The 71,600-nt window shown below is 42.6% G+C and overlaps 3 protein-coding genes across 6 annotated transcripts; 2 read left to right on the forward strand and 1 right to left on the reverse strand.

Annotated features, from left to right (window-relative positions):
* The first annotated feature begins 6,333 nt into the window (after positions 1–6,333).
* LMOD3 (leiomodin 3) lies at positions 6,334–20,899 on the forward strand. The gene is made up of 3 exons (XM_084840426.1): positions 6,334–6,627; positions 15,454–16,821; positions 20,716–20,899. The coding sequence occupies exons 1-3, from the start codon at positions 6,334–6,336 to the stop codon at positions 20,740–20,742; spliced, it is 1,689 nt and encodes a 562-aa protein (XP_084696552.1). The 3' UTR covers positions 20,743–20,899.
* Positions 20,900–23,102: 2,203 nt separating this feature from the next.
* On the reverse strand, positions 23,103–44,203 carry ARL6IP5 (ARF like GTPase 6 interacting protein 5). The gene is made up of 3 exons (XM_084840427.1): positions 43,982–44,203; positions 25,356–25,573; positions 23,103–24,610 (listed from the first exon to the last, which is right to left on the reverse strand). The coding sequence occupies exons 1-3, from the start codon at positions 44,155–44,157 to the stop codon at positions 24,438–24,440; spliced, it is 567 nt and encodes a 188-aa protein (XP_084696553.1). The 5' UTR covers positions 44,158–44,203; the 3' UTR covers positions 23,103–24,437.
* Positions 44,204–47,396: 3,193 nt separating this feature from the next.
* On the forward strand, positions 47,397–70,552 carry UBA3 (ubiquitin like modifier activating enzyme 3). Of its 4 annotated transcripts, none has more exons than XM_084840428.1 (18): positions 47,397–47,444; positions 47,641–47,703; positions 51,392–51,512; positions 52,670–52,750; positions 56,840–56,922; positions 58,097–58,195; positions 58,953–58,996; positions 59,462–59,526; positions 61,686–61,841; positions 61,927–62,029; positions 62,818–62,931; positions 63,319–63,372; positions 64,640–64,676; positions 64,750–64,831; positions 65,412–65,512; positions 66,105–66,168; positions 66,260–66,314; positions 69,409–70,552. In XM_084840428.1, the coding sequence occupies exons 1-18, from the start codon at positions 47,425–47,427 to the stop codon at positions 69,495–69,497; spliced, it is 1,431 nt and encodes a 476-aa protein (XP_084696554.1). In that variant the 5' UTR covers positions 47,397–47,424; the 3' UTR covers positions 69,498–70,552. The 4 variants fall into 4 exon arrangements, with proteins under 4 accessions (XP_084696554.1, XP_084696555.1, XP_084696556.1 ...); XM_084840429.1 differs by having other exon boundaries at positions 58,097–58,177; XM_084840430.1 differs by lacking the exon at positions 47,641–47,703.
* The last annotated feature ends 1,048 nt before the right edge of the window (positions 70,553–71,600 follow it).

The following is a 71,600-nucleotide window of genomic DNA, read 5'->3' on the forward strand; positions in this document are numbered from 1 at the left end:
ATCTGGTGCCTACACTGTGGTCTTTTTGGCCCCAGGCGACAACCTTTTCATTTTCCCAGGCATTTTAGTTGTTCAGTTTTGTTTTTAAATGTGTGGTGGTGGTGGTGGTGGTGGTGGTGGTGTTTTTAGATCTTTCCCTGCTGCTGGCTTTTATTCTGATTTTATTCTGTTTTAAACTTGTATATTCTGTTTTATCATGTTGTATTTGGGGTTTTTAATTTTTGTGAACCATTCAGAGAACTTTAGCTATTGGGCAATATTGAAATATTAATTGATGATTTTGATGATGATGATGATGATGATGATAATATTCCACACTCTTAAGTGGAGAGTTTTCAGGCTGTGTAGAATCAACACATGGAAGCAGAAGTGGGGTCATGCGCACTGTCTCCATCTCCAACTTCTATATCTTGATCAATGTACAAAGCGAGTTACTGTGTGGATGTGAGTAGTGGGGACAGTTGATGTGACCCTGCTTCTCTTGTCCATTTGACTATACATAGTTCCAAATGGCCGAAGAGCCCTAGAGTCTTCACACATCTGTGGTTAGTGGAAGCAATTCCAAATCAGAGAGTACTGCTTACAGACAGACCTGAGCTTTGGTATTTTGTTTTCTAGAAATTAAGCGCCATACCCCCATCTCAAATTATCTAGAAAGATTGTTGTTGTTGTTCAGTCGTTCAGTCGTGTCCGACTCTTCGTGACCCCATGGACCATAGCACGCCAGGCCTTCCTGTCCTGTGCTCTCTCCCGGAGCGTGCTCAAGTTCATATTCATTGCATCGGTGATGCTATCTAGCCATCTCATCCTCTGCCGTCCCCTTCTCCTTTGGCCTTCAGTCTTTCCCAGCATCAGGGTCTTTTCCAGGGAGTTTTCTCTTCGCAATCTAGAAAGATACTTTATCATAATATTGGCATGATAAACATTTCAACCTGGTTTGCACAGAATGGCAGCTCCTGGTTTAAACCACCCAGGAATTGGCACGGCCATATGGCTACCTCCCACCTGCTGGCCAATTCTGCTTTGAATCAGCTTTTGTAAACAACAATGTCCAAACCCAGAACTCTGGGTTGTTGAGGGACAAACAACTCAGAGTTTTAACCTAACAACAAACCTTGAGCTCGAAGTCTGGGTTATCAGCCCTTCGGACGTTGTATTGAACAACCTAGGAATGGGGAGTTCCTGGGTTATTGATGAAAGTTGATTCAAAGTGGAAGTAGTGAGTGCGGGAGACAGTGTGCTTGCATGCTCACAGTTTAAACAACTCATGGGTTTTGTTGTTACATGCAAACTGGGCCATCTTCTGAGTGTACCCACTCAGAAGTCACAAGATTTGAAGTAAACTTAAATGTCTTCATCTTTCATTTTTTCTCCAGACTTCATTTTGCAACACATGGCAGCACATTTAGAGGAGATGTCACCCGTGAAAATGATGAACAGAGATTACCTTGTGGTAGTTTTGTCCCACTGGAAATGAATCCGAGGATCAGGCTATAATGTATAATTCTTATGGAATTAGAATGATTACAAACAAATTAAATTATAATTCGAAAACAAAGATTTAACCGCAAAACTGAATTATTACAATGCACTTTACATGGGGCTGCCCTTTGTTTCAGAAGCTGCAGTTGGTGCAGAATGGTAACGAGAGTGGCTTATTGGTAGCATATTATACCTGTGCTTCTGGAACTGCACTACACTGGCTGTCTATATGCTGCCAGGCCAGGTTTACGGTTTCGGTGCTTGTTTACAAAACCTTAAACAACTCAAGACCAGGATATGTAAGAGATCGCCAGATACCAACCTGCCTGGGTGCTGCATCTTCAGGAGATACCCTCCTGGTGGTACCCAAGATTTCGGAGATTCAGTCCGTAATGGCTGGAACAGAGTCTCTGGTGTTATAGCACCCACCCTCTGGAACTCCCTACCAATTACACAGGTGCCAACCCTTCTGGGGGGGTGTCTCCATGATAATGCGAATGGTGGATTACCCAGATTTTTCAAGGAACTGGCTTTGGTCCATGCAGGGCTCCACGATTGAGTGCACCGCACCATTCTAAGTCACTTCATAGGAACATACTTCCAGTGGGGTGGGGTGTTGGAGTGAACATCATCAAACTGGCAGGGGCCGCTCAAAATTCAAAGTGATCTTGATAGACTGAAGCACCGGGCAGAAAACAACAGAATGAAATGTAATAGGGATAAATGCCAAGTTCTACACCTAGGAAAAAGAAACCAAATGCACAGTGACAAGATGGGGGATACTTGGCGCAACAACACTACAGGCGAGAAGGATCTTGGAATTGTTGTCGATCACAAGCTGAATATGAGCCAACAATGGGATGTGGCTGCAAAAAAGGCAAATGCTATTTTGGGCTGCGTTAATAGAAGCATAGCTTCCAAATCCCGGGAAGTACTAGTTCCTCTCTACTCAGCACTGGTTAGGCCTCATCTGGAGTACTGCATCCAGTTCTGGGCACCACACTTTTAGAAGGATGGAATATGGCAATGGAACCAATGACCTAGGGAGGTGGTGGGCTCTCCCACACTGGAGGCATTCAAGATGAGGCTGGACGGCCATCTGTCAGGGATACTCTGACTTGGATTCCTGCACTAAGCAGGGGGTTGGACTCGATGGTCTTCTAGGCCCCTTCCAACCCTACTATTCTATGATTCTATGATAATTACTTTCTTACAGCAACAAATAGTAAAGAAACACAGCATCGGTATTTAGGGAACAAGCCTAATTGACCACAATGGGAGATACTTCTGAGGATGTACCTGCCTCCCCAACCCATGCTCGATTCCGCAAATTTGTTTTTATTTCTTTCCCTCCCCATTTCATTATCTCGCATTTACCAGCAAGTCCTATAGCCCCTATCTCACAATCGCGCAATTGATAGGGGTGAGATAGGGGGTGTACGTTTGCTGGACAAAAGCGCTATTTCGCCTTAATGCATTACTGAAAAAAAAAAAGTAGAGGCTGCACAGAGAACACCTATACGTTGCAGGGATGGCCACCAGAGTTTAGTGGTAGACAAGGGGAAGTAAATGCCATAAGGTAGCTCAGAACTCTGATGGCTAGCCTTGAAATGGTGGAAACATTGGGGAAACACGGGCGGGAAAACATTGGGGAAACAGCCCGTGACCGGGGTCAGTGAGGTCACGGGCAGGTGAAAGACACACCCCTGGGCAGGGAAATCATGCTGGAGTAAATGCAGAGGGTGGTACACACCACAACAGAAGCGCACACAAGGTGAATTAAGGAAAACAATTGGACTAAAAGTAGTCTCAAAAGAACCAGCTTTTCAGCATGAAACTCCGGGGTGGTAGCAAGATGGTGCCCCAAACAACCTCTGAACGCAGCAACCTCACAGTAAATCGCTCGTGAAGACACCCCTTGGGTTACCAACACCTACTGAAAATCATATGTTTTCAAACAGGCATTCTCAGGAAGGTGATCTTGACCTCTGTATGAATACTTGTTTTTGTACATCGCTTAGGTTTTTTTCTAATATAAGTGATTCATAAATATTGTTAAATAGTTTATCAGAGTGCTTTCATACAAAATGCACATAATAAATATCAACAATACTAGGGAAGGTCATGGGAGTCTACAAACTGTATATGTTATTTATTATTTTTAAAGCATCCTTGATATACACGTGTAATATAAACAAAAGACAAGATCCTGCCCCAAGGCATTTTCAATATAGAGTTGAGGGGGGTGGACAACAAAAGGGAGGGAGATAGAGGAAATAAGGGATAAATGTAGCAAATGCAGATACATGTGCTTAAGCTTTATTTCAGCTGGGGGTGACGGCAAAGGGATTAAAGCAAAGGCTTCATAGAAGAGCTAAGTTACAAAGCCCAAATCTGGGACCACAGGGTATGGAGAGGGAGATTTTAACCCTCTCTCTCTTCCGCCCTGGTCCTGACAAGCCCTGCACGTTATTTGCTTCAGGAGGGAAACTTCTTTTTGCCCTCTGCTCAAGGCCTTCCAAAGCTCTTATTTACATTTTTAAGAAATTTGCGTACATTCATGCAATGGATGAAGGAATAGGGCAGTGGTGGAGTGGCTACTTTAATTTGCAGACAGGCTCCATATTTTTCCATGCACTGTGTTTTCGTCACTATTATGGAACATTTCCATTTTAAAGCAAAAATCAGTTTTGCAACTGTGAGTAAGTATAAATGATTTATGGCAGCCTTCCCCAGCCTGGGGCCAATCTAAACGGAAACGCTTTGTGAAGCAATTTGGACAAAATCCACATTTTCAAAGAATCGAATTAGCTCTTTCCACAGTACACACTGTATTCCTCCGCTTTTGCAGTGTATACGGGAACTGAAGCCACATTAGTTGGGGTGGAGTGGGCAAGTCCTGCCACAAGTAGAAATGAACATCAGCAATTGCATAGGGGCAGGGCAGCCGATGAGCGGAGGCTTGCTCCCCCTCCCTCGTGTGTTCAATGAAGTGCAGTGGAGGACTTGCTTATGAGTAGACATTCATGACAAGCCCCACATACCCCCACCCCCCACACACATTTATGAGGCAGCAGGAAGCAGGCAGCCACCACCACCCGGAGACTGAGTAGAATGAGCGGGAGTGCAAGAGGTGCTGAGAGCAGAGAGCGCAGAGCTGGCGAGGAGGGGGAATGACTAGCACCTTGTCTTTGATGTATATTAACTGCCCAATAAACAGGCTCCCCCGCCAACAAACAGGCTCAATGAAGTGCTTCTGAGTACATGTTCATGAAAATCACCCGCCCTGGCATCCACCCTTCCTTAGCTGCGCAGCTTCAAAACAACAGGCATCCACCGTTTCTCAGCTGTGCTCCTTCATAGTTGCACAGTTTTAAAATGGCACGGCTGGCTCCCCCCGCCCCACTCCCAAGCCCAATGACTATTTAAAGTGAGAGGCAGCAACTGAGCCCATGTTCACAACAGTGCAGTTTCAAAGTAGCAGGGCTGCTCCTGTACGCAGCAAAGTGGAACTGAAGGCAATGAGTTACTTCCAGGTAGACATGTTTATCCTTGTGCTCTCTCCATGCCCCCATACCACGCTACTTTCCCTTCCGCCAATCAGCACCGCTTCCACCAGCCCACGCCAAAGCCAGCTGAGGTCACATGGACTTCTGAACAGCACTGAAGCTGCTGTGACAGGAAAATTCGACACAAAATGAGTTTGGGGGAAAAAAACGGATTTAGGGCAAGAAATGCTGGGCTAGCTACAGAGTCCAGTGTGTGTCATCTGACAATACCGATTTGGGGGTGGAGTAGAACTGGAGTAAAAGCCCCATGTAGATGGGGCCCTGGTAACTATCAGTGACCAATGACACAGCTTTCTCCAGAGACAGGAGTTGTAGTCCAACAGGACTAGAGCGCAGTAGGTTGGGAAAGGCTGATTTATGGGATAAACCCAATGGGTAATTATCAGTCTTCTTCTAAAGGTTGAACTTTGGGTTTTCAGGCCAAGTTAACAATTCCAATTTTAATTTCCTTTGATTAATAATTTTGTCTTAAAAGAACAGCTGTTTTACTGATTGTTGGATGATGTGAAGAGAGCTTCGGCTATTGGGCAGTATAGGAATGAAATAATAAATAAATAAATGTTTCCTTTAGTTTGTTAATACAAAATGTCAGTGGCTCTACAAAGCACTTTCCAAAAGGCATTTCTTAGTACTAGTGACAATATAGTGATATTTGCCAAACTTTGGCTATTAAGTGGTATAGAAATGTAACAAATAAATAAATTTAAACTAGCTCTCATAAATCGATCATTTCCCAAAGGCTGGTAAAACCTACATGCAGAAATGACTGGTGATTAAAGACATCAGCACAAAGTTTGAGTGTTTGAACTGGACGTAAGAGGTGTGGAGTTCATTCATGCACAGGCAATAGGGAGTAGCATTCATTTCCCTAAATTTAAATATTTTGTATAAATCATGAGCCATTAGGACTCATATCCCTAAGGGAATCCTCTTGAAAATTACCATGAAGATGCTGCAGAGCTGTGCAGCAGCTGCACTGAAATGTCAGAAGAGCTTACACAGCTGACACAAGCTGCTCAAAACAGAATATGGCAGCACCTCCATAAATTCTCTTCCTCCAGCCAAGCGCTGCTTAATATAGATTTACCATATGCTTCAGTCCCCGCTCACTCTTACACAAACATCTCCTAAGATCGAGTTGTCCCACAATTTCCAATAAAACCCTCATAGCAACACAGAGGATTTCTTAGGGCTGAAGAAGAAATAGCATAACTTTCACCGGTTCTGGTTGTTTTTAATTTTCCTGTAAGCACTTCTGTTGTTGTTTTAATCAATAAAGAACATGTCTGAGTTCAGCCAAAACTCTGACCAAGAAGAAACCTGCTTTGAGGAGATGGATGAAGATGAAATCTTGGCAAACCTGTCCCCTGAAGAACTGAAGGAACTACAGTGTGAAATGGAAGTGATGGCTCCAGACCCCCAAGTGCCAGTTGGAATGATACAGAGAGATCAGACTGAAAAAACCCCAACAGGAAACTTCGATCACAGATCCCTTGTTGACTACCTGTACTGGCAGAAGGCATCCAGACGTATGCATGAGGATGAAAGGGTTCCAGTCACTCTTTTACCATCGGAGGTAAGAATCAGGAAATGCAAATATTTTGCACACATCTGCTATTTCATGTTTTAACATTGTAAACATTGTACTCTCCTGACATCTAAGGCTGCAATCGTATTTACAATTACTTAGGAATAAGTCCCATTGAAATAATGGGGCTTACTTCCAAGTAGATATTTATAGCTTAAAATAGACTTGTAAGTAGTCAGTTTCTTGCACATAGTAAAAGAGAACACAGTAATATTACAAACTGCCATATTGTGTTTAAGACAACTTTATGGACAAGGTCTACAGTCTCAATCTGGTTATTATACTATTTACTTCAGTGGGGAACACTCCAGAATACATTACACTTTACTTGTTACAGAGTTTATCGTACTTTATCTCATCTAGAGTCAGTTACCTGTTAAGAAAGTAAAAACTATTATTGTGAAACAATTTTTAAAATGAAAAAAAAAATCCAATCCAACACATTGACATGAGAACAAATATATCATACTTAAGAGTAACATCCACATCATTGCTAGATTAATTAAAACATGCAAAAAGCCTTTTGGGGAAGAGCTGTTTTGCAAGCATTTACAGACAGAGACAGGCTCAGATAGATCTTCTTCCATAACTAATAGAAATGTAATAAATAACAACAACAACAACATCAACAACAACAACGAGGCCCACCAAAAAGGCCCTGTTCCATAATCTAGCCAAGTTTACCTTACTACTTGGTAGCACCTGGACCATGCCTCAGTTTGTATAAGGTACTCTCACAGATTGTTGGATTCCAGCTAGATATGGCTTTAATGTAAGTTTTTAATTGTGGTCTTATGACCCTGTCCCAAGGAATCACTGAACCTCATAGGATTAAGCCTGAGAACAAAAATGATGCTCTTGCACCAGTGCTGGGACCCAGTTCAACCAAGAAATAGCCCCATAAGAGCAATGCACGCTGCTGTGTCTTCGCTTTGCCTTCTCCTGTGCAGTACAGGTGTGCAGTATAAGGAAGACAAAGCCCACTATCTGAGGCAAGCATTGGAAATAGTGTGATGAACACACACATGCACAAACCCCAGAGATCAAGGGTACTTGTTTTCCTATTATTATCTAGAAATGCACTGCTTTAGAGAAAGGCAAGACTGTCACTGTAGAGGGGTGATGCAGTCCCTTTTCAGAAGGCTCACATGGACAGACAGGTTGAGGATAAGACACAGAAGCCAGGCGCTGGGAACTGAGTCACAGTGTGGATGGGATAGAAAGAGTAAGACATCACTGGAGGTACTGTAGGCAAGATGAATGTGTACTGGTTTGGGAAAACTCTGGAGGACAGGGAAGTGACTTGATGTACAGAGAGGGGGAATCTTGTGTACAAGGCATAGGAAGAAACAGGACAAAAGGCACAAAGATAGGAGTGAGGCAAGAGGCAAAGGAGGCTTATCTCTCCCTTTACTGCCCTGCCCTGTCCTGCTTAGATATAGCAGATCTAAGTAAATATGTGACAAGAAAGAAAAATAGCAAAAACTGCAGTTAAGATTTCACAGCTCTGCCCTTGGCAGATCTCGTTGAAACTGATAAAATGCTTAAATGTTTTACCCATGGAATTTGACTAAATCTTAATAATTGCTCAAAACTGCTGCTATCTGTAACTACCTGCTCCGATTAGCCTACAAAGGATTTTGCTGTAAACATATCAGTACAGTACTCATATGGTTCTTTGGACTCCTAAGAAAAGCCAGAGAAAGCATTTAAGGCAAAGCCTGGCTTTGCTAAACCCGACTTTAGCAGAAATAGCTATATAGGGTGAGGCCTACCAGAATCTTTCTTGGCTGGCAGGTCAGCTGGTTCAGACCCTGAACCTTAGGTATAACCTGGGATGGATCTAATATGGATTCTGGTATGTTAGAACTACTAGCAAAATATGGAGTGGTATTTTAAACATTAAAAGTTTATCCCAGCTTTAGTGTCCTTGCAGCTCAGTCGTGTGATACGGTGTTTTAAAAAATCCCCACACCTCTGTACTGTTATAGTATTCTGTAAGGCGTGTTTAATGTCCACCTCTATGCAGAGGCAAAAGAGAAGATTGTGATGGGAGTTAAAAAAAAAAAAAGTCATTTCTTGAATCAGGCAATGCATTCTGGGGGGAAAGGGCATACTGTAGAGGAGAGAAGTGTGTATTACAGCCAGAAGATTGGTATGGGGAAAATTAACAGGGACCTGTGGCAAAATGGGAGACTCGGACTAGCTGCAGGATAGTCCTAGTGAAAAAGTGGTAGCGGTGGTCATGGTGACATAGAAGAACGTTCCAAAGGTATTCAGGGATTGTGTTCAGAGATGCTTCCAATGTTTTGTAGCTACAAATGTGTTGTGTACACACAGCCACTAAATATATCACAGTGCTTAGTAGAAATGTGATTGGTAGCTCCTTTGTGAGTTCCAGCAGACTTAAGAATAAATTCTAGAGCAACTTAGCCGCAGAAATATGCTCCTGTATTTGAACAACCCTAATATTTGGGACAGAGACAGATTCAGTTCACACTCAGCTCTCATTTGAGGGGATTCTTGAAATAATGCATAATGGGATTCATGACTCTACCAAGAGATTGGATTTTGCATTATTTTATTCCACAAATTGCAATTCAAGCAAGAATACCAGCACAGGAAGATCAGACGGGGCCAAAGTGCCTTTAAATGGCTGCTTATAGCTCACCACCTTGTTCTGGCCTTAAAAGACGGTTCTCCCTCCTTTATCTTTTCCCTTCCATTTTGTGTCTTGTCATTTTAGTGTAAGCCTGATAGCAGGGACTCTCTCTCTCTCTCTCTCTCATTTATTGATGTGATCTGCTTTGGGAGACAATTGTCCAAAAAGTGAGATAAAAATGCAGCAAATAAACAAACAATTAAATAACTAAATAATATTACTCCTTTCTGGACTATGAGATGCCTAGCTGGTGTTGCCCAAAGACAGTACCTCTGGATTGATCCAGACAGCAAGGCTATGGGTGCTTCCAAATGAGGCTTATATTGTGGAATCGCATTGCCTCATTCACAAAAATGTACCATGGGGTAGGGTGTCCAGATGACATCTTCCATTTGTAGCTCTCCTGTGTTTTCCCACCGTGTCTTCGAACATTTTTCTTACCAGAAAAAAATCAATGAAGGAAGAAAAGATGGCCTAGCTGCACAATGCCATTTCATTGTTAGTCCTTGGACTTCTCCATTTGGAAGCACCCTCTATTTTTATTTCACAGCAGGTAAGGAAGGAAGGTGGGCAAAAGGGCCGATGGTGGAATGGGGCACAAGGTACAGCAACTACACAGTGGATGCTTCCAGATGGACATCTCCTGTTGCTATCCATCAACAGACATTGTGCAGCTATTCCGCTTTTTCCTCCTTAACTTCCTGTGATAAGAAAAAAAGATGGAAGAAGCCATGGGAGAACACGGGAAGGATGCAAACTGGAAACTTCATCATATAGAAACTATGCTCTCCCTGCTCCCCCCACCCCCCACAATAAAATTCCTCGAATGAAGCAAGCTGATTGCACAATAAAAGCCTTGTCTGACATTAGGGCATGGGTTTAGGGTGCTGTAAAAGAGGACAAAGCCCTTTTATGTAAGTTACACCTGCTGAAATTCCCTCTTCTACACAACTGTTTGAAGGTGCAGGAGCTCTCTATTGTCCTATTTTGCATCTGGCCACTCTGTGCCGGATTCTGGCCTGAATTAAATGTGAAACTATCATGAAATGTGACTGCTATCAGAATCTAATACTACGTTCTGCTGGTAATGATTAGTGTTTATATAGCATTCCAGAATGTCTAATGCATTTAAACTACATTATTTCAATAATTCTTATAACTCATTAAAGCAGCCCAGTCGTTATTGTCCTGAACGACGGTGACTTGCCTAAAGCTCACAGGTTTACTTTAATTACTCTCAATAATCAACAGGATTATGAGTTTATGAATCCAAAAGAATGGATCAAATTCTATCATTAAATTATTTTTCAAACAGACAAGTCGGACCTGCTGCAACAAAATGTTGCAGTATATACTCACCCCGAGCAAGATTGCTCCTATGCAGGGTTCCAGCCAGCCATGCCCTCCTCCAGAATACTCCATTCTACCCCCATCCTAGGTTTTCTGTTTTTCTTTTCCAGCTGACACTCAGCATTCCTCCATCAACACTGCTGATCAATAAAGGCTATAACTGTGCTGTATGTATTGTTTCTTGGTTTGCAGGGATTGATCGATAGGGATCCCATGCATGTGCGCGCACACGCACATGCACACACACACCTTAGTATGATCTGGATTCATCTAGCCTCAGAATGGGACTCTGAGCAGGTCGGGCTGGGAGCTTGATGGGCTCAGAGCAGTGCCAACTCTAGGGCCCTTGAGGGCCCTTGGGCAGGACACCCTCAATGGGTCCCCTCTCTCAGTGAGTCTACCTTCTCACCACCATTGCTAGCTGGTATTGCTCCTCTTCCTATTGTCCATCATTGCTGCCACTTGCTTGCTTGACAGGCAGAGCGTCACTGAGCAAGTAGGCAGTGGCAACTACTGCTCTCACCACCACTGGGCCAAAGCAAGAGGCCGGTGAGCAAGGTCGTCGCAATGCTGAAGAGGAAGAGCAAGCCTAGGGGGCTCTTGTCAGTGGGCCCCTCCTATGATGTGGGCCCTTGGCAGGTGCCCAGTTATACCTATCCTTGACGCTGGCCCTGGCTCAGAGGCAGTGGCCCCTCCATTCTTGCTCACTCAGGTTTCCTGGACTGTGAGGGGACAGGCAGTCCTCTCAGGCTGCACAAGTGCTGCTGCCAGGCTGTATCAGGCAGGCAGCTGGGGGTGTGGGAAAGGATGAATAGGGACATGAGTCCTGCTGGGATGCCACTTGGCAAAATAGCAGTGGGGGGGATGGACTGGTCAAGTGGGTTGCTGGGAAGATGTGGGCCAAAAGGGCTGCTTGGCCTGTGCTCAGCTGTGCCTGAGTATGCCCTCATTTCCTAGTGTTGGCTGTACTGTACCTTGGCTCCAAACCTGGGACTCCCCTACGTGTAAAACAAGTTGCTCTTCCTGCTTAGGCTCCTCCTGCAGCTCCTGAGTGTCTGGCATTCATGACTGGATCTTGACTGGACATATGCCCCGCGATGTGAATGACTGCTGCTTGCTACTGTGGCTAGGTGATTAGGAAACTGCTCTATGTTGTCTGCAGCACGGGTTTGAGTCCTCAGAGCTCCCCCACTTTTGCCCTGATGTGACATGTGTTTTTCCAGGCATGTACAAGGTGAGTCAGGGCATGTTGTCCCATTCCCCCGGTGTGGTTTAAACTCCAATCTCCTGCTTCCAGACCTGTGATAAATGTGTGCCACTGGAAGTTGTTGCTGTCAGTGTGTGTGTGTTTGTGTCTGCCGTCGTTGTGTATCCCGGCTGTGCTGCCTTGACAAAAAACTATTTCTTTCCCTAGGTGGGTCTTGGACCCTTGTATCAGGAGAGCTGTGTATGGTCCCTGCAGGCATCCTGCCCAGGGAGCTATGTCGGTGCTGTATTCAGTGACTTTCCCTTCCTCCCTTTTTGTGTTATTCTCCAAAACAGTGATTGTGAATGGCATCGGGGGATTCGAGCCCCTACTGGGAGAGATACATGGTGACTTGCAGTAGCAGGGGTGGCTGTGCCATTGAGGCTGATGGAGCGGGGGTGCTGTGACAACATCTTTTATATTGTGTGTATGTGCTCCTGTTGTTGTGAGTTCCCTCCATTTGTGGGTGACATATTGTGGGTGTCATCGCCAGCACAGTCCCTGATTGGTGGGCACTGGCAGAGTTTCCAGAGAAGCTCTGGGTGTCTCTGCCTTTTTTATGCTATGTGCTTTTCATGTCCCCTTCCAGGCTGAGCACACATTGGATGCAGTGGTTATTCTGCCAGCATTACAGTAGCATATCTCCCTCTATCACCAGGCCCGGGAAATAACTGTAGTATAAGATTTACTCCTATACACACTTACCTGGGAATAAATTCTACTGAACCCAATGCAGTTTACGTCTGTGTGTGCATGTGTGTGTGCTGACTTGTCTGATCAGGCTTCCATCCTCCAAATGCAGGCAAAGCAAAACATTTATCTTTATGTAATTGAATGGGAAGCAGTACTGGTCCAACAAAATCAAAATGAAAAAAAATGAATCTGCTTTAAAATGAACTTTAGGGAAAGTGTTTAAATTCAATTCAGTGGACTGATAATTATAACAATCACTCAAGCTGACCTCCAGCTACTAATATGGAAAAAGAAAAAAATACCACCTTCAAAACTCAGTACAATTAGGTATTGATTTGCACACACAACTTCTCATCTCATCTAATTTTATTTTATCTAATCTAACATAATCTTTGAATTCACAGCAGGCTTAGCAAACTGTTCTAGGGGCTATTTCAAACACTACATGGGATAAGAGGGCTGGCCCCAAACATTTTGCTGCCTGAGGCAAAGGACAAGATGCCCCCCACCCCTGCAATTCCATGTTCAAAAGCTGAGCAAGCTAGTAGCTGAATCTTGTTTTGATACTGGCGACAGGACCATCATGTGGCACATGCAGCTCTATCCGTTCTGTGCCCCTCAGCATCTGCTGCCTGAGGCAGCTGTGTCACTTTGCCTCATGGTAGGGCTGGTCCCTACCATGAAATATGTTTTCATGAAATATGAAAATATGTTTTCTTTTGAAATATCTTTTTGAGTCCCTGAAGCATTACGGCTTTAAAGCAGGGATACGCAAACTTTATGGCCCTGAGGACTACATATGATGCTGGCTTGGTTGTCAAGGGCCAACATGCACGCATGCACACACACACACACATAGACATTCATGCACACACACATACCAGTGATCCTGATATAGATTGCTCTTTCCTTGCTGCTAGCAGCAGTAGGAAAAGAATCTGTATGAGGATCTTTGGTGAAGGGAGTAGAGTGTACAGGTGACAGGGAAATCATGGAGGAGCGGGAATTGGTTGGCTGTGGCAGGGATCAGGGCAGCCTTATGGGGGCCGTAGTAAAGTCCACTGCTTTAGAGTAGACTGTGTGCTTATGCTACAAACATAACATACAAAGCAGCAATAGTCCTAGGTAAGAGGAGAAGGAAGAAGCAAAGCACAGGATCATGCCTGACTCTCATAAGGGAGAATTCATATCTGCTTATTATTGAGATACTACAACTTCATATTATGATTTATGTGTGTGATACAGCCATCCAACACAAAGTATGCCAGATAGAGTTTTCGTATCCCCTGAGATAACCCCGAACGCAATACCATATTCTAGAGGTAGTTTATATGTTCCACTGAGAGATAGATATCAGATGGATATAAATGTATGTGTGAATCATCAACTCAAACTTGTTATCAGTAGAATTGTCATCCAGAAGGTCTGCTCAAAACTCAGAAGCTTTTGCTGAGTGAGAAATAGGATAATGGAAGCTACATGCTAGTTGTTCAATAGTTGTTATGGAACTGGTTCTATTGAGAACAGGCCAAGAGCCTCTACGGTCTGCATTCCTCAGATGGAGATGAGAATTAAAATTTTATCATACAGAATTTCAGGCCCTGGTTTTGATATGTATTTATTTAATTCAAATAGTAATATTATTTGGGGTTCTTTACTCTTATATTTTAAATAAAGGGAAAAAAGCAGCAGCACAGTTTTGTGTTGATGGTGGCTACTGAGAACATCTCCATTGAACCTCATTTTCTATTCTTTATTTACTGTCATTTGTAAACACCCTATCCTGACTGTGCAGGTTGGAAACATACTCTACAGTTCGAAGAGCAAACTGTCCTGAAGGTTCATGATATGCATATTCCTGTATAATCATATTAATTAAAGAAGGGGCAACAGTAGGAAGACAGAGAAGCATGAGCTGAATCCACCCTTTCTCCAGTTTTTATCCCTAGTATTGGATGTGTATATCCCCACAACCTAGCCATACTCAAGCTGGGACCATGTTAGTCAATTTTCCCAATAATGAGAATGTACACCTAAGATACTGAATAGGAACCATTCTTAGGCAGATGTGCTCATATTGCCGCAGCTCCTTTCCCCATTTACTATGCTGTCAGCCTCATCATTCCAGGTGTCCTTAACACTGTTCTGTATTCCAATAAATAACCTCTTTCATATATATCTCAAATAGGTCCAGCGGCATACCATTAGGCAATGACCAAAGGACAGCTCGCATAAATTAAACTTTCACAGGATGTTGGGACTCAAGGGAGGCTGATTTGGCACTGATTCGACCCTATGTGAAATCAGTCAACCAGGCAATATGATAGCGTCTGTCTCTGACTCCTGCTCTACTTGGTTATGCCCCATCAAATTTTTAAATTATCATCGGAAATCCTTGTTATCACATCTAAAGCAGATCTTGATAACAAAAAATATTTTGAAATCCATGTATATAATGACAAATAGTTATCATCAATGTTTTACATATGAAGGGCAACTATAATGGCAGTATAACAGATAACATGCTTTTTTCCCATTGAGTAAAATTTGGGCAAAGTTAACTGAACTCAGTTCTTGTTAACATAGAGCTTTTGGACCATGAAAAGTAAATATGTGTACTGTAGAATAGCATAATTTAACCTATATTTGAAAACCAATTTTAATTGTTGGCATACAATAAGATATTAAATAGGAAACGTCTTGTATAGCAGTAATGGAATGTCGAATGGTATTTCCTTTTAAAGCAGTTCATACATCATGGGAAAACATATTTAAATGCTTTTTCAACTTCATTGGTTTTATTTAATGGATGTGGCAAAACTATTTTAAATTATTTCAGCTCTTAGTGTTCTGTTTTCTGTAGAGAGACGCTGGAGAAAAGGTTGAAGAAAATGTTGCTGATATTAGCAATGAAAATCAAATAATAAAAAATACTGCAGGGAAAACAAATGGAGATGTAAGGGACTATAAAGAGAATGAAGAAGAGGAGGAAGAGGAACAGGAAGAGGAAGAGGAGGAGGAGGAGGAGGAAGAAGAGGAGGAGGAGGAGGAAGAAGAAGAAGGAGAAGAAGAAGAAGAAGAGGAAGAGAATGAAAAGGTTAAGGAAGATCTGGGAGCAAGGAAATCATACGGTGATGAGGATAGTGGAAGCAAGCATGAAACTAAGGTATCAAACATGGAATCAGGTGAAAAACAAGAAAATAATGAAAAGAAAATATCAAAGTTAAATATTCCCAAAAAATTAGCTCTTGATACCAGTTTTATTAAATTAAGTGCAAGGCCCTCAGGAAATCAAACCAATTTAGAGGAGAGCTTGGGAAAAGTCCGGAAGAATGACCCAGACATGACAGAACTCAACTTGAACAACATTGAGAACATCCCCAAGGAAATGCTGGTGGACTTTGTTAATGCCATGAAAAAGAATAAGCAAATCAAAACGTTCAGTTTAGCCAATGTGGGGGCAGATGATAATGTTGCTTTTGCCCTGGCCAACATGCTACGTGAGAACAGGAGCATCACTACTTTGAATATTGATTCCAATTTCATTTCAGGTAAAGGAATTGTTGCCATTATGAGGTGTCTCCAGTACAATGAGAAGCTGACTGAGCTACGTTTTCACAACCAGAGGAGTATGTTGGGCCACCAAGCAGAAATGGAGATTTCCAGGCTACTAAAAGCTAACCCTACATTACTTAAGATAGGCTATCACTTTGAACTTCCAGGTCCCAGAATGGTGGTTACCAATCTGCTCAGCAGAAACCTCGATAAACAGAGGCAGAAAAGGATAGAGGAGCAAAAGCAGCAACAGTTAAAACAGCAGAGGGAACTAATAGCCATGTTAGAGAATGGTCTCGGGTTGCCTCCTGGGATGTGGGAATTGCTAGGGGGACCAGTGCCTGCTTCAATGATACCTCCTCCAATGCAACCTCCAATGCCACCGGTCCCCAAAGCTCCATCTCTTAGCAGAAAAAATGAACCTGCAAGAAAACCAGACCCCGAAAATGAAAGCAGTGGTAACACTCCCTCCTTTAAAATAGTGAAACTCAAGAGAACCCAGCGCAAACCCAGTATAAAAGAATATGTGGAGCCAGCTGAAAAAACCAATCTCAAAGATGTGATCAAGACACTAAAACCTATTCCAAGAAGGCGGCCACCTCCTCTGGTGGAAATAACTCCAAGGGATAAGCTACTTAAAGATATTCGTCAGAGCAATGTAGCTTATCTTAAACCGGTAAGTACAAATGATGGGGTGATAGAAGGAAGTAGGGAAATACTGCAATATCAGTAGGCCCATCTTAGGCTATTATTTTATCCAAAATCAAATTATTTGGGAATTGCAGCTACTGTGTGTTTTGGAGACACTGGCTTATCTTAGTAGCGAATGGAAGGAAAGCTTCCAATACCCTTCTCCACCCTGGAACCACTAGTGCCCCCCTAAAAGCCTTTACAGAAGATTGGGAGGCCTGTTTGGAGATGGGTTTGGTCCCTGGCATCTCTAGCTAAAGCTAACAGGAGTCAGAAAGACCTCTGGAGAGATTGTATTTTTATTTATTTCATTTCTATACCTCCCAATAGCTGAAGCTCTCTGGGCAGTTCACAGAAAATACACATCACAATACAAGATCATAGAATCATAGAATAGTAGGGTTGGAAGGGGCCTAGAAGACCATCGAGTCCAGCCCCCTGCTTAAGGGGGCGAGGGGAGGCTGTTGTTCCTTCTCCTTGCTCCTGTCACTGCTCACTTGCTTAGAGGGGGCAGGTGACCAGGCAGTGATACCGAGGAGGAGGAGCAGAGGGTACTCGGAAGCCTCTGAGATCAGAGGTTTCCGTCTAGAGGGTGTCAACCTGATAGGGTTGCCCCTTAATTATTTTTATCTTTCCTTCTCTAGTTGCTTCGTGGCAACTAGATTTTTCTTTTTTAAAAAGATCCTTCTGACCCTGGGTGGGGCATATCCAATGTCAGCCACTGAGAGCATTGCAAGATGTGGGGTACATTTTCGGACAAATTCCCCCCTCCTCTCAATTACACAGCTGGGCTGCCGCCTACTGAGCAAGCTGCTCTGCGTTAGATCTCTACCCTTAGGACACTTTGCATGCCACAGATGTTTTCACTTGGGTCAAGTCCAATGTGTTGCACCTGTTAATCACTGAGGTCACCCATGGTAGTTATGTTTAATTATGTCTTCCTCAGTAGTGCAGAAATAATTTTCCAAGGTTGAAAGTCACTCAATATACACTGGCAGTTCCCTTCATTAAGAAACCAGAGATAGTTCTCTGTCCAGAAAAGTGACAATATAAAAATTGGAGTCAACTCCAACTCCAACTATAGAATGCCACAGTGGGACCATCTCTAAACATATCCCCCTTGTCAATTTCAGGATATTTCTATAAGGAGCTTTTAAAGTTGGTAGAGTTGGCTGGTAGGGCAGGGAGAGGATAGGTCAGATCCCAGTATTTTAGCTCATCCATTTCCCACACTGAGCCCAAACCCATCTTCACAGTCAGCAGTGATGAAAGTAGGGCTATCAGCACAACCAGAGCTCCCAGACATGGAGCAACATGGGTAGGGTGGTAGTGATGGGAAGAATGCAATGGCTGACTGGATCAAGCCCTAGAAAATGCCTTTACCTGGGCAGAGATAGCCTAGCTAGTTATCCATGTTCTGATAACCTCTTGTCTGGACTACTGCAATGCGTTATACATGGGGCTGCTTTTGAAAACAGCCCGGAATCTTCAGCTGGTCCAAAACAGGGCAGCAAGATTGTTAGCAGGGACTGACCAATGAGATCACATTACCCCAGTACTTTTCCAGCTGCACTGGCTGTCAGTCCATTTCCGAGCCCAATTCAAAGTGCTGGTATTAACATTCAAAGGCCTAAACTGCCTGGGGCCAGGTTATCTGAAGGATCGCCTCCTCCCATATGTACCCGCCTGGACCATAAAATCATCTTCAGGGGTCCTTCTCTGGGAGCCCCTGCCAAAGGAAGTGAGGCCGGTGGCTACCAGGAAGGGGGCAATTTCTGCTGTGGCACCCCGGCTGTGGAATGAGCTCCCTGGAGAGGTTTGCCTGGTGCCTACATTGTACTCCTTTCAGAACCAGGTGAAGACCTTTTTATTTTCCCTGCATTTTAATACTGTAGTCTTTTAGCTCCGCTGTTTTAAATCTGTATTTTAAATCTCTGCATTGCTGCTAGATTTTATTCTGGTTGTACTTTTATACTGTAGTTTCAAGCTTTCATATTTTATATTGTTTTATGCTGTACCTTGTGGTTTTCATTTTTGTGAACTGCCCAGAGGGCTTTGGCTATCAGGTGGAATAGAAATGAAATAAATAATTAAAATGATTATCTGTAGGTTTGAGACACCCCCAACCACCCAAGGTAGTAATTCTCCATGCAACATATAATTAACTTATGCAGCCCATTACCATAAAATGTGGCAATTATCAGTGTCCTAGATAATTATTTTAAAAACATTATTTATTTATTAAATTATATACCAACCCTCAGGGTGGTTTACAATCATTAAAAACAACAATAAAATAACAACCACAACAATAAATACAATGAAAATATCAACATTTTAAAACATTAAAAATATTTAAAAGCCAGCAGTGAAGTTAATAATTAGAGCAACAGATTACAGATGAAATGCCTGGTGAAATTAAGATGAAGTCCTTGTCACATTGCAACACGGAATTAGGCACAATCAGGCTTGAGTGCTCTTAACCCTGTGTTAGATTGTGATCCCAGGGGGTTGAGCAATTAGCCATGAGAGCTAAACTAGAGCCTCCATATTGAAGGACAATATGCCTTTGACTGCAAGAGGGTAGGGACAAACATGGGATGACTATGTTAGTTTTGGCTTGTATATGACCTTCACCAGACGATCTGGTTGGCCACCACTTGAGACAAAATGCTAGACTAGTTTGACCCAGCAAAATAATTCTTATGGTATGTTCTTATTCAATTAATTAATTCCTAAGGAAATGAGAAGAGTGCACACAACTTCAAATATTGCTCAAAAGGAGTACAGAAATAGTTTGTGCTTGGCTCCTCTTTTTACCAAGATATGGAAGTCAGTGGAAATTAATTGTATATTTAGAAATGTGTTCATTCCCATAAGTCAGAACAGCCCATAACACCAGGTAGGCGTTCTAGATGAAGCTAGTGGTCTTCTGCACACCTCAGTAAATGGAAGGCAGCGGTGCTGTCAAGGCAGGGCTTTCGGGCGGAAGTCCATGCAGCAGAATGAACAGAAGGGCCCCCAAACACAGTCTGGCTGGCTCACCACATTTTGAAGAAACTGAAGTTATACACATTGTTATATAAAGAGAAGGCCCCATCAAACCACTGGGAGAAGGACCTAGCCTACACGCAATCACCAAAGCCTTTATAAATAGAGCAACAGAAAGAAATCTTGGAGAGATTCAGATAGAATTCTAGTGTGTGGGGGGGAATAAAGTAGACACAGGCCTGGCACTGATTGTCATCCAGCCTCAAGGCTCTTGAAATACAACAGCCAGCACAGTCATCCCCTCCAGTGCCTGTATTCTCTTAAGTTTATTGCACTGGTGGGCAGCTTGTGGCCCTCCAGATGTTTTGGCCTACAACTCCCATGATCCCTTACAATTGGCTATGCTAGCAGGGGTTGATGGGAGTTGTAGGTCAAAACATCTGGAGAGCCACAAGTTGCTGACCCCTGAGACTCATCTGTTTATCTGGCAGCACCTGTAGTACAATGCAAAACTGGAAGCACAAAAGATGTGGAACTTTAACAACAAATTTAACAATGTCTTGGCCAGTTGGTGTTTTTTTTTTTTTTACTCCACATATATGATACATACTGGACAACTGTGTATACTGAATAAAACCTGATAATAAATTTACATGGAACGTTCTGCTGAAATTGATGGATCACCTAAGTAATATGTTTAGGATCTGGTTGTCATCCTCAGGGATGACAAATAATGAGAACTGAGGAACTGTTTTTACAGTTTTGAATTTCCGTTATAATTTTGTTGGGATTTTTTTTGCAGATACTATTTTGTATCATTTGGAAGAGACTGAGGAAAGTCATTTTTTTTTTTCAACTATTCACATTTCTTATTGCTCTTCCTGCACAGGTGCCAATTCCCAAAGAGCTGGTGTAAGACACCTCATTCAGCTGAAGGAAACAACTTAAAAAACAAACACAGACTATTCAAGTGTTGCTTCAGATTATTTCAGGGGCTGTTTCCTTCAGGTGGAAGACATGAAGACGTGGGAACAACGGTTGAAGCATGCTATCTGTTGAAGTGATGGTTGAAATGGGTAGAATGGAAACTGTATAAATGGTTAATATTCCCCATCCACTCTCAAGTAATGAGCTGGTATCACCCTACAGTCTCCATCAGCCAGCTGCATTTTAATTTCTTTTTTGGTGGAGGGGATGGAGTGGGAGACTTTGCCTTCCCCTTTCCCTAATGATGTTACCACTTTTATAAATTCCTTCAGTAACTTTTACCGCAAGAATGTCACCTTCTCTTTTGAATTTTACAGCAACATGTGGCATCCTTTTGTGAGCTCTTTCTCTCTCCCTGATCCACTCACCTGTAGTTTTGTGACATGCCTGCCAGCTTCAAAACATTTTATTTCTTTTGGGGGGCAAACCCCGATTACTATGGTTTTTATTAGATTAAGGATACTACAACAGAAATAAACTCCTACTTTCAGAAGAGCTTCGGTTGTGTCTGCTCTTAGCTGCAGAAGTTGAGAGAAAGGGGTAGTTGCTGTGGAGATCCCATGAACAGTGCCCTCCCTAGCTCTCTCGGGCAAGACTCCCTCAATGGTGCCCCTTCTTCCTCACAGGCATTGAATTGCCAGCTCCTCCCCATCACTACAACCCCTGCACTGATTTGCCAGACAAAGAGCCGGCGAACAATCAGGTGGTGGCAGCTCGTCCTTGGCCCCATTACTGCTGTCATTTGCATGTTCACCTTCTCTGGGCCAGAGGGAGAAGGCTGGTGAGCAAGCAGGTGACAATAAAGGAGTAGCAGCAACACATCCAGGGCTATTGGCAGTGGGCCCTCTGACAGAGTGTAGGCCTTGGTAAATGCTCAGCTATATCACCCGTCATAAAAACTAGGCTTCAGGTCTCAGCAAAGCTTTTGCTTTCAAGAGGAAGACCTCATGTCCTGGCTTGCCAAGACCATGTAGGTAGGGCTGGGGATATGAAGGATAAGCTTCAACAGGTGTGAGGAATGGCCAGAACTAGATTTGCCTGAGAGTTGTCTAAAATGTTACCTCAAGGCAAATCAGGCTGGATAGGCCATGAAAACATCGACACCAATCCTAGGCTGCTGAGCTGACAGACTGCATTCTTGAAGAGAATGGCTTGACAGTTTCAAGCAACTGCAGGGCACATTCTGTCGTTATGTTTATTCTCTACCATCAGTATCTAAAAACTGGACACCCCCTTTGAGTGTCTTTTGAGAAATGTGGGGTTTCTTTCACTTCCTTATGCTACCCTTGTTGTGCCCCTGAACTTTTCTTTCACTCCCCACAAGCAAGGCCACCTTCTGTGGTTACAGAACAGGAACAGAACTGCAGAGTTTCAGATCTCCCCTGGGGCAGTTTGTTAACTGACTGGAGGAGCTGAGGCTGAGTAATGCCAAGACCTTTGCTGGGTGGCTAACTCCAGGTGCTTGGGACACTGCAAGTTCTCTTCAAGCAGAGGGAGAAACCCAAGCTGGCCCCTTGCAGAAGACTGGAGATTAGTCGCTAGAGGTAAAGGTAAAGGTGTCCCCAACCAGTCGCGACCAACTCTAGGGTGCGGTGCTCATCCCCGTTTCTAAGCCGAAGAGCCAGCGCTGTCCGAAGACGCTTCCGTGGTCATGTGGCCGGCGTGACTGAATACCGAAGTGCACGGAACGCTGTTACCTTTCCCGCCGAGGCGGTACCTATTTATCTACTTGCAATTTCTTGCTTTCGAACTGCTAGGTTGGCAGAAGCTGGAACTGAAGACGGGAGCTCACTCCGTCACGCAGCACTCGGGTCTTGAACTGCTGACCTGCCAACCTTCCAGTCTGCAGTTCAGCGTCTTAACCACTAAGCCACCGCGGCCCCAGTCGCTAGAGACAAAGGTGCTAATCCATCCTTGCCCAATTATTTAGCAGTTTCTAAATGCAGGCCTGGCCAAACACTTAATTGGCCCAGCTGCTTTGATTTTTTCTTAAAGCTGTCCATATGGTAGAAGTTGACGAGCACAATACAGCATTACAATATATGTAAAAAAGAAGTCTCTTCCATGTTGTGTATGAGGAAGATATGATATGATCACTAGTCATTTAAAATAATTGGCATTGCAAAAGCATCATTAAAAAATAATGGAATCTCTTATACTATTTAAACTTTAAACAAATCAAAATGGCAAAAGAATAAACATTCTAAATGCTGAAGCCATAGACTAAATCAAACTTCGGAAGAATTATTTAAACGTAATTAAAATAAGACAACACACAAATCAAGACCAGGTTATTTGTCTTTAATCCTGGAATGCATAGGTAGAAACATATTCCCAACAAAATACTGGTCATTTTACAATTTAAATATGGAATGAGGTGTTACAACTTTCAAAGCGAAAGGGAAGAGCTGGAGGAGGCGGCTACAATGCTAACATCAGTTCTAAAAAAATTACACGAGTTTTCCTTCTGTGGATGTTTGCTGCATAAATAAAAGTCTAAATCTTTGCTTATAAATACATCAAAGAAAAGGAAAAATAGGAGTGTGTGATATGCAACATTGACTAGAATATTTTTCTTGCGTAAGGTTTGACTCACACTGAAGTCATGTTCAACAAGCATTCAGGCAAAGATTCAAGGTGGTTGAAGTATGTTGTAAGAAATTACCTGGAACAGTTTCATCCCTTTGCCAGAGGAAAACGAAGCCCGGATAGCCTCCACTGCACATGCCAATATGAGATATCAGCAAAAAATGAGAATCAGTTTTCCAGTTATTTGTTATTTAAAATATATATATATATATATATATATATATGTATGTATATATATATATATATATATATCCATGTTGGCTAAACACTCTTTAAGACCCATAATTCTATTTAATAGCAGATAATACTATATATATATTAAAGTATATGTGACAGTTGAATGTGGCATGCACAGAAAATCATGTTCATCTTGTTATGCAATCTGCCCTGAATACTGTAATTCTGCATAGGTGTACTGAAGGAATGTTTGTTTGCTAGATGTTATCTATGCAGACTTGCAATTCTAGTGCAGGAAAAGGTTCCAGTTTGTAAACAGGAAGAAGATCCAGGTTTGTCACAAAATTTACATGTCATGTGACTAAACTGGAATTCTCTACTTTTCCATTTGAAAACATAGACTAGTCAAGAGGTACATTAAGATACATTCCAAATTGCTGCAAAATGGACGTTCTTTAGCCCTAGTTAACATTAGTTTTGGTTTTGTGTAGTATTACCTTGGTTAGATAGGAGGTAAAAGAGACTGTGGCACTGCACTAAATGTAAGCAAAGTACATATTTGAAAAACACTAACATATAGACAAATAGTTTGCGAGAAGGCATTCCTTCTATCTTTTGCCCCTGAAAACAAGCGAATGCTATGAACTATCAAATGCATTTGTGTGTCAGACATCTCAGCATGTTATAGAACAGTTACTATCACCTCTCCACCCTGGTCAGAGATGTCTTGAAGAGCTTGTGATATTTTGCCATACTTCATCTTTGCAGTCTGTGGATCATTATACTCACAGACTGAAAAGTGATGCTGGACAAGAGCAACTAATGCTTCAAACTAAAAACAATGGGCATCATGCATATTTATTCTGTTGCTTTAGCCAGGTACTCAGACAGTTTGGTGATGCCTTCTTCTTGTTGTTCAAGGAGGTCCAGGATGATGCCCATAGGAGTCTTCTTTAAGCCTATGCCTTCCATCTTGTTCTCCAGTTTGTTCTTTATGTTCCGAAGCCTCAAGGAAGCATGAACAAACATCACTGGGGAAAAGAAAGCCATGTTAAGTCACAGCTATAGTCCAATTCATATCCAATTGAGGCGGTAATCTTATCATCACAATTAATCCAGGGGAACATTTTGGCTGAAGGTCAGTAGCTCAACTAGGTTCACATCTTGTCTAGTAATAATGGCCAGCGATATGCCTCTGGGAGACTCCTGATCATAGTACGATGGCAACTTGGATGAATTAATCACCTCATAGCCAGAGAGGTATAAGATAATTCCTACTAGCCACAATTTTTTGGGTAACATTATTCTGCATACCGAAGAAGACAAAAACCACTTAAAAAGCAGGACTTTCTCATACAGCATGACGTTTAGCATTTTCTGGGCACTGACCTCTGGAAGCCATGCTGTACATGTGGACATCTCCATCTACTTCCTGCAGTCTGTAGCCTAGCCTCAAGATCGGTCCAAATAATGCAATTCTGGTTCAGTGGAGTGGCATGGGGGGTGGGGTCATGTATTCAACCAAACATTATAGCTACTACTAGCTGCGACAGTTGACTATAGGAAATGTCTGGCAGGCTCCGTCCTTGCCAAATATGAAAGCCCTGCAGCCACAGTTACATGTGTAAGTGCATCTATAGATTTCTCAGTATGGTTGTAGCTAACGGGAAACTTTTCTACCAAGCATAACACTGAGTGTTAAGAAAGCCACTTCAAAGTGAACATGCTTTCATTTTACTCTTAGCTTTTTGGCAAACAAGAATAAAGCTAACTCACAGAACAGAGGAAATGTGATCCCAAACATGAACACCATGACACCACCGAAAAAGGATATCAGGAAATAGCTCAACAGCATGATAGCTACAACAAATGCAGCAGGATAGTGCTTCTTAAACTTGCGAATGAAGTCTTTGTTGTGGGATACCCAGACAAATGCTGTGAATACCAGGATCACCACAGAAGCACCAAGGAGCATGCTCAGTGGATTCAGAAGCCTGTGAAGACACAAGATATGAAAGGCAATTAACGTGGTAAAACAGCTGAACTTCCAGTTCAATACACTGATTTACTCAGCAGCCTAGTTTCTTTTTAAAAGCTTTATTCTTTGAGTAAAAGTTTCAAATTGACTTTTGTAAGCTGTTATGTGTAATTAGCGGATGGCTCAAAAATTTACTGAATCAGTCCCCTGAACTCTGTGTTGTTCATCACATGGCCAGTCCTCTGTACCTATACCCCTCGAAGTCTGCTTACCAGTCTTTGCCAAATATCATTCATTCAAATATTCTTCCAACATAAAGACATTTTGAAAGTATCTTCCCCTAGATCCAAAAGTGACCTTACCTATCTGGCATCACCCAAAAGGAAATTAAGGGTTATTTATTAGCAGCAGCTAAATTATTAGTTGTAAAAATACTTGAAGATGACCCCACCGCTAATAAATCTTTGGTCAATTAAGACAGATGTTAAAAACATAGTGAAACTCCCATAATATTAACTTTGGAAGAGGCAAAAAACCTGTTGATCTTAAGTTATTAGTTATACATTTTATTGATCTATTACATTTATACGCTGCCTTTTCTCCAAAGAGCAAAATATGGTATACATAGGATCCTCAGACAGGGTTCCATTCAGGCATTCCTAAGCAGCTCCAGTCTTCAGGTAGATGCTACATCATGTGCCATCAGACTACACCCAGTTGTCTGAGGATGGAGCTATGAAAACAGCTAAATCCTAAAGGCTTTATTCTCTGCGGCTGGGCTGAACAGGGGCAGAAAGCAACAAAATAAAAGCCAGAGAGTAATGTAAAAAAGATGGGGCGGGGGGAAACAAGGGGAATAACTAGCTCAATAAAGTTGTAACAACTGAAGAACTTAACAGCACCCCCCCACCACCAACCATGCAGGTAGGTCTAGCACTGAAGAAACTGCTTATTTAAGATCTATATAACCTCAGAATTTAACACACCGGTTCAGAGCCACTAGGGGGATTGTTTCCTCCAGCAATTTACTCAGAGCTGGCTGTGAGTTGAGGTTGTTAGGGATACATGATGTCGTAGCCATCCAGCCGCCACTCTGGAGCTTATCGCGGAAAAGCTGGATTTCCTGAGACTGTTTAAAGTCTGATTCTTTTCCTTAAGTTGGGTTCTCCCCGGTATATTTGCTATGTGCCCCAACCCTTGCATGGACCTCGGGTATGCTAGCCCTGCCCGGGGGCGTGCCATTCACCATGACCCCGGTCAAGGGGTGTTTCCCCAGTGTTTTCCCTGCCTGCATTTCCCTGATGTTTCCACGATATCCCCGCTGGTCACCAGAGTTTGTTTGTTTGTTTTAAGTAAAGGATTAAACCGAAACAGCGCTTTAGTGCTACATCATGAACCAGAAGTAAGCACTCTCCATTCACCAGCCACCAACTGTATCAACGGGTCCTTCTGAATGGCTGTGAGCTTACCAGGTGCTTCTGAGAGCTCCAACTGAATTGGGGGGGGGGGTGGCCTGAGTACTCCCAGCAGCTGAGTGGGCAGGAAGCTTCAGTCTGTTTCCCGCCTCCCAGCTGAGCAGAGAAGAGCAGAGCAGAGCAGGCTGCTCCAGCTGGTCCAGGGACTACAGAAGCAAGCAAGCTCCCAGAGAACAAGCGACCAGAGCGAGTGGACAGGGGGAGCAAATAGGAGTTGGCCAGGGGAGGTCAAGGGGGAGGCCCCTAACATTTTTTTTCTTTTTTAACTAACTTTTTTTTCATTTCTTTGTCTTGTAACACACGCTTCCACACCAGTGGGACTCTGCTTTTAACCTCTACTGAGTAGAGGAGCAGGCACAGGCCAGTCTAGAACAATCACAAAGCTAGACACAAAAAGGGAAAAGAGGCTACGGAAGGACAAGACTCTCCAGTGGTGGTGACCTGCAAGGTGTGTTCCATGTTTGTTTTCTTGCCTGAGAACAACATGGGCTATACCTGCAACAACTGCAAGTTGATCATGCTGCTGGAAGAAAAAGTAAGTGGACTGGAGTGGCGACTGTCGACCCCCCGGGGAATAAGAGAACACGAAGAGTTCTTGGACAGAATGGGGGAACTACAGCAGCAAAGGGAAGACCAGAAGCTTGAAGAGCAACAGCAAGCTGAGGCAGAAGTGGGAAATGCTGAGGTGAAGAAAAATGGAGTAGAGGATACTCCTTGGAAAAGGGTGACAGTTAGGAGAAGAACTAAACACCACTCTGCATCAGTGGAAGCAGTGGAGCTGTGGAACTGATTCCAGGTACTTGCAGATGAGACTGGAGGACAGCCTGCAGAGGAAGAATCACAGGGGAACCTACATGAGAGTAAGCAAGGGGCTGAAGGTCAGTCAGAAGCGACGAAACTCAGGCCTACAACAAGAAGAAGAGAAGAGTGGTAGTAGTGGGAGACTCCTCGCTGCGTGGGATTGAGACCCAAGTATGTTGCGAAGACCCACGGACTCGCCAGGTATGTTGTCTCCTGGGAGGACGGATTAGATACGTGACTGAAAGGTTGCCTGCACTCATAAAGCCCACTGAAAGGTATCTCTTTCTTCTCATCCATGTGGGAACAAATGATACCGCCAAGCGGAGCTACGAAGAAATCACGTCAGACTTTGAAGCTCTGGGAAGGAAACTCAAGAACTTTGGGGCCCAGATAGTTTTCTCATCCATCCTTCCAGTAGTTAGAAGAGGGATAGAAAGGGAACGAAAAATACTCCGGGTGAATGACTGGCTATGAAGGTGGTGCCGACAAGAGAGATTTGGATTCTGGGACCACGGGCTATACTTCCTGGAAGATGGGCTGTTGGCAAGGGACGGGTTGCACCACACAAAGGATGGGAAGAATGTGTTTGGCCACAGCATGAAGAACTTCATCAGGAGGGCTTTAAACTGAATCCTACGGGGAAGGGAGATGTAAAGTTGGGGGTAACAATGGACATAGGTTCATGCACTGCAACGGAGAGAACAGCTCTAATAGCACCCAATAATAGTCTTCAGACACACGTAGGAAGAAAGCCCGACCATGAAGCACATGGTCTTCGATGTCTATATACTAATGCCCAGAGTATGGGAAACAAACAGAACGAACTTGAACTCTTAATACCAGAGGGAAATTATGACATGATAGGTATAACTGAGACTTGGTGGGATGACTCATGACTGGAATACAGCAATTGAAGGATATAACATGTTCAAAAAGAACAGGAGGAACAGAAAGGGAGGTGGGGTTGCACTGTATGTGAAAAATACATATCTCTGTACAGAAATACAGGAGGAGGAGCTTGGTAGCCCCATCGAGAGCATCTGGATCAAAATAAATGGAGCAAAGAATAAAAGGAACCTGGTGGTCAGACTCTACTACCGACCACCCAATCAAGGAGAAGACGAGGATGAAACTTTTGAAAAGCAAATAGCCAATGTTTTAAGGAATCAAGATGTAGTAGTAATGGGGGAACTTCAATTTCCCTGATGTTTGCTGGGAGACAAATTCTGCAAAACATGGCCCCTCCAGGAAATTCCTGACTTGTGTGGTGGATAACTTCCTCCTACAGAAAGTAGAGGAAGGAACTAGAGGATCAGCTGTTCTTGACTTGATCCTAACCAACAGGGATGACTTAGTGGATAAAGTAGCAGTTACAGGAACTCTGGGGGAAAGCGAGTTGTACTTCAGTTCTTGGTTCTAAGGGAAGCAAAAGCCGAGTGTAGTCAAACGCGTACCCTGGATTTTAGGAAAGCAGATTTTAATAAACTCAGAACAATGATCAGTAAGGTCCCATGGCAAGCGACTCTAACAAGAAAAGGAGTCCAAGATGGGTGGGAGCTTTTAAAAAAGGAAATTCTCAAGGCACAGTTACAAACAATTCCAACAAGAAAAAAAGATGGAAGACAACAGAAGAAGCCAATGTGGCTTTACAAAAAGCTTAGAGATGACCTGAAAACAAAAAAGGACACATATAGGAAGTGGAAAGAAGGCCAAGTAACAAAGGAAGAGTACAGGCAGGTAGCACAGAATTGCAGGGATGGCGTCAGGAACCGCAGTACCTCCGTCCTGTCTGGATTAAGTTTCAGCTTGCTCACCCTCATCCATCCCAAAACAGCCTCCAGACACTGGTTCAAGAGTTCCACAGCCTCCCTAGGATGTGCAGATGGAAATGAGAGGTAGAGCTGGTTATCATCTGCATACTGATGACATTACAGCCCAAACCTCCTGATGACTTCCCCAAGTGATTTCATGTAGATGTTAAAAAGCATAGGGGACAAGATAGAACCTTGCGGCACCCCACAAGCTAATGGCTATGGGGTGGAACCAAAGTACCCCAGCACCACCTTCTGAGACTGCTCCTCCAGAAAGGACTGGAACCACTTTAAATCTGTGCCTCCCAAGCTCAATGCAGATAAATGATCCAGAAGGATGCCATGGTCGATGGTACCGAAAGCCGCTGAGATGTCCAGAACAACCAACAGGGTAGCACTCCCCCCATCCATTCCCCAGCATAAGTCATCAACCAGGGCAACCAAGGCTGTTTCCGTCCCATAACCAGGCCTGAAACCTGACTGGGATGGATCTAAAGCATCAGTTTCATCCAAAATGGCTTGGAGTTGTGAGGCCACCACAGGCTCTAGCACCTTGCCAATTTGACTTTGTCAAATGGCAAATTTGACACAGGGCAGTAATTATCTGGAACCATGGGATCTAAATTTGGTTTCTTCAGCAAGGGTCTCACCACAGCTTCTTTCAAAGCTGTGGGGACCTTGCCGTCCCTCAAGGAGGCATTTACCACCTCCAAGGTCCAGATATCCAGCCCAGCTCTGGCAGATTTCACCAGACAGGATAGGCAAGGATCTAAAAGGCAAGTAGTAGGCCTCAGTCTTCCAAGCAGTTTGTCCACATCCTCAGGTTGCACAAGCCGAAAGGCAACATGACTAGATGGTGCACCAGCCCCATCCATATCAAACTCTGTCAAAACAATGTCATCCAAGTCAGCACAAATGCGAGCGATTTTATCTGCAAAGTGTCTGGCAAATTGTTCACAGCAGGCCTTTGAGGGTTTGAGTTCTTGTGTTCCAAGGCCTACACCAAAGAGGCCTTTAACCACAAGAAAGAGCTCCACTGGATGACACTGAGCAGATGCAATGGTAGCGGAGAAGTAGGATTTTTTCACCACCATCACCGCCACAGAGTAAGATCGCAAATGGATTCTTACCTGTGTTCGATCATATTCATTCCGAGTCTTCTGCCATTTGCGCTTTAATCGTCAACACAGTCGTTTCATTGCCCTCAGCTCCTCAGAATACCAAGGAGCTGACACAGTTCTATGACTAGGTCAAGGATGTTTGGGAGTGATCGTATCAATAGCTCGGGTCATCTCTTCATTCCAAGCAGTGACCAGGAACTCGGCAGGACCGCCGGCTAAGCCTGCAGAAAAATCCCCAAGAGACCTCAAAAATCCATCCGGATTCATCAGTCTCTGGGGGCGGACCATCAAATTTGGTCCCCCACCACTGCAGAGGTTACAGGTAGCCTGAAGGTCAAAACTGATCAGATAATGATCTGTCCATGCCAAAGGAGTCACCACTGGCTCCCCCACCTGCAGATCATTTTCTTCCAATCCAGCACAGAAAACCAGGTCCAAAGTGTGTCATGCCACATGTGTTGGGCAAGTTATTATTTGAGACAGGCCCATGGTTGTCATGTCGGCCATGAAATCCTGAGCCGCTCCAGACAAAGTAGCCTCAGCATGAATATTAAAGTCCCCGAAGACCATATGCTTTGGGTTCCTCAATATCATGCTTCAGACCAACCCCGGTAAGCTCAGGCAGGGAGACTGTTGGGCAGTGGGGTGAGTAGTACACCAACAGAATCCCTATTCTGTCTCAGGTACCCAACACCAGGTACAGACACTCAAAACCAGCTGAGGGTTGGATAGGGCAGCTGACCAAGGGGACAGAATCCCTATAGACCATAATTAATGCCAGTTTCAATCGCTTCAGGGGGCAGGAGAAAGGGGGGGAGCCTCTCTAATTGGTTGAACAGCCCCTGCCAGTCTAACGACATTTACTTCCAATCCCCCCACCCCACCCGAAAGTATGTTTCCATCAGCAACTTATAATGGTGCGGGAAACTTGTTAGTGGAGCCCTGTGCGGAGGGAGCCATGCTGATTCCATAAAAAATCTGGTATTCCTCCATTTGCTTCACCCTTCCGTTGTTGTGGAAACACGGCCTGGTTTGCAGAGAAAGTTCCCTTGGTGGGACACTTCTTGCTCTCATATGCTTGTCACAAGCATAAAACACATCACACGGCGCTACTAAGGCACACAGTGCAGTGTCTCATCTGTATACCACTCTGCTGTGAATTTACTTGAACCTGGGCTGTCACCTGAGATGGGGGAAGAATGCACCCCTACTTTAAGCACCTAGTGCATGAATGAACCCTTCCTGGATTGCTCCCCCAAAACTGTGTTCCGTAGTGTTGTCATGTTCTGTAGCATACACACTTTTCATGTACTGCTGTCAACCTACAATGAACTCTTGCAAGTTTTAGCCTCATTGTCAGTTTATATGACAATGATACAACTGGATTTAAAGAGCAAGAGACCCATCTTCCTTTCACAACAGTTTCAGGTTAGTTGCCCACCTGCTCCTGTTCCTCAAAGCAACTCTAGTGTGGTATACTAAAAACAAGCGAGATCGACTTGCTGTTTGCAGCATCTGAGTCACTTCTGGTCAGCCACAGGCTATATTTAGATCAAAACTTTCTGAATATTCTGCCTGGAAAAAGTGATCAGTAACTCCAGGAAGAAAGATCAGTCCAATGTGTACATCACAGGAATAGGGTTTTTCATTAGTGTTCAGAGAGGAATCCTCATTTTAAAGAAGTGGTCTGGCACACTGCATTTGATAACAGAATTTATTCCTACAGTGCAGTTAGAACTACATTAGGTCCAACAGCTAGGGCAAGGCTTACAGCCTGCGATTAACTGAACTTAAGACAGCCCACAAGCCACATGGCAGCCCACACCAGGGGGCTGCCATGTTCTTGGTGTCTCTGGAAAAGCCAGGTTCTGTTCTTGGTGTCTCTGGAAAACCTGTTCTTGGTGTCTCTGGAAAAGCCAGGGGTGTAGTGCATATCTGGCAAATGTCTGGCAGGCTTCAATACATGGGTGTGTTCAGCTTGGTGGGTCACAAGTTTGACCAGTACAAATATTCCACCTTCTAACTGAAAGCATACCAAGGAATTTAGTTTAACACCTCTCCCCCCCTACTACTTATCATAGCCTGGACTGTGGATCTGGCTCCCACTTTAAATGGGAACTAGAATGGTGGTGGATAGTGATTCAAGTCCCTGCTTAGCCATACAGGCAAGCAGAAGTCATAATCTCTCAGAGTAATCAACTTCACCCCCTTCATGGATCACTGCCTTGTTGTGGCGAAGGGGCTTGCGTAACTCAGTGAAGCCATAAGCTATGCCGTGCAGGGCCACCCAAAGACGGACAGGTCATGGCAGAGAGTTCTGACAAAATGTGGTCCACTGGAGAAGGAAATGGCAACCGACTCCAGTATTCTTGCCAAGAAAACCCCATGGAACATATCACAAGGCTAAAAGATATGACGTCGGAAGATGAGCCCCTCAGGTCAGAAGGTGTCCAATATACTACTGGGGAAGAGCAGAGGGTATTTCCAAGTAGCGCCAGAAAGAGTGAAGCGGCTGGGCCAAAGCCGAAAGGACACAGGATTATTTGGGGGAAGCGTTAAAGAAACACCAATGAGCTACTTTACAACTTCTGGTAGTTACCTAGCACCTCTGCTAGATTTGGCAAAAAGCACTCACGGCAAGTTATATTCTATAATTTGCTACAGGTCTCTTTACAATAAACCAATAATCATATGAACATCTATTTTTCTAAGCAAGCTGAATGAAACAAAAACTTTGAAAACCAAGGTAAAGATAAAATTACACAGATAGGCTGTTAAAATTCATTGATGGAAAGTGCTTTAAACCTATTATTTTGAATTTGTGATATCTGTGTTACTTAATTCTGATCACAGAACTCAATTATGTCATTTGAGCAAAACAAACATCAATTAGATTTTTTTGTTAATGGACTATGGAATTTGTTGTTAGTGGCTGTGAGTATCAGCTCTTATAAGTGAGAGGTTAACAGGTCCAAAAAGCAGACATGATGAGAAAAACTGATAACTGAAAGTGTTTCTCAACCTACTAGCATCTTTATCTAGAAAAACATTTTTAGGTCTCTAGTCTGCAACCATGAGGAAATGTGTTTAAAGCAACACTGTTATATGCATCCAATGTGAAATATATTCCATTATTTTATCTGTCATATCTGTAGTTCTTGATATGTCATGCTGTGCATGAAATCCTAGAGATCAGATTTACAAAGCTCCTGCTGTAATATAGTTTAAATTGCTCCAATATACTATTTAGGCATGAACAATTTACCTTATTTATTTTTCACTAACATACTAAGCATTTCCTTTGGTTGATCTGGCTTCAGTGCCAAATTAACGCAGGCATAAAGTCACTTATTTTTGGCACTGAGTTTGCCCAATACAGGTTGTTGCTACTCTATCAAAAACTGTTGACCAAGCATTAACGATGTAAATGGCAAGCCATTTAGAAATCATTCACCTGCACTTAGGAGATGTACATTTCACTGTAATAATAGATCAGAACCAGCTTAAGTAGTTCAGAAATTATAGCCTAACAATACTTTTTCCTCGTTTCAGTGCATTCAGCTGGCAACTAGAATTTAACTAGAACACAACATATTTAATGGGAGATTATAAAAGTTTATTTTGTTTATCATGGGAGTGTGGAACAACTTCCCACCCCCCTCTTCACAAGCTCTGAAGGGAAGAGGCTAAACCTAGGGAAGTTCCTGCCGTCAATGTACAGCTCGCCGAGTTGCTAAATCATATAAATAAACCTTTACTGTCAAAATAGTTTCAATGAGTTTAGGCAATAAGGGAGGCCATCTGTAGGCACAGGTCAGAAACAGATATTGGTCCTTAAACTATTGTGCCACAGAGACAACATTTATGCCTGCCTACTTCCTGGCTTCAAACCCTAACCCAGCCAACTTCCTGCTCCCCATCTTCATAAACTCTGAAGGGGAGAGGCTAAACCTAAGGAAGTTCCTGCCTTCAATATACAGCTCGCGGAGGCCTGATCCAGTCAAGCAAGGAGCCATGACATTTCCTTTCCTGCACAACTGCTGTGGTTAACCCTCTTGAACAGATGAAGCATAGTCTGGGTAAAAGAATCCAGGTTTCCATTTGCAATCATGCAAGTCCTACTTCACGGAATTGTCTGAGGATTTAAAAGATTGAGAACGTTCTCCATTTATCCTGAACTTCTGTTGTATTCTGCTTATGGAATTATCCTGAAACAAATTATGTGAACAATCATTTCAGACACAATATCACCTTTATAAGCTTACAGGTCACTTCAAAGCATCCTGCAAGCATTGTTGTTACTTCTGAATCTGCCCTAAGACTGCAATCCTATACTTGTTTACACAGAAATAAGCCTCTCTGTTCAATGGGACTTACTCTCAGGTTAATTGTGCACAGGATTGCAGCCTAGCTCTCTCAAACCCTGCAAAGATAAAGCAGCAAAGGACAGCCACCAAACCTATTCCAATGCAATTAGCAGTTATCTGACCTTTGCTGGTCAAGAACAAGAGGTGGCCACAATATGAAGTTGGCCAAGATCCGTGCAAACATATTACATTTTGAATTTCATATGAATACAAGGTAATGTCCTAGGAAGTTCTTCTTGAACAGCAGGTGGTCAATACCGATACTATCTCAGTCAAGGTGATAAGACAAGTAATCCATCATGTCTGAAGTGTGCTCTCAAGTCCTCCAAGCTAGAGTCATTGGATACCACAGGTGGTATCAGAAGGAAGGTTAGTCATAGGTTACGCTCTAAATATAGCTCTTGTTAGAAAGATTTACTGAACGTATCAGACACCAGCAGCATATGTCAGACATCTAGTAGAATGGTAGCACTGTGGTAATTTGAGGTTGATGTTACTGCGACAACGTGCAAAAACAGAAACTTGGGAAGAAGGCAATTAGTTCTTATTACTCAGGAATTGGTAGTGGTTGCAGAAATGACCAGCAGTATAAAGTACCCAGTATAAATAGACTAACTGGATGCCTTATAGTCTCACTGAGAGACAGAAGAAACAAGGTGTTCCTATTGAGAAGATGCTGCATCCGGAAGAAAGCAGGTAGGACCAAGAGGAAAGAAGTGATCTACAGACAGACAATCTATGTGCTCCCATGTATGAACAAGCCAATAGCCTGGCTTCCATTTTCCATTGGAATATTCACTTTCCAACAATCTCCAGCAGAACAGGAACACAGACTACTATGAAAATCTGAGTTTCATACCCAAACTGGTTGACTCCCTGCTTGTTGTTTAGCCGTTGTATAATTCAAGTCGGCACAGTAAGCAACGTAACAGATACCAGAATTAGGCACACTCCTAAAAGCTGAATGCTTGTAATACAGTCTTGGAAGATGAAGTCTTGGTAAGAGGGATAAAGGAAGCTATCTATCAAACAAAAGCAAAGAAATTAATAAACCTATTCAGTTATAAAGTTTCAGCTAACCACCACTACCAGGTAAGCAACAGGTACGGCGTGCTTGATTCCCTGACCAGAGCTCTTCTAGGAACTTTGGGTGGAAGATTACGAATATATGTCACATTGTAGCAAGCTTGCATTCTCCAGCCAACTTGTGCCAATGCCAGAAGTACTTTAATTTTAAAAGTTAAGGTTAGACTGGCCATCTGGTTCTGGGCTCACGAGGCAAGGCAAGTTGCCTTCTGAATTATGACAATGTCTTGACTGAAATATAGTTAAAACTGATCTTCCAGATCGTGAAAGCCTGTATAGTGGATTAAAGTGTTTGTCTGGGACCTGGGAAACCAGGTTCTAGTCCACACTCTGCTATGAAGCTCACAGGGTGACTTTCGGCCAGTCACTGAGTCTCAGCCTAATCTGCCTTGCAGGGTTATAGTGAGGATAAAATGGAGAGGAGAAGGAGGACTACATAAGCTGCATTAGGTTCTTTGCAAGATGAAAAAAGGTGGGATAAAACTAATTTTAAACAAAAATTAAAAATGACTTTTCCATGATTTTTCTCTATAGCATTACTGTCAAGTTGTGAAAAGTTTAAATTAGTTTGTGAACAACTGTTTCTTTACAGATAGTGAGAGTATTCCTAGAATAGTTAGTTAACTAATGCCCGGGACAGAGAAGATATAAAGCAGCACAGGGCATTACTAATGGCTGGCTGTAGAGAGCGCCACTTAAAGTTTAGTGAAGAAAATGTGAAGTGACACTGGAGAGAACAAGCACGTGAGCAAGAACACAAGACTGAAAACATGCCATATGAAGAAGGTTAATGCAGCCACCTGCTTGTGTCAGACTAAAGATAATGGGATCTCCCAGCTTTTTGCACATGCCTATTATGGGTAGCGGGGGCCACGGTGGCTTAGTGGTTAAGACGCTGAACTGCAGACTGGAAGGTCGGCAGGGCAGCAGTTCAAGACCCGAGTGCCGCGTGACGGAGTGAGCTCCCGTCTTCAGTCCCAGCTTCTGCCAACCTAGCAGTTCGAAAGCAAGAAATTGCAAGTAGATAAAGAGGTGCCGCTTCGGCGGAAAAGGTAACAGCGTTCCGTGCACCTCAGTGTTCAGTCATGCCGGCCACATGACCACAGAAGCGTCTTCGGACAGTGCTGGCTCTTCGGCTTAGAAACGGGGATGAGCACCGCACCCTAGAGTCGGACACGACTGGCTGAGGACACCTTTACCTTTTTTTTATTATGGGTAGTGGTTCATATGAATGTCAGGATCTAGCACAAAACTGACTTACTGAACAGAACTGTAAAGAATGAATACAATGTAAGCAAGACAGAATTTATAAGGTATGTGCTGCTAGTAGCACAGCTATTTAAGCTACAGAAAGTTTCCAGAAGCAAAAATGAAACATGTTGTGACATCTATAGAGTTTTACTGTTCACTGGCCTTCAGTTATTTTACTTTACATACACAATATTCTGTGTTTTAGGAAGCAATTTTAACTTGGGGCCTCACAATTTACATTAAAGGTAGAAGTATTATCTGATGAATCCTATAACTGCATTAGTTATGCAGTCATCTGCCCCCGTGAAGAAGCCAAATCTCTACCAGAGATGAAGACACCTTTGCCCGTTTAGATGAAGTTGCCGTCACATTCACATAAAAAGGAGTAGGATATAGCTGGCCTTAAAAATATTAGGCTACAATGCCTATTACTTGTGAATTGCTGCAGATGTAGAATCAATAAAACAGGGATCTGTGGTACTTTTAAGCACAATGGATGAATAAGGCTACGACCATGTGCAGTATTTTTACATATGTAGCACTGTGGTGATTCCCACTCTGTTGCTCCTACTGTCTATTATTAGCATTTACATCAATCAATAAATTTGTTTAGTTCTGCAGTTAGTACAACAGAACTTGCATAATATTCACTATCATGCTAGACATGTCAGAACTTTATTAACATTGCCCTTTCATTATAAATACATCCTGAATATATCCTAATCCTCCAAACCCAGATCTCATAACTATTAATATATTTAGAGTAACCACTCCATCCTTTCAAATGTAGTCTTATATTAATTTAGTTTGCACTAGCTACTAACCACAGCGTTTTTTCAAGGTAGGGATTGGGTAAGGATGTTACATAAATTATATTGTGAGAATATTACTACCTTCTATGTCATCTCTATTCCACACTACTTCATCAATTAGCTATTAAGATAGGTCATTACTACTGGAAACTTGAATTAAGTTGGATGGTCTTGACAAGCAGGGATTTGATCATTGGTCATCTCTTTAGCATGGGATCACACCAGTTAAACATGAGCCTGTAAATGATTCAGTACTATGGCTTTTCTATCCCATTTCAGAGATATGTTCACAAATTACACAGATCATAGCTCAACAGCCTGCTAAACCTTAGGGATGCTACTGAACCAAAGACCATCAGTCTATAGCAATGGCATATTATATAGCACTATCAATATGCATAGCACTGGTATATATGTCACAGATGCCCCAAGGAGCTTACAATCTAAAATTGGACACTGGAAAGTAGGGAGCAGAGGGAAGCGGAGGCAGAGGTAAACAGGGAAAGAATATGCAATTGTTTCAGTTACACATGCTTCGGCTTGGGTTATAGGCTTAGCTGAAACAAGGCATAGGAACGAGGGGATTGTGACAAAGGCTTCATGGATTCTTGGTTTTTGAACCAAGTAAGAGGCAGCACCTCACAGGTGTTCTGGGAGGCAGTTCCAAGCGTAAGAGCAGGATCATTTAAGGGAATAGAAGACCTACAAATGGTTGAAGGTGGTGGAGCAGAAGAAGTGAAACTGGGCAGGAATGTATTGGGATATAAGCAGGGGGTTGGACTTGATGGTCTTATACGCCCCTTCCAACCTGACTATTCTATGATAACAGCAGAGAAATAAGGGGAGCAGGCAATGGAGGGCTTTGAAGGTAAGGGTAAGGAGATTGTGCATGTTCAATTAGTACAGCACAGGCAGTCAGTGTACAGACTTAAGGAGGGGCATCACAAGATAACAAAGGAGGTGAATGTTTTTGAAGGCAGAGTGTTGGATAGATGTGAGGGAACCAAGGTGAGATAATGAAATACCAGAAAGGAAAAGGCAGCAATAGTCTAATTAAAAAAAGTGACTGGAGTGTGGACCAGGTTTTTTGCTGAGGGACAGAGGGGATGGGCTATATTCCTACATTGTTATGAAGGGTGAATCAACATCAACATGGCAATGGACAGAATATGGGGGACAAAATAGAGAGGGGTCAAATGTTAAAGCCATGGCTGCATGCCTGTACAAAATGGGAGATGGCTACAGGGTCAATAGATAAGGAGAGTATACCAGATGAAGGTGGCTTAGGAAGAAAGATGAAAAACTTGGTCTTGGACCTATTGAATTTAAGACAATGAATTATCCAAGCAGAAATACTGGAGAGACAACTGGAGATGTGGTTAAAGCAGAGGATTTTCTAAGCCAAACAAGAGGATAGTAGGTTGCCTGCCTGACAGGAAGCTATCTTTGACTTACTCACACCATAATAGTTCTGTTCCTCATTTACTGCTAGCTGTACGTTCTGTCAGAAGGACCCAGAAAGATAATTATTCACAAAGGAGCAGTACTCATGGTGCAAGTAACCACAGAAATAGAGATATTAGTTCAGTGATGCAAAATAAATGGTTCTCTTTATTACTCCAAATTATTCCATGGTGACATAGAAAAACAGACACAACACTTCACCAGTTCTGGGCAGACACTGGCCTACCACCTTTGCTGACCAGTGTGCAGATGCTACCATTAATACATTTCCTCTTCCTGAAGCTCATTTTTGCAAGGAAAAAGTCATCAGCATCCAGAAAACCCCAACAGCAAGATATCTAAGACCACAATCTCCAGGAATGTTTTGCTATTCATGCTGCAGCAGGAGAAGGGTCAAACTGCTAGAGGAAGCAGAGGTCTTAGCACTATTTTCATAGTGGATGGAAAGCTATCAAAAGGGGGTTTATATCTTTCTGTAGAAGAGCACAATGCCCCACCTCTAAGGAGGCATTTAGTGTTTAGTGATGCTAAGCTAAAGAAGATGTCCCATTTGTTTCCAACTGTCTGCAAGAGGCATCAAGGAACAATTCTATGCCTTGTCTCGCTTTCATTCAGTTTGGATTAAATGAGAAGAACGTGCAAAGGGCTGGATGTGCCCGATCTCTTCTGAACTCAGAAGCTAAGCAGGGTAAGCCCTGGTTAGTACTTGGAAGGGAGACTGCCTGGGAATCAGGCTTCCTGCACTAAGCAGGGGGTTGGACTCGACGGTCTTGTAGGCTCCTTCCAACCCTATGATTCTATGACTATCCCAACAGTTTGTAAAAGGACTTGCAAGTGTTACTATCAAAGCTGATGAATCCACCCTAAACCTAACACCAAACCAAAAGACAATTTGCCTTTTTGTTCTTCCACCTTCAGCATTTAAAGTAGCTTGAAATATTTTGCTGTGTAGTTTTTCAGACCTTTCTGACCTTCCCAGCTCCTCTCTCAAAAAGGAGGTTCTTTGAATATCAGGCTGAACTATTTCTCCATCACTGCATTTTTAAAATGCACTTTTAGTCATAAGCTCTTAAATGCCCTATCTAAGCCTCAGGTGGGGGGGCATGCAGCTCATGCCGTGGGTTGTGCGTTTCTGATCTAAAGAGACCTTCCCTAGCATGGGGAAATTTAGTCATAATGAGACTCCACCAATGATAATAGGAAGAATTAAGACATAGCAGATGTACCAGATCTCTTTATACTCTAAGTCCTGTACAGATTTGGTTGATTTCACCTAAGAGTAAGTCTCACTGAACTCAATGGGACTCACTTCTGAGTAGATATGTCTAGGGCGGGATCTTCACGACAATGGAATGAGAAGCGCGCTGGAATATTACCCAGATTTTTATGGAATTGGCTTTGGTCCATCAGGGATACACAAAGCAAAATAAGCTAAGTGTAGCATACCTTTAACATCTGGTTTGCAGTACTTGAAAGGAACATACTTCTGGTTGGGGTGGGGGCAGTAGAACTGAACATCATCAAATTGGCAGGGGCTGCTCAACCAATCCAAGAGGCTTGTTTCCTGCCCCTCTCCAGGCTCCCCCCTGCTACTACATTATGAATGGAGAGCAAATAATTTCCCCCGTGTGTGTGTGTGCACAGATTTCCCTTAAGAAACCAAAATCCCCAGTTCTCCAGTGCAGCATCTGAAGGCTCCAGAGAGCTCCCACCCCACTTTCACCGCATCCTAGCAACCTGCTGCAGAGTTATTAATCCCACCCCATTTTTCCCCTTGTGTGCACTTTGTGCCTATTGCTTCCAACCTCCCCCCTTCTCCTTGCTCGCAAACCCCCAAAAGAATAAAGCAGAGAAGGGAGTTTACATAACAGAGAAACTACAGAACATCAAAGAAGGACAACATCACAATAACAATTTAAGAGAGCATTGGAGAAGTGGAGAAGCACTTTAGGGGGAGTTACTAAAGTTAGCCTTTAACCCTTTCACTGCAAGAGAACAAGATTTATTTCTTACTTCTGAGTAAACATGCACAGAAGGAGGGGATATGTTAAAGTTTAAAAGCAGGCTAGCTAAGATGAATGAGTGTCCCTAGTAATGTGAGGGGTTGCTGCTGCACTCCTGAGAATTTTCTCAATGGGAAAAACTACATCCATTGGGGAAAGAGGGAATGGGGCATCCCATCCCCTTGACCACATCACTGCCAGGTCACAGAGGCACACCTAGGGTTTAATGCAGGGGGACGACACATGGCACACGGTGGTAAAACTGCCAGGGAGTCGCTGTCACTAAAAAAGTCAGAGTAAAAGGATTTTCAGAAAATGCAGCTTTTCAAGAGGGAAGCAGCTAGTTGGCAGCGGATTGGTGCTGATGTCATCATCTGTCACAAAGGACCTCAAACTCCTCTCACTTCACACTAAATCACTCTTGAAGACAGCCCCTAGGACTGTGCTGTCAATCTCTTAGCTATATTGTATTTGTGCCACAGAAATCATGCAGTTTATCCATAAGGAGTGCTCAGTTTAATTGAAGATTCCAGCTCTCATGAGCGTGCAGCAGATGCTACGTCTGTGTCCTAAAATTAGAAGTGAATTGCTGAGTCACTAGAACCCCAAATTTGGAGCATTTTCAAGTCATAATTTCAAAGCCTGTCATATGAGTGAGAGGCTGACTCATTTACTGGCTTCATATGGTAAAGCCACGGTAAGGGACACTCTGTAAGTCACTTTCCATTCAAGTCTTCCAGATATGTGAGGAAGGAGCTGATTTCTAAAGATGAAATGCCACGTGAGGCTGTCAAAGAAACATGATTCATGTAAAGAAACTGCATTTGGAGTTGGAATACAAGCTCCTTCAGTTTGGGGCCGACACAAATTCTGCTTTACAGGCTTTTTGGGCCAACTTAACAGTTATCAACCCTCTCCAAAAACTCACAAATTGACTCCAAGCACATAGCTAGGGAAGTTTTATAGAAGACTTTTAAGGCCAAAAATGACTTATATGGTCTAGGAAAATATTACTCAGGATTTCTCCACTAGATTTATTATGTGGATGGATATAATATACATTAGAGGCCACTGTGGAAGAGGATTTTAAAATAATTTTTTAATAGACCAGAACTTCAGAAGTACTTCACATTTCATTAGTTAATCCCTCTTTTGACCATCCCATCTCACCCCAAAGGAAACTGAATAGTTTGGTTGGACAGAATATTAGAAGTATATTCCTTACACACAAGTACAGTTGCTAAGACGACACCCATTTTTTTATAATCAAAGGCTATCTGAGAAACCCATTTATTTATTACTTTCAGAATATTCATTATATCCAAGTCACATCATGGAACTCCAAAGATGCCTAGACTTTTCTGTAGGAGCCTTTATCTCAAAGAACTCATGCTCCAAATCTAAAATAAGTTTTTAAACCCTCTTTTCAAAGCTGCATTCAACAGAGTAAGTACACAGGACTGTCTTTCTTAGAAAAAGACAGCGAAGTCTGGTAACTACTTTTAGCAAGTCACACCGAAATTACAAACAGGCATATAAAACACCGGCTCTGTTTGGCTAAGGCAACAGCTCTATGTACTTACTTGGGAGTAAGCACCACTGAGTTCATTAAACACACGTTGGGCGCAATCCTATGCATGTTTAGACAGAAAAAAAGTCCTACAATTCCCAGCATTCCTCAGCCACTATGGCTGGTTGGGGAATGCTGGGAGTTGTAGGACTTTTTTTTCTGTCCAACTAAGCATAGGATTGCGCCTTTAGGATTATTCTTTGCAGGGCATTCAGGCCAGACACTGAGTATTTGCCGTCGATTTGCTACCGTCTTTTACAATGATATTCCCTCCATCTTAAAACAAGATATTGAAACAATACGTCTTTTATGCAGTCTCCACTACTTCAATGCAAGCCCTAGTTCCACATGCAGAAGAGGAGAAACACGGAGACCAACAGTGAGATCCTACGTATGTCTACTTAGAAGGAAATCTCACAGGATTACAGCCTAAAATGAAAGCGATTTGCAAGTGGTAGTTACATTCCCCCTTCCCCTCCCCACCCCCAAAGAGAAGAGAGGCTAGAAACACCACCCTTCTACGGTACGACGTATGCTGCGAATCCGGTATTCTGAAGGCCAAACTTGGCCGCTATATTCATTCGAGCTACCAGCGTCAGGCGCAAAAGCGAGCATTGCAATCCGCTTCCATCTTTGCAGAGAAGAGAACACCAACACGCTTACCCCACTATGGAGATGACTGCGGCAGCCACCACTAGATAGTTGGTCTGGTAATACAGCAGATTGCTGACCACCCTGTTGTTCCATTTGGAAATGTCTTTAAAATCCGGCACGGCAAAGCGATCGTGGCCCGGTATGAAATCGTCCCAAGATCTCAGCGGCGCTACTTGCACGTCCATAACGCCTCTCCCATCCGGGATCCTGCAGCAACGGCAGGACGTCAGCAGGGCAGGGTAAAGAGCGACGAGCTAAGCAGCTGATTGGGGCTGCATTTATGGTCGCCTGCGAAATTAACAGAAAAGCACAGCTGTGGAAGGGCGACTTTTAGTTTCCTCCCCCCCCCCCCTTCTCTTTCTGGAGAGAACTGAGCAGAATCCAACAAGGTTTGCACCATTTGCAAAATAAATTGCAACATCCTCTGTTACAATAATTTCATTCAAATGCAGAAGTCAACCATTTTTCAACACCGTTGTGAGGCCTTGCTAAATACGTGTATTGGAAGGTTGGCTGATTCAAAGAATGTATTCAAGTGTTTCAAGTACATTTTACTCAACCTCCAACATGTACAAAATAATTTTACCTCCTCGTTTAGAAATGAGGTATATGTGGACTTGTAGGATAGATATAATGCAATTAAAAATGGAGACAGAAAATAAAAGGTATATGTGAAAACCTTTAAATACACGATCACGTTTGAACTGTCTCCCAGTAATTGTACAATGGCCCTAGTTGCCATATTGGAACTATGAGGCTTCTATGTTTTCATAACAATTTTCATTGGGTTAATGATTGGTATACAACGTAAGCATTATCTTTGTTTTCCCAGTTAAACCCATATAAGTTGATTAAGATCAGAATAGCCTAGTCCCATTTAACACTTGGTTCAGTTATATTTCTTCCTTGTTAAACTTCCACTGATACCAGTAGACTACATCTACTGCTGAACTTATTTGTGATATCAAAATCTGCTGGGGGGGGGGGTGGCATCTACTGCTAAAATTGTCCAGCTACCTATCTAGCAAGTGTGGTATACATTTATAATATCTGAATAAGAAAGTATGCTTGAAGGAAAAATGTAAACGTTATTGTTTCAAAAGTTCTGGAGTGAGGAATCACGGAATAGGCTCATTCCCTTGGCTTCTACACTAACTACCATATTATGACACCATTGTTCACTTAAACAAAAGAAGGGCACATATTCTCTTTTGACAGAATGTGTGGTATTCCCCATCTGTGGAATGAGCTCCCTAGAAAGGTTCACCTGGTACCTACGTTGTACTCCTTCCAATGCCAGGTGAAGACCTTTTTATTCTCCCAGTATTTTAGCTTCCTAATCTTTTAGCACTGGTGTTTTAAATCTGTATTTTAAATCTCTGCATTGCTGCTAGGTTTTATTGTGGTTGTACTGTTATTTTGTGGTTTTAATCTATTATATTGTTTATGCTGTGTTTTGTGGGTTTAGTTTTTGTGAACCACCCAGAGAGCTTTGGCTATTGGGCAGTAGAGAAATGAAATGAAATAAATAAACAATAACAATAAAAGAATAAATAAGCTTACATTGCTTCTTCTGGCTTATACATTGTATAACTACATTCCTGTCCATTAAGTGTACCTATTTAACAGGCCTAATTCTATTCCTATTACTCAGAAGTACATATTCCACTGCATCAAATGGACCTTACCCCCAAGTAACTATGCATAGGTGTGCAGAGTAATTTTGTTACTATGAATACTGACTGGCAGCATATTAAATGTGTACTTAACACTGCCTTTCTTAAGAATCATATCGCAAAACTTTGGTAGTCTACTGAATTTTGAAATTCTGAGAAAGTTCATTGTTGGAGTTCAAAGTATTGCATAATAATAAGGGTGTATCTTTGTATAATGACATGTAAATATACAAATGTGCACCCAGGATTGTATTTTTTAAAAATAAATATTGCAGTATGTTTTTGGCAGGGGCTATACCATCAGGCACCATATAAAGTGCTTGCTTGCTCAGTTGTAAAGCCCAGGCTCGCTTCACATGTAACATGTATTTGTCTATCAAGAGAGTTTTCAAAAGTGACCCTATAAAATGCCCTTTTAGTAGGGTTGCCACCCAGCCAGAGCATTGCCAGAATTGGAAAATGCAAAGCAATAAAAAAAATCCAGCCAAAATGCTTTCCCAGATGCATGAGCTTTCCCAGATGCATCTGCAGGGACGCTTTCCCAGCAGAGCCGTAGAACTGGGACCTACTATGCTGTCGGCACGGAGCGTCGCCGATCAGTCTCTGTGAAACCACAGAGGCACTTCCGAGTCCAAATCGAACGTATGAAGGAAGCAACCCACTAACCAATGCAAGGAAATAGGCCGAGGTGCCTTGATGGCGGAGAGCAGAGGTGGGCAGAAAGTAGTTCCCCTGATTTTTTGGGACTCTAATTCCCAGAAGCCCCTGCCAGCATGGCCACTGGTCAGGAAGCTGGGAGTTATCCTCAACATCTGGGGAGTCGACTTTCTCCCCACCCCAGGCGCCTAGAGGTCCCCCCTCTTCGTTTTGCATTCTGTTCCTTGAAAGCCCCTATCAAGCGAAATCCTATGCACGTCTACTCAGATGTAAGTTCCACTTTGTTCAGTGGGGTATGCCGTGCACAGGATTGCAGCCCACGACAGAGGGTTATATCCAATGTTAGCCTTACTTACGGTAAGACCTATTGGAATGAATGGGACTTAAGTGACACTAACATTGGAAAGCCTCTGCAAGAATGTTCAGCGGGCTCAACAAACCATCTTGCTGATGAAGTGGACAACGTCCACGAAAGCTTATGCCAGAAATGCATCAGCTAGTCTTGTTGAGGGGCCACGAGACGTTTTGTTGTTTAGACCCTCCGCCTGTGCCTGACGTTCTGGGGGTGGCACTCACACATTGCCCGGAAGTGATAACGGTCTCCTTTCCCATTTTTATCTATCTGTATGCCGGAGAAGACTCTTACGAGTCCCCTGGACTGCAAGGAGGTCAAATCAGTCCATCCTAAAGGAAATCAACCCTGAGTGCTCATTGGAAGGACAGAGACTGAAGCTGAAGCTCAAATATTTTGGCCACCTAATGCGAAGAGAAAACTCCCTGGAAAAGACCCTGATGCTGGGAAAGACTGAAGGCAAAAGGAGAAGGGGACGGCAGAGGATGAGATGGCTAGATAGCATCACGGATGCAATGAATATGAACTTGAGCACGCTCCGGGAGAGAGCGCAGGACAGGAAGGCCTGGCGTGCTATGGTCCATGGGGTCACGAAGAGTCGGACACGACTGAACGACTGAACAACAACAACATGCCCGTCCATAGAGAAGCGGAAACCGTTCTGGGATCGACCATAAAGAAGCGAGCTCTATGGTAGAAGGGCCCCGCCGGCGAGGCGCTTCCTGTTGTGGTGCATTGTGGGGCGGGAGAGGGTCCGAGAAGCGGCTATGGCGGATGGCGAGGAGCCGTAAGTACCCGCGTGCCTGCTTGCCTCCCTTCGTAATCGTTCCCCGCCGTCGCTGCCCGGAAGGGGCTCCTGGTGGGTGGCGGGGAGCTCCCCCTTCGCCTCCGCCCCCCGCCCGCCTTCCCAGTCGTGGCGGGAGCGCGAGCTTGAGCCTGACCCGGTCGGTGACTGACCCTTCTTTTATTCTCTCTCGTTATAGGGAGAAGAAAAGAAGGAGGCTAGAGGAGCGGCGGCTAGCGGGAGAGAGGCAGAGAGAGATGGGGTCAGTGCGGGCTAGGGACGGAGGGGGCGCTGGGAAGGAAGGAGGGGGAGCCAAGGAGTGGGAGACGAGGCGAGGGTGTGGGAAGGGAAGGGAAGGGCGGCGGTGATTGTGGTGGTGAGGAACTGAGGATCAAGTGAGGAGGTGGGAGACCGTCCATTTACGGGGGGGGGGGGAGTGTTTCACCATCACCACAACTACTCCTGTGTTTCAGCTCATGTGCAACTCACTAACAGATACTGTCAAAAGCACCAATTCCCAACATGCTGGCTCTACACAGATTTAGTTCTTCCTCCGGTGGCAATCCTATATGTGGTCTACACAGCTTCAGACTGTGGGTCAGAGCTCACATGATTTTATGTCCCCCTACGCTTGCAGTAATAGTAATAAACTTTTCATAAGTAGAGCCCTTTCTCCACTGATAGTTTTCTGTCTGCAAAGCAGTTTCTTTGGATGGAGGGCTTTCAATCATGTGAGTGGACATCTGCAGTCTGAATTGGGCACAGTGCTTACTACCTCAGTGGGCACTAGGCCTGAGTGATAGTGTCTTTTGTGTGCATGTCAAAGGCACACATTGTTTTGCTTAAAAAAGAATTTAGAAGACATGTTTGGTCCATGTCTGCTAAACACGCCGCAGTACAACAAATGCTTTTAAAACTACTTTGATGTTTTGTCTTTTAGTTTAATCTTGAACATATATCCAAACACAGGCCTTTTACATTTTGCTTAGCATCATGCCTCCTCCCTGACCTGATACTACCATATTAAATGGTGCCTCTGCAGATGTTAGAGGGAGAAGGATGATTCAGGAAGATGCTGAATAGTTGCTAGTGGATAAGGTAGAAATAAAAGAAGCCTTGACAATTTACGCTTAAGGTTATAAAGTGGGTTCTGCCACCTTCCTCTCTTCCTCTTGTTGGTTTTGCTGTAGCTGAGCTACCGCAGATTAATAAACTGGGCGTAGGAACCTTCAGTTTGGGAAGTGAGTTGACAAAATCTCTTAAAAATGGAAAGATCCAGGTCCCAGAGAAAGCTCTGTGAGTTATGTACATTATCCCTTCAGTTGTTACTGTGCTGATATCTTGTCCTTTTCCTGATCTGATCATCTAACGCTGCATATGCAGGAAGCCCTACCTTGTCTATGGGTAGGGTTCATTGCTTGCCTCATTGCTTTACCGAGTTAAGTGAAATGGGACCAATGAATATTGAGCATGCTCATTGCCCTTTTCATAGCTGAAAGAATCCAGGGAGGTTATTGATGCTGATGGTAAATTAATAATGAAATTCTTGCGAAGACTAACTCATCTGTAATTGGAATGTATACTGACTGTATTTTGGTGTGATGGCTCATAAAACATTATTGCAAGTCTTTCCAGGATTAGACTCCTTAAGAGTTAGACCCGGTTCACATGTCACAAACAACCAGTGTTTATTAACCCTAGTTGTTATTAATGAAGTGGGACCAAGTGAACAAACTGCCTCCTAGCACTCCCACTGAGTTAAACAACCCAGGGATGGAATGGCCGTAGGTTGTTTAACTTGGTGAGAGTAGTTGGGCGGGGGCCAGCTTGCTCGTTCGTGGCTACCCAGGGTTTGTTTAAACCCTAAGCAGGCCTTAAATCACAAGTATGTTTCGATTGTAGGTGGCTGACCTGTAATGTGTTGCGCAAGTTTGTGTTGCTGAGGTATCCTTTTCAAAAATCAAGAGTTTATTTAAAAAGGAAAGCAAGAGTAAAACAGGACCATAGTGAGGAATGTGACTAGGAGGTGATGTGATGAAATGGTTTAAAATGTGGTAAATTCCTGAGGGTACAATCCTGTGCATGCCTACTTGGGGGTAAGGCCCACTGAGCTAGGTGCATCTTCCAAGTAAATATACATAGGATAAGGCTGTAAATTTGTTTGCACTACTTAGAAACACTGGCTGTTTAAAACCATGACTCCATAAACAATTATTTAAGAGATTTATTTGCTGCCTTTCACAATGCAGTATTTTCCCAATATGGGAAGTTTTCCAAAACTGCCATACAGTCTGTGAGATGTGTTTGAGATGTATGACTTTTCAAAGTAGAGGAAATAATTATTTATTTGTTTTATTCATTTGATTCATATTCTTCTGCAGGTTCCCAGGGCAGCTTTCAGAAAGCTAACTATGGTAAAACACAATTAAAACAAAAACATTAAAGCACCACAGTATAAGAGAGCAGTATAACCACAAAATTTGTATCTTGCAGCATCTGAACCTTTAAGGGTGCAATCCTATGGGGATAGGCGGCCGCCTCCGAACTCAGAGGCGACCGCCTATCCAATGCAGGGCAGGAGAAGCACAGAGGGGATTGTCCCCTCTATGCCTCAGCCGCCCTGCATTTGTGGCTAGACAGCCGATTTTGGCTGTCTAGCTTTGGGAAGGGGGAGAGCAGGGGAGGCGGCTGCCGGACAACACATAGGATGTGTTGTACTGGTGTTTCTGCCTTCCCCGCCCTGGAATGCCCCGCAGAACGCCCCGTTTTCACTGCTCTGTGCTCCTCTTTCGAGTGAAGAGCATCGGGCCATTCCAAGCTGCCTGCATGTCAGTGTGGGGGGCCAGAGGTCGGTTCTCTTCTGAGGTCAGTTCCTGGAAACCCACATATCCTATGGCCGTCTAGCCACTGACTAGCAGCCGTAGGATTGCTATGTATGTTTAGACAGAAAAAAGTCCTAGAACTCCTAGCATTCCCCAGCCAGCTATTTCTGTCTAAACATGCATAGGTTGCACTAAATGGTTGAATCTGAGTCTGTTAAAGAGATTAGAGAATTTGCAGAATTTGAAAGTTGTGCTTAGGATAGAAATTCAGATCTGATATGTTACACATTTGTATTGAGTGCAGGTTAGAAGTTCGTGAGCTAATATTTGAATGCATTATTAACATATAACTAGTGATAAGGTTCTGACGTTCAGATTAGCAAATGACTTGCATATGACTTTGATTTTTGATTTTTTTAAAAAATACGAATTTTATGTTGCATCCAAAATGTAGGGAATTCCTGAAACAAGCTACAGGGTTTCCTGAATGAATTACCAAAGGAAATATATTAGTGACTGGTGTAGTTCCCTCTGTTATTGTCAGAAGAGATACACTAATCTTCTATATATCGTCTACATACAAACATCCCATAAAAATATCAAGTTACTTAAATACTTGCTTTGCTTCCCTCCCCCAACTGCATGTTCTGTAAATCATGCCTGAAGTGGCTGGCTGTTAAAACATTGCACTTTAAAAATATTGGTAACTTTTTGCTTATTATTATTTTTTAAAATAGTACTAACATATTGTTTATCCAAGGAAAACAAAGTTAAAAATTCAGGCTTTACTTATATGAGAGCAGCTACTATATGTATCCTTTCTATTCTCAGTCTCTCTTCATTATTTATCACGTATAATAAGTTCATTTTAATGGAGAATACATTTCTGTGTGCCTGTGGTAAATAGTTGTAACAATGCCCAATAGCCGATGTAGTCCCAAGTATTTCATATACTTTCTATGGATAAAATGAAGTTGATAACATCTTACTCATCATGGTTTGTGTGATAACTGTATTTCAACAATACAAAAGGAAATTCTAAGCTTGTAGAGATACTGTTGTTTTGTGTGTATGTGTGCGTGTTTTTCCTACTGGTTTTTTGCAGCTGAATTTCTGTGTTCTGTGCAGAATGGCTGTTGATGGTGGGTGTGGGGACAATGGAGACTGGGAAGGTCGCTGGAACCATGTAAAGAAGTTCCTCGAGCGATCTGGACCATTCACACACCCTGATTTCGAGCCAGGCACTCAAGTGAGAAATGGTTATTTTAAATACAAATGTTTGTAGTATTGTATTGTTGACTGTTGTGATCCCTTCTGTCTGTTTGCCACTCATTAATGAAATATGAGCAAGGGTGCAAACTTCTGAAATTAACCAGCTAATTTTCTACATGACTGACAAGTGGTCTGGCTTAATGAAGTGTGCATAAATGATAGTGTGGATGCTGAAAGAGTCTTAGATACTTGAATAATTCATTTATACAAGAAGAAATTATGATAATTAGCTACGCTGAGAATTTATGAAAATGAAACAATGAAAATTGGTGAGATAATGTTGAACCTGCTTATTTTAGATGTGTGTCATATTTACTACCAACTTATAACTCATTTTATTGAAATGTATAAACCTAGTTGTAGATTTGATGCAAGTGTAATGCTACCCTGGTTTAAGAGATGGCGGGCTCTCTTTTCCTACCCCTCCCAGCTATGCATGCTAGTTGTCTGCACTTGTGTCTATCCAGGTTCTTCATTTAACCAGGATTAAAATGGCCTGGTACAAATTAACCTGGGGGTCTTCCTTATTCCATTTCAGAGTTCGGATTAAGACAAATTGTATGCATGCGCACCTGGGTGTAAATACCATTGAATTCAGTGGGACTTACTACCAAGTGGATATGCATAAGTTTGCACATGTAAGGGTAGACAACCTGGTGCCCTCCAGATATTTTGGACTATAATTCCCATAATCCTTGACCATTGGTCATGCTGGCTGGAGCTGATGGCAGTTGTAATCCAAAACAATTTGAGGGTACCAGGTTGTCTGCAGCAACAGTCAGGTTATGATTGCATAAAATATTAGATTCAGAGACTAAAAAGTCAGACTGCCAGAAGTATAAGTCAGTATTAAATATATGTAGTTCAGTGTTGAAGCCATTGACATTTGTCTTCCTGTATATGTTTCAGTTTATTATTTTTTTAATTACATGCATAAACAACATTAAAATTACTACTTGGCAATGCAGGATTATCTGTATTAATCAAATTAAACTCTGTACTGCCATAAGATGAACTCTTAATTGCGGATGAATTCTGTTGATTTTCACAGTTTTAAAATATTGTGTTATGAATCTGTTAGAAACCTATTGTTTGTTCTGTTTTCAACAAATTGTTTGTCTTGGTTCTTTACAGCCCCTTGACTTTCTGTTAAACACGTGTAAAGTTCTAGTTATTGGAGCAGGAGGATTAGGATGTGAACTTCTGAAAAATCTGGTAACAGTTTTATTTTTATTCCTTGATAGCTTGTCCTGTTCACTGTGAACATATTCATTTTGCCTGGTGTTCTGGTCTGCATACTAAATTGTCAGAGTTATGCGATTTGATATCCTTGTGTATAAAAGCACATTAAGAATTTGCTTTAGCAACCAGGTTTACACTCAGAGATTGAAACAAATGCAAAGTTGTATTGAATATATTACATGCTTAACACACAACCAATTCTGTAGCCTATTCAGGCCTATAGAAACATACAAAAATCTAAGTATTCGTTGTGTAATCAGAAATACTCCCAATATATTTGGAATACTGATGTCTTATACAAAGGTTTCCTTAATTTTGCTGCCATTTCAGTGGGATAAAGAAGAAATCCTGACCAAAAGTGAAGTCAACAAATTAACCTCACTGTTAGACAGCAGATAATAATGAGGAAATTTTTTACTCTGTCTTTTCCGCCAAGGCAGATAGATATTAGATTCATAGCTAATTCTTGTATGTTTCAATTAGTTTGTGAGCACAAGGATGTAGAAGGCTGCCATAGCTATGACCAAGGTCAGACAGAACTTTACAGATATACCCATCATATTTTAAGACACCCTCCCCCAGATGATGACAGGGCGGGGGTTTGTCCAACGCATCTGGAGGACATCAGGTTGGAGAAGGCTGTTTTACGCTTTAATCATAGAGGAAAAATATAGATACTACATTGTTACTTGAATGTTGGCAAGTACCATGAGGAAAAAGTGACACAAGTGAAAAAGCGAGGGACAAGTGGAAACCATGGCACCTTTTTAGAGGCTTTGATTTTAGAAGCTGTACCTCTAATCAGAAATGTGATTGATAATAATCCAAAAACTGGATATGTATCAAATAATAGAGGTATTATAAAAGTAGTACAGGTGCTACTAACTTCAAGAATGGATTACTGCAATGCACTCAATGTGGGGCTGCCCTTAAGGCTGCTCCGGCAGCTGGAGCTAGTGCAGAACGCAGCAGTTTGGCCGTTGTCAAGAGCTGCCTCTTTCCAGCGTGCATCATCTTTGCTGCGGGAACTGCAGTGGCTGCTTATCTGCGACTAGGCCAGGTTTAAGGTATTAATGCCAGTGTACAAAGCCATAAACAACTTAGGATGAGGTTACCTGAGAGAGCACCTTCTCTCTTACCTACCTGCCCAGTCACTGAGGTCATCGGAGGGCTTGCTCCTGGTGGCTCCACATGGACCTATGGCCTGATGGGAGTCCACAAGGAGAAGAGCCTTCAGTGTGGTAGCCCCCTTTCTTTGGAACTCCATGCTCCTGGAGGTCAGGCAGGCACCAACACTGTGTTGTTTCTGGTGCCTCCTGAAAACAGCATTGTTCCAGGAGGCATTGCTTAATTGACCAGTTACCATTTCTATTGGCATTCTGTTTTTTAAACAAGTGTGGTTTTAAGGTGGTGTTTTAATCTTTTTATTCTTCTACTGTTTATCTTTTGTGTTCACTGCTCCGAAATCTGTTTTAGATATGGAATGGTATACAAATATTGTAAATAAATAATGAATATTACTCTGAATTGGATGGCAGGTGATTTGGCAGGAAAAGAGTAGATCTTACACTTACATTTATACTGTTCCATGTAACACTTGTGCATGGACTTGGAAGACTCTTACATGTGGGATATTTTCCTTTTGGATTCTCAAAGGAATATTTTCCTCAGCTTGGATCCAAAGGTCTCTGGTATGAGCAGCAAGGCACTTCTGCTTGTGCAAGAAAGCCCTGCTGAATTCTTCCAATTTCTCTATCCTGCTACTGTCCCCCCATGCCCCAAACCATGCTTTTTCAGAGGTTTCCTGGATGCTCTGTTGGTGCTAGTGGAGTTCTCCTTGCTTTTCATTAGATCCAATCTCTTTTGTATTATCAGACTCCATAAAACATGATGTTTTGAGGTTAATAAATTGAATGTTTGTCCCACTTACAAGAGAAAAAATAGCTGAATGTCTGAATTGTTAATTCCTAGGTTTTGTGGGAGATAAGAGGCATAAGTGATTTCTGAGAAATACCTGACTTCTTCTAAGACATCTTTTTGCATTGTCTTTTTCTGTCTTTCATTCACTTACATGGGGCTAGGTCTCTGCCCCTTAACTTGTTAACTAACTTTACTCAGGGCTGCTGAATCTTGCTTGCTGGTTCTTTGTTCCCCCTAGGAAACCTAAAGCAAATAATTTTCAGAGGGGTAGCCATGTTAGTCTGTTGCATCAAAAAACCTGAAGAGTCTTGGGGCACCTTAAAGACTATGAACGCTTATGCCATAATACATTTGTTCATCTTTCAGGAGCCACAGTACTCTTTGTTGTTTCTAGAGCAGGGGTGGGTAGAAAATAGATCTCCAGATGTTTTGGACTTCAACTCCCAGCATCTTTGACCATTGGCCATGCTGGCAGGGGCTTCTGGGAGCTGAAGTCCCAAACAACTAGAAATCTACCACCTGCCCATCCCTGTTCTAGAGCACATAATTGTTTCTTGCAGCCTTTCCAGTTGACAGCCTTCCTGTTCTTGTCTATTTTGGGAAGGGCCAGGCCGTTTTCCTTGACTAGCATTGGCATTTTACATTATTGTAATGTAAAATTACATGTAATTGACATGAGCAGATGTTTCCTTTTCTGTTTGCTGATTGTTCTGTGGGTTGCCTCTGTCACTTGTTTCTTTCTGCCTGTCTACTGGTTTAACCTGGAAAAATTCTGAAATTAATTTTGGGATCGGCACATGCTCAGTTTAAGTTTTCTGTTGGCATGTTTCAGGCTACTCAAGTACATACATACATTGATTAAAACACTGCACAAGAAATGAGTCTGTTTTTTTGCAGTTTGATTTGATCATGTGATCACATCAATTCTTTTTTTTCTGCTCTGATTTGAGGGGTGCATTCATGAACTATGCACATTGGCAAGATGAGAGGAAAAATAAAGATGCAGAGATAACACTGATAACCTGCTTGCATGTGACTCTCTGAAGAAAGTTTGGAAATAAAACATGGAAGATCAGCAGATTTGTAATGTATCACACAGATTTGCTCTGCAAATGAAATCAGCTAACTTGGATTCCCAAAATCCAGGGAGAAATTTGAATGGGGAGTGTGTAATAATACAGCTTTTCAAACAAAATACTCATTTACAATCACTTTTCAGTAGTTCATTTAAAATCACCAGCACCAGTCAGTGTGGATAAAGGTTTTGCATGAAGTGCCTGCAACTTTTCTCCATCTCCCCTTTCCTCCAACACATGCCCACACTGACAGTGAGAAGCATGGTCACTGCAAGGATTCTGTAGTTGTCTGTGTGGACTACAGCCTGGGAAACTGACCAAATGGAATAAATCCATTATATTTAGCACTGGGATTTATAGCCAACGAAGACTAGTCTGAATCACCTTTACTCAGAATACCTCCGTTGGAAGCAGTTCGGCTTCTAAGTAAGTGGTTTCAGGACTGGACTGTAAATTAGATATTTAGAAATTTCAACATTTGACATGCTGAGAGTTTCAGTGAATTTAATTGCTCGTTTTGGCTACTTGACAGCATGTCTGTGTATTGTGGAAATTGGAATGGCAAGTTTTCAAAATTCAAGCTAGTTAGCATCAAATTGTTACTTCATCTTAATGGAATTCTGAAATTGAATTGGGTTTATGTATGCCATCTGCTAGTTTATGCATGGTTGTACTAAACAAAATTTAATGTCAGTTCTGGAAAAGAACTACAAGCTCAGCTAGAGGTGTTTGGTGAGTGTGTTTCCTCCTATGTAATCTGTAGACAAGTGCTAGGCAAAATATGTCTCATAGGGCCTTATCTAGCCTGTCGAAGTGCTTTCTTAGAATGAGTTATGCACCAGAGAAATTGTGAACTGGGTGTAGCTGTTGGGATCTCTGCTGCATTAGTTTTCTTCTATTACAAATGTAGAATCCAATTATATATACTAACTTCAGTATAGAAGGTTTTCATATGTTGCAAACCCTTAAAATATTGTCATTTTCAGAAGGAGCAAGGTCATCAAAACTGTTCTGATAATGAAAATATTGTTTTGTTTTTGTAACCTTGCTTTCTTTATCTATACAGGCATTATCTGGTTTTAGACAAATCCATGTCATTGACATGGACACGATTGATGTATCTAACCTGAATAGACAATTTTTGTTTCGGTAAGTCATTCATTTCAATAAGACTTTCTGGAAACAGAGTTCAGTGGGTTGTATCTTTTGTATGAGTGAAGTATGCCTTGACATTCCTAATAATAAATTAGTACTTCATTTTCACCCTACTAGCTTTACAAATACCTTCTCAAAATCTGCCTGTCATGTTAACCCCTCCCTGCTATCAACTTGCCTGCTTCTCCTGCTGTCTCTTCTCTCTTCTATCCACCCACCCACCAGTGTAGCATGCCTTTTGTTGAATGTAAAAAGCATTTCTACTTTATTAGTGCTCTCAAATATGAGTGGTGGAAGGATAACTCTGGAGCTCTGGGTGTCAGGGTTAGTCACCCAACTGTCAAATAATGGAGTATCTTGAGTGATGGTTATGTGGAAAACACATTGCTGATTATGTGGCAGTTTTACAGTTGGAGGCCATGATCCAAAATGCCCCTTTCTGCACACAAGACAAAGATTTGCATGAGTTTGTTCCTGGCACCAGATACCTGTTCTGCATCAGAAGCCACTTCTGAAGTTCCAAGGCCAGAACTTGGAGCTGCATTTGGTAATGGGGAATTCAAAAGCCCTTCTGTCTCCAAGGATCTCACTATGTAATCCTTTGAATCAGACTGAAGAGCAATTTCAGTGATTAGTAATCACATTTCTATGTTTGTAAAGAGTTAATATGGAGAAAATAGTTCATTACGTGTCCTGCTTTGTTATGACCTATAGTTTTAAACAAACAAAGGTGATAGTAACATAATCTTAGTATATTCCACTAAAGTGGGTGTAAGAGAAATAAGGCCGAGTCCAACATTACGTGAACAGAATTTTGCTCACATAATGGGAGTTTTCCCTCTACTCTCCCCTGGAGCCCCTGCACATCCCCTGAATCTACTCCAGAGGGTCCCCCAACCCTCCAGATCAGATTTGTGGAGCTGCACAGAGAGAGGGGAAATTTAATTCACCACCAGTGTCTGTTCTGTTGGGAGAAGAACAATGTTGGCTACAACCCTAAGAGTTTAAATGTCGGCTCTAAAGCACCAGTCGCCAATAACATTAGCCTTTCCTGCTTAGAAATAGTAGTTGCTGTAAAAGAGCTGGAAACTAAACCCCTATAGTTCTGTGTATATAAAATGCAAAACATTGACAGGTTTGGTTTCCTAACAAATGTTGTTTTTTACAGACCTAAAGATGTTGGACGGCCTAAAGCAGAAGTTGCTGCTGAATTTCTAAACAGCCGAATTCCCAATTGTGCTGTTGTACCGTATCCTTCTATGAAAATGTGACAACTTTGATTTATTATTCTCATGTCCAGTCACCCATGTTCTTCCTTTTTTGTTTGTGGCTTGGTTTAGTCCATGGGTTAATCCTGAATGTAATCGTCTGCTTGGGTTTAAAGAAAACAAAATCAGAGCTGGCTAGCAGATACTTCTCCTTCCTTTACTCTCAAAGCCATTTTGTACCATTAGGTGAAGAGCAGCGACTTCTCCCACAACCTATGAGCGAATTTGCAGGGTCAATATTTTGCGAGGTGGCTTGCATCAACATGCTATCTGCTGTGGCACTTGTGTGGGTTGCTCTTCCATTCATGTCTGCTTTGGTACTTCCTCAGAAAGTTGCTCTGCGCACAGGGGGAGGGTGGTTAGGGTAACTACAGAGATGGGAGGTTTGCGAAACCATGATCTGCGAGCCCGTCACACGACTGGGAACCATGTGGCACCACATGGTTCCCATAACCACCCCTCCATTGTTACTGTAACCATCCTCCCCCTGTGCGCATCTGAACAGAGCCACTTTCTGAGGAAGTACCAAAGCAGATATGAATTGAAGAGCAACCCACACAAGTGCCCCAGTGGACAGCATGTTGATGGTAGGAGTCATTTTAAGGAATACTATGTTGAAGATTTGATCTCTTGCTAGGTCTTTGGACTTGATTTGAATACCAAATTCATGGTTTGGTTCAAATTTCTGTTATGACTAGCTAATTGCCCTAGGAGCGTATGTTTTCAGTAAATCGCCTTTACTGTATATGTTTTCAGACATTACAAAAAGATTCAGGATCTGGATGATACTTTCTATAGACGTAAGTGGCTTAATGTGGTATTTTGAAAATAATAGTTCATGTTTTTGGCTGAGAGGAATGTGACTATCCTTTCCTTTAAACAGAAGATCAATACTATGGGTTGTATCCAGTGTGATACTAGTGGAAAAAGTACAAGAAGTGGTGGTGTTTCTCTAGCACTTGTGCAACAACTAGCACAACTAGTGCAAGCAACACCTAGTCCTATGAAGTCATAATGAGTTATGTAATGGTTTGTTCAAGCAAAGTCACAGCATTAGATTTGATACTTGCGCAAGGATGAAAGGGGGTTTCCACAAGTGATAGAAGCTTTGCACTAATAGAATGACACCTTTGTATACAATCCTATGAGAAGAACTTTCAGTTTAACTCCACCTCCTGTATGAAACCAAAGAAAAGATATGCTAACAATGTTGAAAGGGGGAATAAGTATTTGCATATGTAACAAATTAATATGTTTTTTTCTAGAGTTTCATATCATTGTATGTGGTTTGGACTCAATAATTGCAAGAAGGTGGATAAATGGCATGCTGGTAAATACTTTTGGCAACTAAAAAGTAAAGTTATTCAGTTTTTGCAAAATATGGCATTCTGTTCCAGTATTAACTAATGTGCTAATGGGAACCCTTCCTGAATGTAGTTCAGAGCATGAGGAACTTGTATTGAGGCAAGAGAGGAAGGGTTGGAAGGAGATGTATGGCCACCCTCTAGTGGCGCATAAATGTCCCATTAATGGCCAGTTGCACTTGTGTGTGTGCATAGATGGAAGCAGGAAGGGAAACAGGGCTCTCTTGAGTCTATGGGAATCGTCGGCTGCAGGGGCACTGTGCCCACAGTAGCCTGGATTGTACCCATGGCGTGGGTTATCTTTCACTCACAACTTTTCAAAACAATTTTCTTTTGTGAGTGAAATTCTGACCTAAATTTTTTATCATATATCTTGATTAAAATCTCGGTAACACCACTGGAGGCCAACGGGTACCTGGGTTAACCAGTTACTATTCCCGCACTAAGCTATTTAGGAATTGTACACTGAAGAGCCTTGAGAATTATGTCCCCTCAGTTCATATTGCAGAATTTTGAAGATGCAATAAGGGTTCTGCCTTAAAGGTTGCCTGTAAATAATTTTAGACAAATATTCTTGTGAAAATGAAGCAACAAAACAAGCAACAAACAAACAGTAATCACATATCCGTAAACATGGGGACATAACTCATACTCAGGCCTCATTGTTAGTGATCAGGGCTTGTGATTATGCCCACACTCCACCGCCCCTCTTTCCCCCCCCTTTCCCGCCCTTACTGCCTGTATTAATTGTCACATGGTACAATACGTGATTGCTTTCTGGGGAGCCACATTTCCATGTGGTTGCTCTTTGAGACTTAATTTCCCCTCCATGAGATTAAAAAGTAATAACTCATTTTCTGTAGAGACCTTCATAGAACCACATTTTTTGTCTGTAAGGACAGTTGACAAGTCGTACTCACAGCAGTGGAGTGGAGAGAGACCACTGTACTACTAAATGTATGAGACACTTTTCTCATGTGGAATAATCCACTGCTGTACAAACAGTGTTGGCTTCTGGTTCTGCAGCAACTAGAAAAATACATGGATTTTTAGAAACACTAAAAACCTGCACCATGCCATTTAGAGCTGCATTAAGTTGCAGTGCAGACAAGTTCAGTATCTCTGCAGCTGTTTCTGATGTTAAGGGAAAGCTTTAGTGCTAAAAGCTCGGCACCCAGTATACTATCTGACTTTTCTAGGCCCATAGTCATGTTTACATTTCAATGTTAATGACCTGGTTTGTATGATCATGGCAGTCCACTGTAGCTTCTTTAAGCCACAGTGAGCCACAGCAGGTGCTGGGCAGTTTTTGAATATTCAAGGTGTGGCCACAGCTTGTCATATCATCCGAACCCAGGCAGGGGGGGTTGTGCAAGGGTTAAACAACCTTCACATAACTTGTTTAACAGTTGTTTAATGCTCTCGCAGCTCCTGCCGCCCAAGTTTAGACGACATGACAGGCTGTGGTCATGGCTTGAATATTCATAATGACCACCTGCACACAGCGCAACCCACCACGGTGGCTTATTTGATCATGTGAACTGGCCCAATAAGTGACTGCATTTAAATTACTTCCCCGCTCCATAGACTTGGGTACTTTTAAGAATAATATAGGAGGTTAGAATACTGTGGTATAACAAGACCAAGATCCTTAGGTTTACTACAATCTTTAATATTTTGGCTGATTTGGAAGAATATGGATGATGCTGTTTTCCTTCTTGACTCACCTTACTTGTTCTAGAAACCCTGTTAGTACTGGTGTTTTCCCACTCTTTTGTTACGTTTTTTCTAGCTAACACACACATATAAACTTTAAATGTAAAATGTGTAAAGGGCTCTCTGTAGCCCTCTAATGCCTGCTGCTTATGAAGACTTCATGTTCCAATGGTGGTGACTGAAATGGCTTGATGGTGGACTGTGTGGGCACTCAAGCTCCTGAAGTGTAAACATGAATGAGTTGCACAAAATAATTTCGTGTTGTATTGGAAAGATGAGATGTGGCTACCACCACATTCTATGGAATAGAAATGTCTATTTCAGACAGTTTAAATTTAGCATGTCAGTTTAGCAGTTAAGTGCATGGGCTGGGAGGTATTTATATAATAAACTCTACTTTCCTTTCCAGATTTCACTTTTAAACTATGAAGATGGGGTGTTAGATCCAAGTTCCATTATACCTTTGATCGATGGAGGAACTGAAGGCTTTAAAGGAAATGCTCGTGTGATCATTCCTGGCATGACAGCTTGTATTGAATGCACACTTGAACTTTATCCACCGCAGGTAGCTTAAAAAAATCTAATCTGTCATAGGTGGGCCTCTCCTTGCAAAATTCATGTTGAATTACCTTATAATCTCTTCTTGCCAGGTAAATTTTCCTATGTGTACAATTGCTTCAATGCCTCGGCTACCAGAACACTGTATTGAGTATGTCAGGATATTGCAGTGGCCCAAGGAGCAACCTTTTGGAGGTAATCTACTTTTAAACCTTAATCAAAATAGGAAGCTGAATAATACAAAAAACCTGCCCTACTTTATTTCACTTGCCTTGCAAAATGTGACTTAAAAGTCAGAACTCTTTCTTCCTCTTGTGACCTTTCTGATTCGGAGATTTGATTCTCAACATGGAGCCTTCTGAGATTCCTATGCCCTGCTGGGCTGAAGCCAGGGTGGCAGGAGGAGCAGTGGAGGCGATCTTTGCCTCCACATCCTCCGATCTTTGCTTTTTTCACTAGATGGGCTTTTTAGCCCATCTAGTGAGGGCGCTTTGACGGAAGGAAGGAGGCTGGAGGAGGTTCAGAATAAATCATAATTTGGCCTCTCTGGTCTCCTCCTCTCCCCTGCCCACTGGAATGCTCCCTTTTTGCACTCTCCAAGGTCGATTTTCTGACCTCAGAGAGGTAGCTGGCTCAGTTCTCTTTACACCAGCTGTGAAGTGGTAGGGGAGGGGGGCAGATCTCCGACTCCCCTTTCTGAGGGTGGAGTGCTGTCTCCAAACTTGAACAGGGGAATCCAAGCTATCCTATGGTCCCTTGGATGCTCACCCAGGGACCATAAGATTGCTCTCTAAATTACTTATAAATATTTTCTTTTGCAGGAATCACAATTGTTAAAAAAAAAACTAATCCTCTTGTAAAATTAATATGTTATTCACTCCTCTCTTAATGAGACTTCAAGCAAGTGTTTGGTTTTTCAGCCAGTTGCATTTATTAAGAACTATTTCAAATTTAAACCATATGCATTATATGTTTTCTTGCAGAAGGTGTTCCTTTAGATGGAGATGACCCAGAGCACATACAATGGATTTTTGAACAGTCTTTAGAAAGAGCATCTCAATTTAATATTAAAGGTCTAACCTACAGGCTCACGCAAGGTACGATTCAGCAAGAGCTGTCCAGCTACCACAGGAATGGGGGACCTTTTGCTGTTTAGATGGTGTTGGACTCAAATTCCCATCAGCCCCAGCCAGCATGGCCAATGGTCAGACGTGATTAAAGTTGTAGTCCAGCATTGTAGTTCCCCATCCCTGCACTGGTACCTCTGTTCTCTGGAAAACTGTAATGGTAAACAAACATATCAAGCTTTAATTTCTCCTATTCAGTGTTGGTTTAGGATGGTGGCTGTAGCTACTACAATATTCTGTAGATCTTCTCCTTTGAGTTATTGTTAATTTCTGTAGCTGTCTTTTGGAGTACAAAATTCTTTGCTACTGTTACATGTAGAAATAATGTAAAGGTGTGTGGTGCTTCTCTCAATACAGGAGTTGTAAAGCGGATCATTCCAGCTGTAGCTTCTACAAATGCTGTGATTGCAGGTACAGTAATGCCATAACTAAATTTCTTGGTTGTAATTACATGTTCAACAATAGTGCTGGGGACCCCAGCTAACAGCAGCGTCTTCCTGTTCTATCACTTAGACACTGTCGACTTCTTTTATTGTTGTGTTTTAAATTTTGTATTAATGGATCTGTTTTTATGTTATGTTGTAATTAATATTTAGTTTTTATTATGTATTTTTTTTATTAGCTGCTTTGGGCTGGTGTGACAGGTGTTCTGTGAAAAGCCATCATGCCAGCTAATGCTATTGGTGTTGCACTAGAGATTGCTTACATTGTGGCATAATTTACGTTAGTGCTAGTGTCAACTTAGATACTGCCCCCCTGAGTGCCATTTGCGGGGGAAAGGCAGAGTGTAAATTAAATTAATAAATATTTGTATATTTGGGTTGAGTATACTTCATACTAGACCAGCCTAAATAGACAAGGAAAAGAGTTTTACAGCAAATCCTATATATACTTAGGTGTAATTTCCATTGAGTTCAATGGTACTTATCCCCAGGTAAGTATTATAGGATTGGAAGGACAGATACTGAAGCTGAAGCTCAAATATTTTGGCCACCTAATGCGAAGAGAAAACTCCCTGGAAAAGACCCTGATGCTGGGAAAGATTGAAGGCAAAAGGAGAAGGGGACGGCAGAGGATGAGATGGCTAGATAGCATCACCGATGCAATGAATATGAACTTGAGCACACTCCGTGAGAGATTGGAGGACAGGAAGGCCTGGCGTGCTATGGTCCATGGGGTCACGAAGAGTCGGACACGACTTAATAACTGAACAAAATCCTTTATTGACAATCTTTAGAAAATTTACGTGAAAGGAGATTGCATTGAAATCAATGTAATTCACTGCTACGTAAAGTTTGTTAGAATGACGCTGTTAGAAGGGAACTTGGCACAACTGGTTTAGCGATCTTTCTGGGTTGCCAAATCTTAGGAAAGTACATTTAAATGAGATTTATAGGCAAACTGGATTGTGGTAATACAGGTTTAAAATTCTGGCTGAATTTAATAGCAGACTCATCGTAATTGACACACCTGGTATCTTTCATGCCTTGTTTCAAATGAAATCCATTTTTTTGCATATTAAACGTGTGACCATATCCAGCTTTCAGGAGTCTTTAAATACGTAACATAAGCTCATTGGTGTTTTTTCCATGTTTCTATAAGTGTGATGCTTGATCTGCAATTTTTGTTCTTTAATGTTCAACAAATTTTGATCGTTCGTGTTTCTCTCTTTCTCTAGCTGTATGTGCCACTGAAGTCTTTAAAATAGCCACAAGGTAACTTGTTTTCTAAATATTTTTTAGCAAACATGTTGCTTACAAATGCTAAGAGATTTTGTTTTCATTACAGTGCATACATGCCTTTGAACAACTATTTGGTATTCAATGATGTAGATGGCCTCTACACATACACATTTGAAGCAGAAAAGAAGGTTGGTCTTGCTGCAGAAAATTGTCTTAGATCATGGATTGTTTTTGGTCTTATTCTCCAGTACTGTGCCCAGAACCTCTCATGTGCTTACCAGAATCAGCGGGGCTGGCCATGCGCGGAAGGCCTCAATTGGATACTGCCCTTAGCGTTTGCCTGTTTGACTCAGTAGGGGACAGAGTCATAACAGCACATGTGGTGAGAACTCAGCTATTAAGATCACTGCAGGAATATGGTGAATTGTTTATCTGGGATTATTATTAATATGTCAGTTCTTATTCCACCCCTTTTCAAATTCTGGAGAACAAAAGCACATTTATTTAAGAGCTGCCATCAAATTGTTTAGAAGCTCCAACTAATATGGGCCACTGAGATCATATAAGCCCTGTGCTTTGTCAACTGCACTCATTCCCTGACACTCAAATTCTCAGTTCAAGGTGCTAATGATAAAGCTTGGTTTTAACATACCTTAGGGGGTCCTCCTTCCCCACCTGTTACGATCTATGAGAAGTCATGCTAACTTAAATGACACTGATTTATTTACACGCTTTACCATATTAAGTACCTCACTTGCTCCTTTGTAGGAGAACTGTCTGGCTTGCAGCCAGCTCCCTCAAAACATAGAATTTTCTCAATCGGCTAAACTACAGGAAGTCTTGGATTATTTAACAAACAGTGCTTCATTGTAAGTATGGAATGAATCTGATATGATAAATGCTTTTAAATAATTGAACCCAGATCCTAGAAACATATTTTTAGAGAGCGATTAGCCCAAATGACGGAATGCTCTGAGCCCTTTGTCTATCCAAAACCCTTCCGGGCTCTTGCTGGGCAGTGTGGGAGAAGTGACGGAGGCTTTTTTGCCTCTGTCTTTGGTATGAACATTTTTCTGTAGATGGACATCTGCTCCTGTGCAGGAGATGGGGGCAAGCTGAGAGGCCACTAGATCCAGTGGATTCACAGCCTCCCCCCCCCCCCCCCCGGCTCACCCCCAATACACCCATTTCTGGTCAGAGTCCTGACTCTGCGAGGGAGCCACTGTGGAACATTCTGCAGCAACTGGGAGGTTCTGGCGGGGGTGGGTGGAGAAACATAGTTGGACCTTCTCGTCCAAGGTCAGAGCTCTATTTCCAGCTTGGAGGGGGAGATCCACTGCATCTATGGCCCCTCATGCTGCCTATGGGCCATAAGATTATGCTCTTAGTAGATTAAAGATATTGATACTTGTTTTAAAAAACTGGTTAGTTGTCTTACTGAATATTGTTCTTCTTACACAGACAAATGAAGTCTCCTGCAATAACAGCCACAGTGTATGGAAGAAATAAAACTCTTTATTTACAGGTGACTAATGCATACATATGACTACTTTTAGTGTGTTTATATGTTTAAGCAAAAAATAATACGAAGTCTGTATGTTTCTCCCTTATCCCAGTCAGTAGCTTCAATTGAAGAACGAACAAGGTCGAACCTTTCAAAGACTTTAAAAGGTAATATAAAATAATAAATATAAACATTATTAAAAGCATATTGGCACATACAGCTCAGTTAAAAAAACTAAAAAAACCTTTGTGTACTGCTTAACATATCTGTGACCCTCTTCACAAACCACAGAGGGTTCTTGTGGGTTAATTAACTGAAGATTAACCACAGTGTGTGTGGAGGTTATGCAGATGCCATTTTCAGTATGCACACTCCGATCGGGGCGATTGAGAGTTGCTGCATGCTGTACAAACCCAGCCATCACGGGTTAGACAACCCACACTTAGCCCTTGATTAATAGTTAAGTGTGGGTTGTTTAACCCTCAATTAACCCATAGTGGCTGGGTTTGTAAGACATGCCACAACCCCCCATCAGAGGTTGCATTTTCAAAATGGTGGCTGCGTGCACTCTGCACACACCACGGCTAATTGTGGGTTAATTGACCCAAGATAAGCTGCTGTGTTGTGTGAACTGGCCCCAGTCTGGTATATTGGAGTTGTAAGAGAACCTTTATCAGTAGTTCTCCAAAGTTGCTTCCATACACAGTTTCAGGGGACTTGGTTCCTGTACTACAAACTCACGAGATGAGTCTGTGGAAAACTGCAGTGTACTGTGCTGCCAAATAATTAAATTTTTATTATTATTATTAAATTTGTTAATCGCCCATCTGGCTGGTCATCCAGCCACTCTGGGCAATGTACAGCATATAATAAAACAGTTTAAAACAGTAAAATTCTACAATAAAAATGTTTTCTAAAATACCCTAACCCACCCCAAATGCCTGCCTGAACAACCACGTTTTTAATGCACAGCGGAAGCTCATTAAAGAGGGGGCATGGCCCTAGGGAGGGAGTTCCACAGAGTGGGGGCCACCACAGAAAAGGCCCTCTCCCTCGTCCCCACCAGTCTAGCTGTCCTGGCTGATGGGACAGAGAGAAGGCCATCCGAGGCTGATCTTGATAAGCGGCCTGTCTGGTGTTGCTGGAGGTGCTCCTTAAGATAGGCTGGGCCGGAACCATATAGGGTTTTAAAGGTCAAAACCAACACCTTGAATTTGGCCCGGAAAACAACTGGTAACCAGTGCAACTCCTTCAGCACTGGAGTGATGTGATCTCGCCGGCGGCTGCCTTTAATCAGGTGAGCCGCCACGTTCTGTACTAGCTGCAGCTTCTGAACAGTTTTCAAGGGTAACCCCACGTAGAGCGCATTACAGTAGCCTAAACGAGAGGAGACCAGGGCATGTACTACCGATGGGAGCAGATGGTCGGGAAGGAAGGGGCGCAGCCGCCATATCAGATGGAGTTGATACAGCGCTGTCCGGCTCACAGCTGACACCTGAGCCTTCATGGACAGCTGGGAGTCCAAAATGACCCCCTAGCTGCAGACCTGGTCTTTCAAGGGTAGCCGTACCCCATTCAACACCAGGTCAACATCCCCCAGCCTCCTCTTGTGTCCCACCAAAAGTACCTTGGTCTTGGCAGGGTTCAGCTTCAGTTTATTCCTCCCCATCCAGCCACTCACCGTCTCCAGACATTTGGACAGGGATTCTACAGCCAACCTTGGTGAAGATTTGAACGAGAGGTAGAGCTGTGTGTCATCCGCATATTGATGACACCGCACCCCAAACCTCCTGATGATAGCCCCCAGTGGCTTCACATAGATGTTAAATAGCATGGGGGAGAGGATGGAACCCTGTGGCACCCCACAAGTGAGTGGCCACGGGTCCGAAACCCCCTCTCCCAGTGCTACCTTCTGGTACCTGCCGGAGAGGAAGGACCGGAACCACCACAATACAGTGTCTCCAATGCCCAACCCCTCCAGGCGGTCCAGGAGGATACTGTGGTCAGCGGTATCAAAAGCCGCTGAGAGGTCGAGGAGAACAAGGAAGGAGCATTCACCCCTATCCAGAGCCCTCCTCATATCATCCACCAAGGCGACCAAGGCCATTTCTGTCCCATGCTCAAGCCTGAAGCCCGACTGAAATGGGTCTAGATAATCAGTTTCTTCCAAGTGTGCCTTCAACTGCACCGTCACCACCCGCTCAATCACCTTGCCCCAAAATAGCAGATTTGAGACTGGGGGAAAGTTGTTCAGAACTTGAGGATCCAAGGAGGGCTTCTTTAAGAGTGGTCTTATCACTGCCTCCTTGAGGGCTGATGGCATCACTCCCTCCTCAAGGGAGGTATTCACCACCACCCTGATCCCCCTCACCCAGTCTCTCTCTGCAGCCCATAATAAGCCAAGATGGGCAAGGATCAAGTAAGCAGGTGGTCGGCCTTTCAGATGAAAGCACCTTGTCCACTTCATCAGGAGGAAGAAGCTGGAACCGATCCCACAAAACCGGTTTGCCACAGGCCGCCTCTTGCTCACTAACTGTACCCACAGCGTGCAGAGTAACACTCCTAATCTGATCAATTTTATCTGCAAAGTGCCTTGCCAAGGCCTCACAGGAGGCCTTAGAATGCTCCAGTGGTTCAGGAGCCACAGGACCGACCAGGCTCCGGACCACTTGGAACAGCCTCCTGGGACAGCACTCTGCAGACGTGATAGAGGCAGCATAATATTCCTTTTTTGCTGCCTTCACCACCACGTGATAGGCTGAAGATACAGCTCTAGCCCGTGTCTGATCGTCTTTGGAGTGAGACTTCCGTCACCGGCGCTCTAGCTGTCTCACCTCCTGTTTCAGAGCTTGTAACCGCAGATTGAACCATGGTGCAATCAGAGCCCTGTTCAGGGGGAGAGGCATTTCGGAGCCACCTGATCTAATCCAGTGATTGTGGGCATTAGACAACAACATAGTATAACTTCCATTCTAACAATTAGAACCACTGGCAACTGAAACTGAATGCTCGGGGTCCAAACCTTTCTTGGGTGTGCAGCCCTATTTACTCATTTCTGTGGATACAGATCTAATTTTTTAATCAATTGGTAACTGTAATTTTTACACATCAATACTCAGGCAATTGTCCTGCTGAAAGCAAAATTACCACATTTACTGTTTCCACGTTGAATTGCTTGAGTGAATGCTTTCTTGCATTTGTCAGTTCCACATATTCCATAAGTCATTGAAATGCTGTGCTCATAACTGTTTCTTGTTACAGAACTGGGACTTGCTGATGGTCAGGAACTTGCAGTTGCAGATGTCACCACACCTCAGACTGTACTATTCAAACTTCATTTTACTACTTGATAGAAATGCAAGCGGCATAAACATGCATTAAAGAAAGTTTGCACAACTTGTAAAACTATTGTTGTACACTGGGTAGAGGGGAGATGAATTATTCAGGCCTGATTCCTATTAATATAAGCATTGCTGGAAGTTAAATAAATTGCTCTTATTTTAGAACTGTCCTTGAAAACCAATATTTGGTTGATAACTGTATAAAAGCTCTCTAATGTACAGAAATTTGATGTACAGCATTTTTTTCAATTTGTAATTACACTAAATGAATGCCAACACCCTTTCCTGCATGTGGAAATCTCATGCTGGTCAATACATTAGTTCTTGAAGCACCTATGAACCTTCTGAATGTACACAGTAACATGAACAAAGATTTTAAATTACATTTTAGAATCTATGTACAATTTAGTTCAGACTACCAGACGATAGAATTAAATAAGCCCATTTCTTGTTTTATTTAATGTCGTTATGGAACTATTTGTCAGATATTAAGTATTGCCAAAATGTACTGTATTTTTTCAAAATATGGAAAGATTGTACTTAAACTACCACCTGTAGATGAACATTAAATACTTCATTTCTATACTTGCAAGTATTACCAGCTATTATGCACGGTACTGCCCGCTGATATTCAGGATTGGTGTTACACTGTTAGCATATTTATTAATAAAAAGTATACAACAGTAACTCTAGTCTGTTAGTATGTCAGTAGTGCTTGTTAGGATGTGAGCTCAATTACAAAAAATGAAAGTCAAATTTTATCCTTTTTAAAAACTAACAAAGCCTTCTTGAAATGTAGATACAGATTCAAGAAGCTTTGTGTAACCCCTAAACAATCCAGAATTTCTAGGTTTGGATGTAATGATAACCCACGAATGGGGTGTTCCTGGGTTGCTTAGGAAAGAAGAAGCGCCGAGTGTGCAGGAGGCAGTGTGCTCACTTGGTGCTGTGTGGTCACGACTAACTGTGGGTAAAACAACTGATAGCTGTTACATATGAGCTGGGTCAGTCTTTCTTTTTCAGAAGCAAACTGATGCTTCAGTCTCACAGCCATCACCCCTCCCCCCCCAACCCTCCTTCCATGCCTACTGCGACATGGAGAAAATTTAAGTTGAAAAGCCAAGGCATAAAACTGTGAATTGTCTACCTGGAAGAATTCTGAGAGCAAATCTCATAGTTGGAGGCAGTATTAGAAAAATAGATGAAGGATGTTTTCTTTTTTATGAGTGTAGGGTACTAGTGTCATAGACGTCCCCCTCTCCATGTGGTAGCAGGTGGTACTGCATCTGCAGTAATGGGTACCATGGACATGTATGAAGAAACCCTACTTGGAGATGTTCCCAAGTTTTGTTTCTGGTCCTTATCAGTCATATTTGAGAATTAATATTTAGCCCAAAGTGTCCTGGTGTTTGGGCGAGGTGATGGTGGTATCTACTTGTGCTGTGCCTTCATTCACTTGAGTCATGTGGAGCTGTTTTGCCCACATGGGATCACAAAGAGTCAGACACAACTTAACGACTGAACAACAACCACCACCATTTAGACTGGGGCTGTTGCAGATATTATATTCTCTCCCCCCGCCCCTTCCCTGCAGTATGGTTCCATACAGAAGGAGTTGTGTCTGGAAGCTTATGCTGCCTGATGGGCTGAGACATGTGTCAAGAAATATAAACATATATTCAAAGTCAAACTACTGTCTCTTTAATGTCTGAGTAGTTGTACTTTTTGCCAACAAATGTTTGTATGATCAAAGCTATGGTTTTCTCTGTAGTAACGTATGGCTGTGAGAGCTGGACTATATGGAAGGCTGAGCGCCGAAGAATTGATGCTTTCGAACTGTGGTGCTGGAGAAGACTCTTACGAGTCCCCTGGACTGCAAGGAGGTCAAATCAGTCAATCCTAAAGGAAATCAACCCTGACTGCTCATTGGAAGGACAGATACTGAAGCTCAAATATTTTGGCCACCTAATGCGAAAACTCCCTGGAAAAGACCCTGCTGCTGGGAAAGATTGATGGCAAAAGGAGAAGGGGACGGCAGAGGATGAGATGGCTAGAAAGCATCACTGATGCAATGAATATGGACTTGAGCACACTCCGGGAGAGAGCGGAGAA

The sequence above is a fragment of the Heloderma suspectum genome, chromosome 2 (assembly GCF_057233095.1).
Source record: "Heloderma suspectum isolate Gila_16-S chromosome 2, 16-S_ref, whole genome shotgun sequence".
Lineage (NCBI taxonomy): Eukaryota > Metazoa > Chordata > Lepidosauria > Squamata > Helodermatidae > Heloderma > Heloderma suspectum.

Excerpts from the sequence above, each read along its gene's own strand:
- LMOD3 (XM_084840426.1), top strand. The coding sequence starts at position 6,334 with ATGTCTGAGTTCAGCCAAAACTCTGACCAAGAAGAAACCTGCTTTGAG. Across the intron at positions 6,628-15,453 it reads TCACTCTTTTACCATCGGAG|AGAGACGCTGGAGAAAAGGT; the intron begins GTAAGAATCAGG and ends TGTTTTCTGTAG. Across the intron at positions 16,822-20,715 it reads ATGTAGCTTATCTTAAACCG|GTGCCAATTCCCAAAGAGCT; the intron begins GTAAGTACAAAT and ends CTTCCTGCACAG.
- ARL6IP5 (XM_084840427.1), bottom strand. The coding sequence starts at position 44,157 with ATGGACGTGCAAGTAGCGCCGCTGAGATCTTGGGACGATTTCATACCG. Across the intron at positions 25,574-43,981 it reads GCAGTCATCTCCATAGTGGG|GCTTCTGAATCCACTGAGCA; the intron begins GTAAGCGTGTTG and ends GTGTCTTCACAG. Across the intron at positions 24,611-25,355 it reads GATCACATTTCCTCTGTTCT|TGATGTTTGTTCATGCTTCC; the intron begins GTGAGTTAGCTT and ends TCTTTTCCCCAG.
- UBA3 (XM_084840428.1), top strand. The coding sequence starts at position 47,425 with ATGGCGGATGGCGAGGAGCC. Across the intron at positions 62,030-62,817 it reads CAAGGAGCAACCTTTTGGAG|AAGGTGTTCCTTTAGATGGA; the intron begins GTAATCTACTTT and ends GTTTTCTTGCAG. Across the intron at positions 64,832-65,411 it reads CATTTGAAGCAGAAAAGAAG|GAGAACTGTCTGGCTTGCAG; the intron begins GTTGGTCTTGCT and ends GCTCCTTTGTAG.